At 36.7% G+C, this 72,089-nt stretch overlaps 3 protein-coding genes across 5 annotated transcripts; all 3 read right to left on the reverse strand.

The window, feature by feature from the left end:
• Positions 1-5,787: 5,787 nt before the first annotated feature.
• On the reverse strand, positions 5,788-8,360 carry LOC113336735 (zinc finger protein 385A-like). The gene is made up of 2 exons (XM_026582404.1): positions 7,872-8,360; positions 5,788-6,474 (listed from the first exon to the last, which is right to left on the reverse strand). Exon 2 carries the CDS (start codon positions 6,463-6,465, stop codon positions 5,842-5,844), a length of 624 nt encoding a protein of 207 aa, XP_026438189.1. The 5' UTR covers positions 6,466-6,474; positions 7,872-8,360; the 3' UTR covers positions 5,788-5,841.
• A 22,859-nt stretch (positions 8,361-31,219) lies between these two features.
• Positions 31,220-32,799, reverse strand: LOC113336687. Its single transcript, XM_026582332.1, has 2 exons — positions 32,137-32,799; positions 31,220-32,063 (listed from the first exon to the last, which is right to left on the reverse strand). The coding sequence occupies exons 1-2, from the start codon at positions 32,755-32,757 to the stop codon at positions 31,242-31,244; spliced, it is 1,443 nt and encodes a 480-aa protein (XP_026438117.1). The 5' UTR covers positions 32,758-32,799; the 3' UTR covers positions 31,220-31,241.
• An 8,744-nt stretch (positions 32,800-41,543) lies between these two features.
• LOC113336722 lies at positions 41,544-45,125 on the reverse strand. 3 transcript variants are annotated; one of them, XM_026582390.1, is made up of 9 exons: positions 44,762-45,125; positions 43,937-44,175; positions 43,777-43,834; positions 43,564-43,674; positions 43,060-43,479; positions 42,697-42,756; positions 42,184-42,594; positions 42,021-42,080; positions 41,544-41,915 (listed from the first exon to the last, which is right to left on the reverse strand). In XM_026582390.1, the coding sequence occupies exons 2-9, from the start codon at positions 44,173-44,175 to the stop codon at positions 41,847-41,849; spliced, it is 1,428 nt and encodes a 475-aa protein (XP_026438175.1). In that variant the 5' UTR covers positions 44,762-45,125; the 3' UTR covers positions 41,544-41,846. The 3 variants fall into 3 exon arrangements, with proteins under 3 accessions (XP_026438175.1, XP_026438174.1, XP_026438176.1); XM_026582389.1 differs by having other exon boundaries at positions 43,937-44,183; XM_026582391.1 differs by lacking the exon at positions 44,762-45,125 and having other exon boundaries at positions 42,016-42,080; positions 43,937-44,677.
• Between the last annotated feature and the right edge of the window lie 26,964 nt (positions 45,126-72,089).

Raw genomic sequence — 72,089 nt, forward strand, 5'->3', positions numbered from 1 at the left:
GAACCTGACAAAAAACTCTGTGTTTTTTTGTCGTCAGGTTCAGATTTCAGTGAAATAATGTTATATGCCGAACCTGACAAAAAATCAAAGTTTTTGTCAGGTTCGGCTATAACATTATTTCACTGAAAACCGAACCTGACGACAAAAAAACAGATTTTTTTTATCAGGTTCGGCTTATACTGTAGTTCCTGTTATGCACCGAACCTGGCAACAAAAAAATCAGAGTTTTTGTCAGGTTCGGCGCATAATGGGAATTACAGGATAAGCCGAACCTTGCATGATTCATGAAAACAATAATTATTATATCATTCCAAATAGACTTTTCAAATTCATTGAAAATGTTGATTACACACCCGTTACATAATAGCCTGACAATAAATTTCTAGTCGAATTCTTTTAATATCCAAAACGGGTAATGAGAAACCTTCTAAGAATGTAGTAGTGATATTTGTATTCGAAATTCTTTCCTTTCCATCTTTGTCATTCCTCTAGAGCTCGATCATCAATCTCAGAGTTTGTTTCACCCTTGAGACGATATAGACTCACAATCCGAACTAAAGCTATAAAGTCTTTCATCGTTTTTTTAATAGTTTCAATTCGGCAAAACAAGGCCGCACTATCCCGGTTGTGAGGATTACCCGTTTCAGTGCTGAAGGCTTCATGAATTCTAACTAAGTAGTACATACTCATCAAACCCTTCATTCGTCGTTCTTCACCCTTCTTTGGATAGTATGCTACGTAATTAGTGCAAAGAGACAAATCTTCTTCTAAAGTAAACTCATGAGTTGGGGTGCCATTTTTTTAGGTATATGCTCTGAAGATACATCCTACTCATGTATGTCTATATATAATACAGGTTCCAACGGCTATATATTTCAAACAAGAGTCGTTCATAGATTTTTGTGCCAATAAAGACAATGTTCGGCTCATAATAAGGTTATAACATAAGCCGAATCTGTTTCAGTAACGGCTAGATTTTCAAATTTTCAATGTTCGGCTCATATTAATTTGCAGATCTAAGCCGAACCTATAGGACAATGTTCGGCTCATAAGAAGGTTAGAACATAAGCCGAACCTGACAAAAACTGTAACCATGAGAACAGGAGATGGTTCGGCTTGTATCTCGAATTACAGGATAAGCTGAACCTGACAAAAAACTGGAACCATGAGAACATGAGATGGTTCAACTTGTATCATTAGTTACAGTATAAGCCGAACCTGACAAAAACTGGAACCATGAGAACAGGAGATGGTTCGACTTGTATCATTAGTTAAATTATAAGACGAACCTGACAAAAAACTGGAACCATGAGAACAGGAGATGGTTCGGCTTGTATCATTAGTTACAGTGAAAAAATGGTATAAGCCGAACCTGACAAAAAATCAGAGTTTTTGTCAGGTTCTGCTTATCCTGTAATTCCCGATACGCGCCGAACCTGGCGAACTTTATAAATTCCAGGTAAAGTTTATAATTCCTCAAATTACAGGATATTGATTAAAACATGAAATTCAAGTGGTCGATGACACAGTCCCAGCACCATTAAAAACAAAGTTCACCACCTGAAAGGCAAGGTGTTTGAGACACCATAAAGGTGTAAATAAAAGTTAGAAACTTGGAAACATAAAAGGGCACTTAACCACGACCCCTCTTCGTAGTTCCAAGACCACCTCTTCTTCCACCTTGGTCTTCATATTCCGACGCATTATTACCGGGTTGGTCGGTAGCACCATCTCCGCTTGTAGCTTCACCAACTTGTCGAGACCTCTTACTGGTAGGCCTTTTTGCGGGTTTCTCGGGTCCTTGTCCTTTGTTGATGATTGCATCCCACTTGTTATAGATGTTTTGCTGTTCTTCCACGATCAATGGTGTTTTGCAACTAAGTTTGGCTTCATTTTTCTCAACATCTCCCTACCCGCGGCAACCTATTTTTTCATTTGGCAACAACTTATAACCGTGAGGTTGAAGACATTTTAACCATAACTAATATATGAAAATAGTATAAAGTGAAGCCATTCTTACCATTATCTTGAAAGCGCTGACTACATCTTCGGAAGTAGACTTGTTGGTGATACTGATTGCCTTGGCCTTCCCCTTATGAGCTATCTTCTGACTCTCCTTATTGATAATGAAGGGATGAGAAATTTGGTTATACCAATCCATATAGTCCGGATCCTCTTCACATGGATCATCAAGTATAGGTGTTAACTTGGACATATCTAACGTGTGATGGGATAAGTGATTCCAAAACTCAAGGGTGGGACGAGGATCATACTCTGGTTCCCAAGATGAAGTGGTGCTTTTAGTTCCAGTACCACTCTTTGGTAACAACCTGAATTTCTCATCAAACAAAGGAACCTTCTGGACGCATCCTAATTGACGAAGTACTCGCCGAGGATCGTATATAACACAACCACTGGGATAAAACAATGGCCATGATACGTATCTACCGGCATATCCTCATCTTGAACAACTTCATCTTCTTCATCTTCCTTCTCATATGGTTTAAAAACAACATCATCAACACCCATTGTGTCTAACCTCTCTCTCAAATTTGCCACCAGATGTTTTTTGTTCCTTTTCTTCGAGTCCTCGTACAAGTACCGTGCTGCAGTTGGCTCCGTATCAACATAATCGACATCCTTCTCAAATACTTTGGCCAAGTTCAAAATTGGGAAATGGTCATATATCCACACCTACATCCAAAGAACCACATTCAAAAATTAAAGGAATTGAAGTGATAGTAACAATTTGGAAACATCAAAGAAAGAACAAAGTTCGCAAACTCAGAGAAAGGTTTGGCTTATATGTATCAAGTATTATAAGCCGAATTATATAAATAAGAAGTTCGGCTTATACGATTTTATAGTAATAAGCCGAACTATACTCTGAACTCCAGAAAGTTACCTGGAGCAAAGTGAAGTTTCCTCCGATGTTTGTACTTGTCAACCTAGACACGGTGGCAAGTTGTTCCAGCAGGTAAGCGAGCGTATCCGTTCCCCAAGCATACTTGTTACAAGTTTCAAGATTTTTGACCAATTGGAGATAGTTAGAATTTACCTTATTTCCGGTAAGGTCGGGAAAGATGTCTCTACCAAGAGTGTAAAACAAGTAGGCAGTTCTGGTTTGCCTCACTTTGACGGGATCCATTACCAACGAACCTTCCCTAACTCTCTCCTTTGTGTTCTCAAATTGCTTTTTCAAGTTAGTCAACTTGATCTTCTTATTCTTCTTATTTCTTGCACCGTCTGTGAAAACGGAATCGACATCTCTAACGGATCGACAAAACTCCAACTCAGTTTTGTATGCATCCCAACCAAGAAATTCTCAGTACAAATTGCAGATCTCATCCCAACTCATGCCATAAAAATCAGCTTTCACACTTCTACCCCTTACTTTAAGGCCTGTAATCTTACTATCTTCATCAGGAGTGATTGTCATCTCTCCAAAAGGTAACTGAAATGTGTAGGTTTCTGGACAGAATCTCTCGGTAAGGGCAAAGACCGACAGACTATCATATTCCTTGTGTCCATGCTTTATGGACTTAGACGTAAGAAATCACCTCAGGAACCTCTTCTTGAAGACTCCATTCCGCTGCCCTCTGGTGTCTTAATATTCGGACTGCACGGTTGTGATCAGGAGTCTCGTATATTCTCTTCGCCCAAGATTCGGCATAACCAATCAAAACATTTCCTCCGTCTTCCGGAAGACCATGAGGCAAACCATCTGATCGAGGTATAATTACGTCATCTTCGACAGGAATGTGCAAACCAGTGACCCGTCGATCATCATCATCCTTCTCTTTCTTGGGTTCTGCCACCTTCTTACCTTTCCTGTCTTTCTTAGGATTTGCCTGGGGTTGTGTTTCTTCTTGATGAACTTCTTGACGTTCTTCTTCATTATCATCAACTTCTTCTTGTCTTACAACTCTAACTTGTTCAGCTTCTTCTTCTAAAATTCCCCCTCTACCTCCCGCTCCCATTCTTTTCTTACCACCTCCTCGAGGATCGGGAGTTTTTGAAGTAGAAGGTGTTACCTCCATCCTCTTCCTTCTATTAGCTGCATTAGTCCTGACACAAGTATGAAAGTTATAAGTATGCTTCGAACAACAAAGGGATACAAACTATATGAAATATGGATTTCAAATGCCAAAACTTTGTCAACAAATAAGAAGGTTCGGCTTACCCTCAATAACACATATGAGCCGAACCAGGTCTTCAAATTTTCATTCTATTACACAGAGAATGGTTCGGCTCATACTACAAAATAGTTACGAGCCGAACCAGGTCTTCAAATTTTCATTCTCTTACACAGAGAATGGTTCGGCTCATACTACAAAATAGTTAAGAGCCGAACCAGGTCTTCAAATTTTCATTCTCTTACACAGAGAATGGTTTGGCTCATACTACAAAATAGTTAAGAGCCGAAACAGGTCTTCAAATTTTCATTCTCTTACACAGAGAATGGTTCGGCTCATACTACAAAATAGTTACGAGCCGAACCAGGTCTTCAAATTTTCATTCTCTTACACAGAAGATGGTTCGGCTCATACTACAAAACAGTTAAGAGCCGAACCAAAATATTCGGCGCAACCCTAATACCATCGAATAAGCCGAATCTAGACTTATGGATTGAATGATGTATTCGGTGCAAAATGGTATCACACAAATAAGCCGAACCTACACATGAAGAATTCATGAAATTCATACAACACTTTTCGGGGCAAAACAATACAACCATACAAGCCGATCCTAAGCACATGCAAAATTTCTGAAATTCACAAAACATATTCGGCACAAAACTAACACCATCGAATAAGCCGAAATATAAGGCTAGTACGTCATCGAGTTCGGCTCACAACGAATTTCAGGTGTAAGCCGAACCGTGAATATGCACTTTCAGGGTTCAGTTTCAAGAACGGATCGGCGCATATCTAAGGTTTTTTGTTAGCCGAACCATGCATAAGGCTTGTACGTCATTGGGTTCGGCTCACAACGGATTTCCGATGTAAGCCGAACCGTTCATATACACTTTCAGGGTTCAGTTTCAAGAATGGTTCGGCGCACATCTAAGGGATTTTGTAAGCCGAACCACACACTGTAACCGCCGCACACACATGTTTTTGACCTAAAAAATCTATCATACCAATCAAAAAAGCATCAAAAACATCAAATACGAGATGGGTTTGTAGAACTAACCTTCTTATTCTCATTGAAGGAGTTGGTTCTTGTTCAATCTCTACTTCCGGTTGATTTTGAATTTGTTCTTCTTCTTCAACGGGTTGTTCAATTGGTCGGTTAGAACGAGATACTTGCTTACAACGAGCCATTATATAGTTGAATTTAATCGTCGATTAACTTCTCACAAATGGACGATGAATTTTGGCGATATGGATATGAAAATAAAACGATGAAATTTGGTGCGGGTGGGCTGCTGTGGAGAGGAAGAAAGAGTTAGAATAAAACTGATTTTAGGTTATTGATTATAGGTTTTTGTATTAGGGTTAGGGATAGATTAGTAATTTAAAGGATTTAAGGGCATCTAGGTAATTTAACATTCATATAGGGTACCCCTTATCAGGTCACCCTAGTTAGCACTAGTGTTAGGTATGCCCTAAAAGATATGGGTATGCCTAAAAACATGCTTCTATTGGAAACCAGACGCGATGGATGACTAAGAAGAGCCCAGCAAAGAGAATGACTAAGAAGAACCCAGCAAGGTAGAATCTTCAGTTTCTGTTTCAATGTCACCAGAAAGTTTTATAGTGAAATGACATTATGGACAGAAAATACACCACTACATAAGAAGCTAAACATAACAAGATAAATATTATTGATCCGACTTTAAGTTACAACTGTTCCTGCTGCTGTAAGTTTCTTAACCATGGTAGCATGTTTCTGCCCAGCAAGATGATAATGGAAAACAGTTCGACTATTACATACGACATCGCATACCTTGCAAATCCTAACAGCTTCAACTGCTGTACCGCCTTCCAAAAGCTTCCTTCTCTTGGTGTCCCAGCTCTCTTTTGATGACAGTGCTGCTTTCTTGTTTTCTGATGGCTTCTCTTGTGGACCAACAGTGGGAGCCGTAACCACATTTGGAGGAGGAGGTGCTGGTGAAGGAATGATGGGAGGGGGCACAATAACCTGAATAGGTGTTGGTGAAGGAATGATTGGAGAGGGCACAACAACCTGAGAAGGTTGAGCTGCAATTCGCCTAGCTTCTTTGATTTTCTCCAGGTTTTTCTTGTGTTTCTTTCCTGATCTGTGATTTGCAAGTGTATCCCTGCTGGTACAATCAATCTTGCAGACTTCACAGTATGCAGATTGTACGACCTTGGTTTTCTTGTTTTTCTTTAACCCCTTGTTAAGAGCAGTACCGTTCACACAAGGTTGAACCGCCGGGTAGGTCCATTGAGCGGACGTGTTGAGAGTTGGAGCAACTGCTGGCACTGATGTACCCATCGATGTAGCCTGCAAGGAATATCGTAATGAATTTGATCTTGAGAAATATATAAACAGGTCGTACCTAAAACTCAAAGGCATTAAGATACAGTTCATATATTTACAACTTATTCATTGATGAATAAAGTGCAAATAAGAACAACATTTAAAGTGCAAAATAATCGTGAATAACAAAACAAATACTAAAGCTATGTTGATAATATGGTTTCTTTACAGCATATAATATAAAGAACATGAGAAAATCCAACAACTGCTCTCAGTCACCAGACTCGCCGCATTACTTGTCATAAATAATGGCAGAGTAGGATTAATAACAGAAGGAAATGAACCAGGGGTAGAGTTTCATAGGGTGAGAACGTGCACCCACAGCATGTATGCTTCAGTCATTTTGTATGAGAATAACACGGTTTTACTATAGTGAAACTCTACCTTCACTAGGATTTTTATGAGAATGGCACAGGTTTAACATAGTGATCCTACATTCACAGACCATTTCTCTACAGAGGGATCAACACGGCCTTATCATAGTCATGCCCCATCACTACTTTCAGAATAACTTCTTTTTCTATCATTTTCTAAATGAAGGCAGTTGGAGTTCTGGGAGATTACTATAGTGATGGAGAAACTACCACATTTCTATGCTTGGACTTGGATGAAAAATCTCTCCTGTTCTAGGATTCAGGTAGTTAATAGTCACACTATTATTGCAGTTCAAACAAGCTAAAAAAAAGAGAGAGCAAGCACCCAAGAGAAGATTTAGGTGTGAAATTCTTGTGGTTGAAATGTGGATAAAATAAAAATCTATCAACACACAACCAAATTTATGCAAGTCAAGGTGTAGCTGGTTATTTTATAGGTTAACCATTCTGACATGCTATATTCTCCAAAACCACTTCTACACTCTTACGACAGGAAAAGCAGGGAGACTTGAAGCCTTTGAAAAATTTGGGACACTTCTCCCCACGACAATAACCTTATACTATATCTGAATAGACACATTTCCATATCAATATGTAATTAAGCACGAGAATGAATAAGAAAAAAATGATTGTTATATGAAATTTGCATAAACAACAATTGGTCATTGAGTGGTACACAGGAGAAAACGAATAAAAACCATCTCCTTGAACGGACACACCCCAAAACTGGCTCAATCCATAACATCATAATGGACAAAAATGGGAAAACTACCACAACAATCACTCATAAACGAAATCCAGAGAAAACACGGCCCATTTACTAATCAAGTACATACCCTAAACATAAAATCTTCAATTCTATAAACTATCATATAACTAGATTCACCTATTTTGCACCCAGATTAGCACATTTTAGCTAAATACAATTTTCAAACAAAAAAAGAGCTCAAATTTCCAAAAAATAAAAATAGATAGATAAATTTCTACCGCAGTCGTAGTCAGGGAAACAGCAGCAGCATCTGGGTTGTGATGAAAATGAGCTGCTTGCCACTCCTGGATTTGTTGTTGATAAGCTGCTGCAGCAGCAGCTTGAGCAGCTTCATAACAAGAACGTGAAGGAGGTGGAAGTTGATATATATTTATAAAATTAGATGATTCAACTCCAGGTGGTTGTATAGAAGATGCATATACTGGAAACTGCGATGATGATGAAGAGGGTTTGTTGCATAATTAGGATTAGGGATTTGAGTAAGTGGGTCTTGATGAGGAGGAGGGTAATAATGGGGATAAATAGTTGGAATCTGAATTGATTTTGAGGATTCATCGTAGAGTTAGAATTAGGGTTTTGTGATGGAATTTCTTGCATTGTAATAAAGGAGGGGGAAAGACATCAGAGAGAACCTGTAGTTAGACCGACCAGCTTCTTCATCTTCTTTTCTCGATACACATGGAGAAATGATGAGGTTGTTTTAGCAATATTTGTTGACTGCCGAGAACGATGTTATGTTAAGATCTTAGTCGTTTATTTTCTGACACAAGATTTATGTACTGTTGGATATTGTCGTACTACTCATATCACAAGCTCACACTTGATTGACGCTTGTTGATTTAGAGTATCGGCAGAAATGAACTTTATTTTTAATTTTGTCCGACAAGGCTGCTAATAGGGTACCAAATTGTTTTGGGGTGTACCAATCGTCTACCTATATGCATTTTATTATATATGCATATTGGTACATATCCAAGTAATTTGGTATCCCTGTTAGCAATCTTGTTGTTTGGGGTGATCAAAGATCATTTACAATCAACGAGATTTTGTTGACTCTTCCTACAACTCCAACCATTGGAAACCATACCAGAATTTCAATCATATGGTAACAAGACTAATAAATCAAATTTGCACCAATACGGATTTGTAATAGTGGAATCTTCCGGCCAATTTTTTTTCTCTAGAAAAACCAAGGATTTTTAATCACTTGGAGATAAAAGTAACAAGAATAACAGTAATATAAGTAACCCAGGTTTTCTGGTTCAATCTGAATCGGGAAGACTCTGTCGGAATCTGCCTGAATCGGTACCGGAGTCATTGTAAACGATATCAGAGTCTTTTTAATTATTTTCGTTGATGTTGTCTGCTTCTTTCTGATGTTCTTGATGCTGGTGATGTTCTAGTGATTGTTGTTGCTGGTGTTGATTGATTTGACGTTGCTAAAAATGTTCCTGGAGCTTTTCCGGAAAGAATCATTTTCTCTCTAGCTAGTATCATCTGTCTTCTGCAAATCATGTTCTCCAACTTAAGCTTTCTCTCAATTAGCTGAACATCATCATAACTAGAACCATAAACAAAAGAAAAACCCAAGTAGAAAATCCCAAAACAATATCAGTAGAATTAAAACCTATAACTACTAAAGATTGAAACTGATAAGTGCATAATTCATATGATTTTAGTGTCCATTCCATACTTGCTTTAGCTAATATTCTTGCATATTTTCGTATTATTACTCTTGTTTTCTCTTATTTGCCTCTAATAGGTGAATCATCCAAAAAGGAGCTACAAAGTGCTGAAAAGAGCTAAGAAGAGAAGTATTCCAAGAATCCAAGCGCCCAAGTCCAAGAGAAGTGGAAGAAGTGCGACGTAAAGGAGCAAAACGCTCAAAATCAAGAGACGGGTCAAAGACCGATCTTAACTCATTCAAATTAAGGATTTATCATCACCATCTTGAATAGAATTGAAATATGAAAAGAATGCAAAAAGAATGAGGTCATTCAGAGTTCGGACGAAGAAGTTGTGGCCAAAACGAGTTTTTATCGAATACCGAAGACATTAAAGTATGCAAACGGGTACGCATACCTAAGTTCTGAAAATTTCTGCTGGAATTTGAGGTACGCATACTATTACGCGTACTTAACGAGTATAAAAACATGTATACACACCTTGGAAGGCTTGAGGGCACGTTTGGGGTCGTTATTTCGTTATTTCGGGTCGGGTTCTTGAACCTAACTAAATACGTGAAGACCAAGCAATGTAAACCTATAAAAAAGGTATTAGGTTATGTAAAATGATATCACATCATTAGGTCACGAAATTGTAACTCTTGGAGAGAAGAAACATCAAAACCTAGGGTTTACCCCTTTAGGGGGAAACCACCATTATTCATCTTCTTTGTAATATGAGTAGCTAAATCCTTTGTTGATTAAGGATGAATTCAATGTTCTAAGCATGAAGCTTTGTTAACAATACAAGTCTATTTGAGGTTTTAATCATCATCGTTTGTTTTCATTATATCTAGGGTTTATGATTGATTCTTAGACTGGTTTGGGTGCGCAACCAGATTAGTCTATTTATCATTATATTGCTAGTAGTGAGTTGAGTGATCCGTAATTGTCGTGCATCTCCTACACAAGTAGAAAACATGAGACATTGCAGAGAGATTTTGTAAAGAAATCGTGTGTGGAAACAACACCAGTAAGTGAACCGAGCATACTGAGTTTAACTGCTGGAATCAAACCTAAATTCACAAACCCTAAAGCGTTCGATCGATTTACACCTTGTAAGCGTACCTCAAGGTGGCTTTGTTGGATAGAATCCGGTGACTAAGCTTACCTGTTATCCGGTGATACAAGGAGTTTTGGAGATAGCTAAGCGTACCTGTTATCCTATTGGTGATGAATGGTTCTAACGGGAGATAGATAAGTAATGTAATCCTGTTAACGCTTGGTAACAACGAAGGATTCCTTAATAATCTCTTTTATTTATTATTCTCTTAATAATTATCTTACAAACAAATCCCCCCCCCCCCTTGTTATTTACTTTATTTGCTAATACAAATAACCTATCAATTACACAGCTCTTTGTGAGAACGATCTCTTACTACCGCTATATTACTAGTTAATTAGTGGGGAACATATTTATTAATTTGTTGAGCCTACGACAGTCCATACATAAACTAATAAAGGAAAACAAGTTGATGGAAGATCAAGAGCAAGGTTTATCTGCTCAGATCTACTCCACATGAGCAAATCTGAGCAGATGGAGTTTTAGACGGCTAGGGTTTCCATCGGAACAGAGGGGGATGAGACCAAGATAGAGAAAAGAAAAAGAAGAAAATATCTTTGAAAGGAAAACTACAATAAAGGTATAATTGGCGTTATTGTGCAAAAACGATTTTATAAAACTGATCTTAAAAGACATTTTATGAGGAAAAAATCTGAAAGTTAATTTTTGGGAAAACCTGTAACGGTTGTGAAACGATCCTAAAACACTATATTTATTTGTCATTTATCATCTTAGAGGAGGGTAACGATAACTTTTACGGACATATTACATGGTCCTGAGCTTTTAACGCTTGTTTGTCGGGTGGACCAAAAAATATCATGACTTTATTGCGATTATGCTTCCTGTTTTTTGGCAGAAAAAAAAACTTTCCACTATATATGTCGGTCACACTTTACATGATAAGAAGTAATTTGAAAGTAAAACAACCTGTAAAATAAAATGAAGAACATGCAGGAAGACTAGTTTAATTTTTTTTCGTAAACTTCTTCAGATCTTCAACATTAGTATTTTCAGTACTTATATGTAATCAGCATTTATTTTCTTGACACCCCTTCAAGTTGAACACGAATTGTTAAATGTTTAACTTATCTCGCAACTATCGAAACAAGGTACAACTAGCTAGACCCTTTTGAAGATGCCAGCTACCTAAACTTTTGACGATACGAACTTTACTTACAACTATTTGTATGCAATAATTTTGACGAAAATGATGTATGACGCCCAAAAAAATTGCACCAAATGCAACCAGTATTAGCTGGAGAAAATATTTTTAAAATCAAATCCAATGGCACTCGACAACAAGATACAGAAAATAAATTTGAATTTTACCGAATATTTTTTAGTCGTGAATTTGAATTGACTGCATATATTTGATAAGTGGTATTTCTCAAATCTAGTAAACATACCTCACATACAAAGAAAATAAAATCGATTTTCCATATTATATCTCACGGAAAACAATCAGTTTAAGGATATTCGGGAGGTTAACCCATCGATTCACTTGGATCAATATAGAGAGGTAAGAATGTTTTTTATACATTCTATTTCTGAGTTTTCTTTTTTTTTTTTCTAAACTTGGACATTAATATATACATAATCTAGGGTTGAGTCAATGAGACTTCCATTTGATTACACTCATCCAGAAATCTTAAGTATCAAGTAATTTCATGAGATATCATGCCAACATGAAGAAAACGAAACCTTATAATAGAGACGATTATAAGGTATATAAAAAAGATTCACTCATACAAATAGGATGCTCTTGTATTACATTGAAAATACTATAAATATGTTAGCTTGAATACAAGCATACTCGCGCATATGAACCTCGCCTCATGTTACACATATGGATAATACTGATTCTGAGCCATATATTAGAAGACTTCGGTTTCATATCTTGCACCTATTGTAAGTACCTTGATTAATAAGTTTTTTTTCTAAGTTAATTTCTTGTTAAGATTCTAAACATATTACTGTGGTTCTTAGTTCTTACATAGGCTAATACTGTATCAATAAGTGACTTCAGAAATGCAACACCTTTTTCTTATATGTATGGAACTACTAGTAAAGTGTTAGTTTATTTGTAATTTAAGCCTTATTTTGTCATTCAGTCTTTCACTGTGAGAAAACTCTTTACTTATCAATTTTATTTTTACTGTGAAGGACCACATAGATGGTTCAAAGTATCTTGTTACTACAAGTTATGCACAAAGGGAGAAGAGTTTCACTTATTGATCGATAGTCAAGGAAACTTTTTTCTTCTTCTTCTAATGTTTTAGTTGTTTGTTGTTTTTCCAAGTCAATTTTCTCTCGAGCATGCTCTCTAAGTTATGTAACATGGTTTATAAAAATGAGGCATAATGATATCTTAGATTGTCTGTTACATAAGTTTTTTATATTATATATATATATATTGTGTTCATATGCTAAGTCTCATTCATTTATTGATGCAATGTCAGGAAAGATTAATGATACTTAATGAATGAGTAGATCATTAAGGATTAACTATAATCAAATATGAATATTTATCCAATATATGGGGAAATACATACTAAGATTCCAAATAAACAAAACCAAGTCGATTTGAACAAAAAAACAACATACATTTTATATGTGCATACTTGATTTAAGATTATACTTAACTATTGATAACACAGAAACATATTTGGTGTTATGCCAACTCAGACGATCAGTATTGGTTCAATACCAAAAGCAGTGATATGTTGGCATCATCACACCTTAATGAACTCTAGAAACTTTGAAGTACAAACCTTTTGCGGATCTCGCCCTGATTCAATAGGAAACAAGCAACTTCATTTATAGACAAAAACTTTGTAGCAGAAAAAATCTTATATTTCAAGGACCCATATACGATAACATTTTAAGATTTTATCAAGATTCTGTATCGAATTTACATAGGTTACAAAACATTTCTTCGCTTTATGGATGGATTATACCTCTTCATTCAGAAGGCATCAACTCTGGTGTAGGTCTCCCTTTCCAGGAGTGTATAACGCAAGGAATTCAAACCCAAAGAGGTTTTTCCTTTGTCAGTATTAGATAAGGAGGCAACATCACACCTTAGTGAACGCCAGAAACTAAGAAGTACTTGGCCGATCATATAAACCAAGACAATAAAGTCCGCCACTTAACCTTGAACAACGGAAGCATGCAATCCCCTAGACGTCTGGTGTGTAATTTGGATATATGACAAGGTATGTACTTAGTTCTCCTTTGCATGAGTGTATTACATAAGAAATTCCAACCCAAAGAGAAAGTGTCTTTGTGAACAACAGCTCAGGAGGAAACATAGCACCTAAGAGACCACCGAGAATAAGAAGTACAGACCTTTTCGGATATTCGCATTACTGCATCGCTGCAATGCATCCGACCACCTTGATGCTTGCTCAAGTTGGGGAAAAATAACTAGTGGTGTTCTTCTTCCGAAACCAAACGATGCTCCAGTTGAGAATCATGGAAAAGGCTCACAAATGTAGGTTCTATATCAATCTTCTTCTCTAGTGTTTCCCTATTCTCCTTCGCACCCTGCGATGAACTACAAAAAAAAATAAAAAAATTGACATGCGATATCACTTATTCGCTTGTATAAACGATAATTACATTTGTTGTCCAAGACAATAAAAGGAATTACGGGTCATTATAAAAAAAAATTTAACCCTTCTCGGTATAGAGTTGCTTAGTTGGGTAATAGGAAATGACACGTCCATACAGGAGCATTATCAAAAAGGCCCGTCCCCATCTCGACAATTCATACATTTTGGGTTTTTATATCAAAATCATAAAGATTATGGTGATTATACTCGTATATGAAGTCATAATACGTGATTATCTGATGAAATTTTTGGTGTATTGCGATTTAGTTCATAAGATAAAACTCAATCTTTCAGTCTTATATATTGGCTCACTTTCTTATGGTTAATGACTTTTGAGAGTATCTGATTTTAGGATCTAACCTTTTTGGTTGCTATATCAAAATCATAAGAAGATTATGGAGATTAGACTCAGATATGAAGTCACATATACTAATATTGATTTATTTTATATAAATCTAATATTCAGTACATATATGAGTAGTTTCAGTTTTACTCTTTCTTGTGGCAGATGATGGCTAAGATCATGTTTGACCTTTTTGGGAAAGGTTGTCTTTTTTGTCGTTCTATTGTTTTGTTGGGAATAACATTAACATGGGAAGATTCCTATTTTGAACTAGCGATCAATGGTGTATCTTTTGGGGGAGTGTGGTTGTGGAAATTGGGGAAAATTTTATTTCTGACAATTGCTTTCCTGATAAGTGACTAGATCAATTTGTTGTTCTTTTGTTTTTCGGGAATAACATTAACATGGGGAGATTTGTATTTTGAACTAGCGCTTAATGATGTATCTTTCTGGGGATGTGGTTGTGGAAACTGGGGAAAATTTTATTTCTGACAATTGCTTTCCTGATAAGTGACTAGATCAATTTTTATTCTAGTTTGGCTGATCAAAGTTAGGGAAGGATTATTATGGATAATCATTTTCTAGATAAGTAACTAACTAAATTCTGATCTTAGTTTGACTTATCAAAGTTAGGGTAAATTATTTGTTTTAATCAGTTCCACATAAATAACTAGATCATTGTTTCGATTCTAGTTTGACTTATTGAAAAAGGTACAATTATTATTTAGTAATTGGATCCTGATAAGTACAATTATTCAAAATTTACGAAAAATTATTTCGGCTAATTGTTTTCTTGATAAGAAACTAAGTTAATTACTTCTGGTAGTTTTGGAGTTAATTTTTCTTATCAAAAGTGGTATGTTAGATCTCCGATTTTCTTAGACTCTTATGGGTTGTCTCGAGTTCTTATGAACTTGTGAATTCCTTTCGAAACACTTGTTGTATTCTTTGTAGCTTTGTATTTTTCGTGAAAAAAAAGGAGAAAAATATGGAGTATAGGATGACTTATAATTACTTGAGAAAGGACATATGTTATGTAAAATATATATCTAACTATAAAATAAATAAATCATTGATCAACGGGGAGAAACATATAATGTTGTGCAGAATTACATACTACAAAATTGAATAACAATTATGTTCGAATTGAATATATAGCTAGCTCATATTTATGGGGAGTCAAATTTTTTGTTATTCAAATGTTTCAACAACGACATTTATTTTTGAATATTTGCAGGGCTTATGTAATGTTGAACTTGGAATCAAGTGTATGAAGATAAAACTAAGAGAATGTTATGTAATGTAATATCTTTGTGTTTTAATTCTTGTATTCTCCATATGCAAAGAGTTTTGTCACTAAAATTGACAACCTTGGAGAATTTTAGAGCATTGCTCAGTTGAACCTACCAAGCGTGGGTATGTCAAGTTTGGTTCTCAAACTTAGTTCCAAAGCTCGAAGTTGCTTGATCTGACTACTAGAATCAAATTTATTAGGTTAGAGTAGGAACATAAAAATACTAAGACTTTCTATTTTTACTCGTGAAGAACCTGAAGACGTATCGACGTCAATAACATCATCATTTAGTTCGAGGCTAGTAACAACATAATTGACTTGTTCCATTTCCATCTTTTGTTTTTTCAAGTCAGTATTTATAGAAAACATAACATATGAAATAAAGTTTGTTTACTTGTATCTAATATTAATGACTTGTGCGTTATACTATGGTCAAAGTATCAAGGAATGATATACTATTTATTTTATACAACTTGAGTATATTAAGTTACGAAGTATAGTTTATCTATGGACTTCCTATATCGACATTACACTAATTGGAAATTCGTTATTATTTAGTGTATTGAATTTCCAGATGAATTCAAACCTTTGAACTATGTTTAAAATAAATTTAAGAAACATACTTTAAGGAAGTAGACTTGCGAAACTTGTTTCGCAGTTGATAGTTGAATTTATGACTAATCCTAAATTTAGGATCGATCCTTTGCGGCAATGACCGATCTCGGAACTGATCCTGACAAAGTTTAATCTTGGTTCACACTTTCGATGTGTTCGTTATCTTCGGGTTTCTGCAAACTTCAAGATGTACACGGATTAAACTTGGGAATGTTCATGAGATGTTGACATAATTACTTAAACATGTACTAAACTCATATATCTTAATGTTCAAGTATTTTCCTTTGATACTTAAGGGGAGATTATGAAACCGATTTTCAATATGTTTTTAGAAATACTAATAAACCAATCTCTGTTCTAAGAAAATCTTATCAAAAAAGAATCACCAGAGAAAATTAAGGAGTGCAAAATCAGATGAGAGTATCGAGAACGGTGGTGATTATGTGTTGCTATATCGGTCGGCAATAAGGAGGGAAAACTTCAATCACGAGTTTTAAAATCTTCCTCCCGGAGATTACTTTGATGATCTTCATTTTGTCGAGATCTTATACATGCATGGTCTTATGGGAGTGGTGGTACTTAATGTTTTCTTGCATGGAGAGAAGTAGATTGTTTTTAGTGTGATGGACTCTGGATACGTATGTATTTGATTATTATTTTTTCTCTGATCATGTTGAATAACGGTGATCACAGGCTTCATATGTGTTTGATTAATAAAAAAAAAGTTAAAATAAAGGGACAGAGATAGTTTTATGCTTCCACCCAATTCGAATCAAGGTCATCTTCAATTGACTGGAAATCAGCTTTCCCCCTAAATAATTAGCTTTTCCTATAACAAAAGTCTATAAAAATTGGAGCTTGTATTCTTACAAGTTTATTCCTTGACAAATAACTTAAGAGATTGTGCGGGAAGCCAACTCATTGACCATTTGAGTAGTCTAATTAATCCTATTGCATTTCCTTCATACAGTCTTCTTTGGGATCCATAAGTCTATAGTAATACCATTGGTGGGAAATTAAATCGTATTGTTATATATTTTATTATTATTATTTATTTGATTGACTAACGTTATAGTTATCCTTGATTGATTAAAATTGTTTCTTCTTGTTGATGGTGTTTTTCGACGAGGGCCAAAATTATAAAATTACATCTTGCTATATTTCTGACCCGGCTTCAGACAAATATATGAAATTCATATTTTATAATTTAAACACGAAATCTCATGTTACAATGATCTGTGACAGGTCATGTAACCCCCTCAAAATATAAATATATGACAACAATATTGGGACCTCCCCGGATGAGCTCTTGATATTTTATATACTTCCCGACTCAATATTCAATTCGGTATATAATCTTAATGATTGGACGACTCTTATATGGATTCACCGTTAGTATAGAGCAATAACGTCTTCAGGATATCGCTGGTATTCCCTGACTATACAAAATAAATGTTCAGATTCGGCAAGGTACTACTACCATCATGTACCATGTTCTCGAATAAATATAATGCTCTTAAACAGATTGTCTACTAGTATAGAGCCATTGATTAACTAATTCTAGCGCTACATTCACTAATTGAATTCCTAGAATTATTCCATTTCCACCATAATATTTTATTACTTCAATCCACGGCTATTCTCGGCTGAATTTCATGCATTAATAGTAATGAATAGTCACCTTTTGAGCATATGGACCACCACTGAGTAAGCACCGAAAAATGGTGCGGGTATATTTAGTAATAATGCTCAAAGGAGCACCCAAAATCATGGACAAACGAGCATATGGAAAGTTCACCAAAATAGGAGAGAGAAAAATCACAAAATAAGAATAATAAAAAAGTAAGCGTGGACCGTGCCCACCGACCATGTCGACGGTGCCGTGGCCAGTACCCCTCCCTTTTTACTTTTATTTTATTTCCTTATGGTGTGTTTGTTTATATAATTCAGCTTTTCCAAGAATTTATAATCCCATGAGATTATAAATTATGGGATTCATATAAATCCCTTGTGTGTTTGGTAACTCAATTAAAATTCCTAGGATTTATAGTGTTTTCTGTTTTAAAGTCTTTGTACTGTTTGGTATTACCCTCAAATCTTAAAATTGTACATACTGTATATGGGATTTAGAGTTAAAAAAAAGTGGGTCCATAAATCCTTTGATAAGTTTCCCAGCAAATTTTAGAGGGGGGGGGGGGGGGGGGGGGGGCAGGCTCCATATGGAGGATTTGCTGGAAAACTGATTCCCATAAAAAACGTGAATCCAAGGATTCGGGCAACCAAATGTACATATGGAAACGTAATTCTACCAAATCCACTGGACCCATAAATTCCACCTTTTAAATTCTACATCCAAACCCACCATTACTTCATTACTTCCTTTTTCAAGCAAACTCTTAATTTTCCATATGTTGTCAAATACTGCTCAGTTCACCATATGATTACCAAAGAAAGTGGTCTAACAACCATTAGTTCTTTACATAATATAATATATTTTAATATTTCCAAGTACTAGGCGTTCAAGCAAAATTTTACTTGCTCAGTCAAACAAAATTGAGTATTTCAGTTAAGATCAAACTCTTTTGAAATTATAAAATAATGCTCGAATGACCATCAAAAAGTTACAATTTTTTAGAATGGACAAATATTGACATGGTGGTCCGTGCACCAATATGTCGTCCTAGCTGGTTGATGAGTGCTAAAAAGTGCATATTTCTATATATTTTTCTTGGCATTTAACTCATGTTTTGTGCATTAATTCTACATTTTATCCCATATTTTGTATTTTCATTGTTTTCAAGAATAAATATTTTTATTGATTAATTTTGTATTTTTAGGTACTAAATAAAGCTTGGATGAATTGTTGAGCGAAAAGAGCAAAGAAACGGTCAAGACTCCCGCAGGAAGGCAGCGAAGAATGATGTTTGCAAGAGCCGGATAAACTAGAAGTGGGCTTGAAGAGGAAGAATTATTCTTAAAGAAGATATGGTCTTGGCATACCCAAGGCCCAAAACCCTTACCCAAATCCATTTCCAATATCCATACCCATTTCCATGAGAACCGTCAGATAGGATCCATCACATCATCCTACGGTCGCCTCATCATCGTGCATCAAAGTATGAAGCTCCTGTCTAACATTACAGCACCTAACTCCATCTTGAGCCGTCAGTTTCATTGTATCAGGCATCCGACGGTCGATACCATCCTCTTCACTTGTAGCCCTTAGATCAATCTATGATTTCCGCATCCCACGGCTCATCTTTGCGAATCATCGAGACTTGATGCATCCGCTCAACACCCAAACACCTAACACATATACCCTTCATCCAAACGCACCTTACTCAAATTCTCATCTTCCTCCTTCGAGCAGTCGAGCTCTGCTCCTGCCAACTCCACCCTCTCCGTCGCCTCAACCACCACCACTCCCCTCCACGAGCCGTCAAATCCCCAAACACTAGAACCCATCACTACCACCTAATCCCCCATCATTCTAGCCTACTATTCTATCACTTTCGCCTCTTCACAGTTCCTGAAACCCTAGGAGAGAAAATGATGGAATAGCTCGAGCTAGGGAAATTGTACCAGAAGAGTGAGCAGAAGAGGAACAGGAAGCGTGGGTCAAGCTAATTGAGTGGATATCAGAAGTAGTTGGTAAGAATTTTTGATTTAATTTGTAAACCCTAATTTTAGAAATTAGGTATTTTGGGGGAATTGAAATTGGGTATAAATAGAAGGCTTGGGTGTTGTAGAAGGTATGCCTGGATTAGCCAGAGCACCACCTCAGAGGCCTGGACTAGCCAGTACCCTCAATTATCCATGTTCTGTGAATTTCAATTATAGTTCTTAATTCAGTTAATTTCAATTTCAAATGTTAATTATGTTTATCATGTTCTAATTTCATGTTCTAGGGTTTAGATGAAACTCTTGATTGTATGTTAAGATAGTTAGTAATCATGTCATTGTTCTTGTAGTGCTAAAAATGAGTTAGGACTGCTAGTAGCCATTTGAACAAGCAAGCCTGTGATCAGCTGTGCTGTAGAAAGACAGCTGATGCTAGGGGTAAGTGAGTGATAATGGTTAAAAATTCAGTACATTAGAAGGATTGTGCCCAAATGCCTTAGAGTTGATAGATTAATTGGTTGTGCAAGTAAACCCGTGATCAGCTGTGCTGTAGAAAGACAGCTGATGCTAGGGGTATGCTAGTAAAATTAGTTGATAAATCACCCATTATAGTATTTCCTGAGATGAAACAAGACATGATTCGATTAGATGCTGCCTTAGCTTAGGATCAAGAAGTAGATTCAAAGACCCTAGTACCTTCATTCTATACTTCACTGCCTTTGGCTCATTGCCATTGTAACTGTCACTGCCACTGTCACTTACTGTCACTGCTTAGCTTAGGAAACTTCAACTACACACACAAGTCCCTGTGGATTCGACCCGCTCTTGCACAAACTACAACCGACACCGTGCACTTGCGGTTTAACAAGTAGGCTTTCTTTTACTCTTATTTTCTACATCTTTAAGAGCCTACCAAGTTTTTGGCGCCGCTGCTGGGGACTTGGCTGCTGTTTTGTTGAAGTTTTTCTTGTATCTTAGTTTGTTGTTTTTGCATAACTTGCTGTGCATCTTACTGTTTTGCATTGCATCTTAGGTTAACTGCATCTTAGTGTAACTTGCATTAGCATCTTGCATATTGCATATTAGTTTGCATCTTAGTTTGCATATCACTGCTGTACTGATCTCTCATTGTTTCTTTTTCAAGAGAAACTTACTTCTCTTTTTGAGCCAACAGGTGTTGTTGCTGCTGCTGCTTCCTGTTGCTGCTGCCAGCCTCTGCTGCTGTGCTGCTGCCAGCCTCTGCTGCTGTGCTGCTGCTGCTGGGCTTGCCACTTGCTGCTGCTGGTGCTGAGCCTCTGGTGCTCTTGCTGTTGTTGCTGCAGCTGTGCTGCTACTTTCTTCTTCTCCCTGCTGTTGCTGCTACTTCTGCCTGCTAGGCTGCCCTGGTGCAGTTGGAGTGAACCTGGTACAACTAGCCATTCTTGCTGGTGCTGCCTTCTCCAAGCTGCCTGGTGCTGTTGGGTTGACCCAACTGGGTTTCTGTTGTAAAGCCAAAGGAAAGCCAAAGCCCAACTGGGCCTCTCCAACAAAAGTTTAGGAAGATCCCAAGCCCAACTGGGCTTGTGCAACTTAAGAAAAGGGATAAAAGCCCAACTGGGCTTCCCTCCGAAAAGGTAAGCCTAAACCCAAACCCAAATTTTTTGGGCTTGTAATTTTTTTTGTTTTCTATTGTTATTCTCTTTTGGGCTTGTAATTGTAATTATCTTTTTGGGCATGTAATAATTATTTTAATTTTATTTCTTTTATTTATTTGGGATTGTAATAATTTTAGTTTTATTTTTATTTTCTTTTTTTTGTGGGTTTGTAATAATTAGTTTTATTTTTATTTCTTTCTTTATTTGGGCTTGTAATTTAGTTGTTTGTTAGGCTTGTAGTTTCTTTTAAACTAAAATTTGGGCTTCAAAACAACACAAAAAAAAAAAAAAAAAAAAATTGCTCCTAATTTCGAAAACCAAATTTTTAATCCCATAAAAACCAAAGTTTTCAAAACCCATAAAAACCAAAATTTTCCCATAAAAAACCAAATTTTTGAAAACCCTTTAAAACCAAATAGTGGGCTTTGTGTCTTTTCAATATGGGCCAACCTATGCTCTCCATGAATACATGTATCCCACAATAAAAATTCCATTATCATGTATTGTCTTACCTCAAACCAATAACCCTTTTAAAATAAATGCAAGCATGATACAAATACTTCCTTTATTTCGAGGGTTCGATTCTGAGAACCCCTATACTCATGTAAGAGAGTTTGAACAAATTTGTCGGACTATGCAACCTGATCATATGTCCGAAGACTCTCTGAAATTGCGTTTGTTTACATTTTCTCTAAAGGAAAGGGCCAAAACATGGTTTTACGGTTTGAGACCACAATCAATCAACACTTGGGACCAACTCACAGATCTATTTTTAAAAAATTCTTTCCACATCATAGGACCATCGCTATTCGTCAAAGTATCAATTGTTTTGTCCAATTGGATGAGGAAACTGTTTTTGACTATTTTGAACGTTTTAATGATTTGTTGAGCGAATGTCCACACCATGGATTTGAGAAGTGGAGACTTGTCGCTATCCTCTATGAGGGACTAGACTTTAAATCTCGAGCCATGGTTGAGTGTATGTGTAATGGTGAATTTCTTGATAAAACTGTGGATGATGCATGGAAATTTTTAGCTGAGATTGCGGAGAAAACCCGTCAATGGGAATCCATTAGGGAAACTGAGACACTATCACATGATATAGGTGGTAATGAATTGAACTTTGAAAATAGCATGTCTAGTCCTTCTCATGTGTATGATATTGAATATGAACCTAATCTAGAGGAACATGAGTTGACTAATGACACCACAACTGCTAATAGGGACAAGTATGCATATTACTATGATGATGATAATGATAATGTTATGTTAGAAGAACATGTCTATGCTGAAAATGTTGTGGAACCTTTGGTTTCAAATACAATAGGCTTTTCTGCCCCGACCTTCATGAATGATATTTCTTCTAATATTCCATATGCATGTGATGTTGATACTGATTTTGATATTGTGCAATTATCCTGTGAAGAGCATGACTTAGGTAAATCTTCTGTTGACACTAATGATCCTATGCAGGAAAACATAGTTGATGTGTCTGATTCCATACTTAAGCCACAATATATTGCTTCTGTTGATGATAATTTGAATATATCGGATAACCACGATTCTGAATTAGGACTTGTGCAAATTTTTTGTGATGATGAGCATGCTACACATCTTGAGTGTGACTTAGATAATGCTGATGTGACTGATAATATTGATACTCTTGATCTCATGCATGTGAGACACTTAGATGTCACTTTCTTGCCTAAGTCACAATCTGATAGCCTTCCACCCAACCTAGAGTTGGTTTGTACCCATATTGTCAAACCAATTTTTCTGAGAGTCCCTAATCTAGGTTTGGAACTGTGTGCTTCCCAAGTCCTTTTGGACTATTTTGCATCTAAGTATAATATCTTTGAGGAACCACAGTTGGAATTAGCATGTGTACCCGTCCCTAGCAAAGTTCATTTCGAATTAGACCTTGTGCATGATGAACCCCAAAAACTGCGAGATTTTGTATCCAAAATTTTATCTGTTGAAAAATCCAGGTTTGGGGGTAGCTCATTTTGTTTCACAGCTTCACTTGCATGCCTATCATATTATTATTGTGTGAAGCTGTTGAAACCTCTACACTTTGTCTTTTGGGTTGATCCTCAACTCTTTAGATTGTTAGTGTACGGTGAATTTTTTGTATATAATCCAGTAGATAAAAATTTTAAAAATCCTTTTGTTCCTTTTGTATATATTTTGCTAATCCAATATGATCTCGGCTGACATATGTTGGATTCTTGCCTTGAATAACGGAGTTCTAATCTTGCTTTCGCCGAATCGGGTATTCTCTTTCCTTTTTCTCTACTCAACATGATCCTCTTCACATGTTGTATTATAATTTTGTTCATATTTTGAAACATTGAGGACAATGTTTAGTTTAGGTTTGGGGGTATAGAGAGTACCACGATCACATGTTATAATTGAAAACAAGAACTCCTTTTTTGAAAAAAATAAAAAATTAAAAAAAAAATAAAAAAATAAAAAATCATAAAAATGGAGCTCATTTACCTTGAAATGTTGACTCTTGTGCAAATATGTAAATTTTAGGAGTCTTAGTCTAGATATTTAGGCACCCTGATTCTAGCACAATTCACATGTGATAAGAAACTTGCACGCGCACGATCTACCAATACATGTATAGCCTCGATCTTCAAGGTGTTTGATAGGAAGTTAGATTGCCAATCACTTTAGAATACTGAATGAGACTTGACTAGCTTGTTCTTTGGTTGGCTGGGATAGAAGTTGGAGGATACGTTAAGAAAAGCAACCATAGAATTTGACCGGATGCATTCGATAAGGGCCACCTCTTGCTAAGAGTCATGTAATTATGTTTTTCTTTTGTTCATGTATCAAAAGTGTCATATGTTGTAAAGATCAAAGTTATTTCTTCAAAAAAAAAAAAAAAATCAAAAAATTCAAAAAATCAAAAAAAATCAAAAAAAAAAAAAAAATCAAGTATTTATTTATTCCATGTTTTGTCATGTTAAAGACAATAGTTCTCTCTTGTTCCAAAAATAAAAGAGAGTAATCAATGTAAATAAGAGTCATGTAAAGAGTCATCTTTTTGTTGTAAATAGTCTTGTAATAAGCAAGGAGGGTGCAGCCATCGATGTATAACGCGGGTAAACTGAAATATCACCAACTCATTGGGTGAACATTCACAATTCTCGTAAAGCCGGACAGCTAGCTTGGCTTAGAATTCGGTTCTTAGCCTAAAAACTATCTCTTGGTGATTAGTAGTCATAACTTCAGGTCATTCTAGAAACATGTGTAGATACACTTTACACTCTTATCACGTGTCTTTAGTTGTTATCAGTGCTAGGATTGTGCCTTTGATAGCTAGATTGACATCTCCATTTTGCTGTGAGCTTCTACTGTCTTGCACATGTCACATTTCATGGAATATGAGCTTATATTTTGACCTAGAACTTTGTAGGTACGTTCTAAGCAAACCTTCACGAGACTTCACTCGTCCACTAGGGACACTTAGTGGTTTAAAAGGCTTAGTGCATACGCTAAATGCATTCGAGAGACCAGCAACAGTGGTATAGGTAGGATTTCCTTAGTTTTGTTTTACTTGAGGACAAGTAAAATTCAGGTTTGGGGGTATTTGATGAGTGCTAAAAAGTGCATATTTTTATATATTTTTCTTGGCATTTAACTCATGTTTTGTGCATTAATTCTACATTTTATCCCATATTCTGTATTTTCATTGTTTTCAAGAATAAATATTTTTATTGATTAATTTTGTATTTTTAGGTACTAAATAAAGCTTGGATGAATTGTTGAGCGAAAAGAGCAAAGAAACGGTCAAGACTCCCGCAGGAAGGCAGCGAAGAATGATGTTTGCAAGAGCCGGATAAACTAGAAGTGGGCTTGAAGAGGAAGAATTATTCTTAAAGAAGATATGGTCTTGGAATACCCAAGGCCCAAAACCCTTACCCAAATCCATTTCCAATATCCATACCCATTTCCATGAGAACCGTCAGATAGGATCCATCACATCATCCTACGGTCGCCTCATCATCGTGCATCAAAGTCTGAAGCTCCTGTCTAACATTACAGCACCTAACTCCATCTTGAGCCGTCAGTTTCGTTGTATCAGGCATCCGACGGTCGATACCATCCTCTTCACTTGTAGCCCTTAGATCAATCTATGATTTCCGCATCCCACGGCTCAGCTTTGCGAATCATCGAGACTTGATGCATCCGCTCAACACCCAAACACCTAACACATATACCCTTCAGCCAAACACACCTTACCCAAATTCTCATCTTCCTCCTTCGAGCAGTCGAGCTCTGCTCCTGCCAACTCCACCCTCTCCGTCGCCTCAACCACCACCACTCCCCTCCAAGAGCCGTCAAATCCCCAAACACTAGAACCCATCACTACCACCTAATCCCCCATCATTCTAGCCTACTATTCTATCACTTTCTCCTCTTCACAGTTCCTGAAACCCTAGGAGAGAAAATGATGGAATAGCTCGAGCTAGGGAAATTGTACCAGAAGAGTGAGCAGAAGAGGAACAGGAAGCGTGGGTCAAGCTAATTGAGTGGATATCAGAAGTAGTTGGTAAGAAATTTTGATTTAATTTGTAAACCCTAATTTTAGAAATTAGGTATTTTGGGGGAATTGAAATTGGGTATAAATAGAAGGCTTGGGTGTTGTAGAAGGTATGCCTGGATTAGCCAGAGCACCACCTCAGAGGCCTGGACTAGCCAGTGCCCTCAATTATCCATGTTCTGTGAATTTCAATTATAGTTCTTAATTCAGTTAATTTCAATTTCAAATGTTAATTATGTTTATCATGTTCTAATTTCATGTGCTAGGGTTTAGATGAAACTCTTGATTGTATGTTAAGATAGTTAGTAATCATGTCATTGTTCTTGTAGTGCTAAAAATGAGTTAGGACTGCTAGTAGCCATTTGAACAAGCAAGCCTGTGATCAGCTGTGCTGTAGAAAGACAGCTGATGCTAGGGGTAAGTGAGTGATAATGGTTAAAAATTCAGTACATTAGAAGGATTGTGCCCAAATGCCTTAGAGTTGATAGATTAATTGGTTGTGCAAGTAAACCCGTGATCAACTGTGCTGTAGAAAGACAGCTGATGCTAGGGGTATGCTAGTAAAATTAGTTGATAAATCACCCATTATAGTATTTCCTGAGATGAAACAAGACATGATTCGATTAGATGCTGCCTTAGCTTAGGATCAAGAAGTAGATTCAAAGACCCTAGTACCTTCATTCTATACTTCACTGCCTTTGGCTCATTGCCATTGTAACTGTCACTGCCACTGTCACTTACTGTCACTGCTTAGCTTAGGAAACTTCAACTACACACACAAGTCCCTGTGGATTCGACCCATTCTTGCACAAACTACAACCGACACCGTGCACTTGCGGTTTAACAAGTAGGCTTTCTTTTACTCTTATTTTCTACATCTTTAAGAGCCTACCAGTGGTCCCTTGGTCACATGGCTGGCCTAGTCCCACACTCTTATTTAATTAATTATTTATTTGATTAATCCTCTGTATTTGATTAGTCCTTCTTACATAAATTTGAAAATCCTCCATATACCGCCTAGCCGGTCTCATCACCACTAATGACTGGTTCTCATACTCATTGTCGGTTCGTCTTTCTGAACATATTGGACAGTCCTCCATCTCCTGGATCCAGTGCTTCCTAAAATTACGGTTTCAGACTTGATGATAATTCTGATCGAGTATGAGCATCAATAATTTTTATATTTATCCAGTTATCAATATTTTAATTAAAAATATTTAATATTCGGTTTTGCTACCAATATTTTTGTTGCTCGATTGTCCAAGAAGCAAAATACCAATGTTTTAATAAATATTTAATGTTCGGTTTTGCTACCAATATTTTTGTTGCTGGATTGTACAAGAAGCAACATATCATTGGTCGACCATCCATTTGATCGATCATCCATTATTTCGTTGGAAAATCATCCACTTGGTCGATCATCCAATATATCTGCTAATATTTTAATCTCTCCAATTTGTCATCCGACTACTTATGACACGGTGGATCGATAACTTAGAAGTATATGTTTTCCTGTAAAATACTTGATATATAAAAATACATATTTGTCCATAACGATCCAGCAATCTCATCAAATCGACGTTCATCAATTCAAATCATTCGAGTATCATTGTTGCCTCAGCTGGCACAATGATATGTCAAAATTAATCAGACTCAGCGTCCAAGCATCATTGTTGTCATAGAAGACACCTTATAATTAATACATCATAATGATGTGTCACAGAGCATGTCACATTCTTCATTGAAAATTATGCTCGACTCATCAAAGCTCACGGTCTATCCAAGTCAACAATTGACCTACTAAACACTCTCTATAAAAGTATACTTCACATTAAACATCAATCATGTCATATGGGGGATATTCATTAGGGTTTTGGTCTGGTGGCGTATAGTATGTGTGATATAACAGTACATCAACGATTGAGAAAGTGAGTAAGTCATGCGGGCAGTTGAAGGAATAAGTGAAGTAGTGGATAGACAATCAACCGAGTTTCCCACGCAATGGGGAACTGGTTCAACCACGGTTTCACACTTCCTTACTCTTACACTACTCTTCAACCACCACACTTACTGGAGATCAATGTGTTAGTTACTCCATCAATAAATAGGTTCATCGGCCTCTGACTGATAACTAATCGAACTTAACTCATCGTAATCCAACTTACGACAGTCCATCGTTATCAGCTACACATAAGCCTTTCTCCCGGTCTAACACAAAAAAAAAATCAACACATCCACAATCCATCAATTACCATTGATCTCACACATTCTAAGCTTTCCTCCTACAGATCGACCATCATCCCTCTTTGTGACCAAATTGACTCTAGAATGACAATTTTCTTGGTTTAGTCCGGAGTCTTACTGATTGATTTCTCGAATTCAAGTACTCATGTGTAGTACATATGTTAAAGATCTTAGAAGATTTTCTTAATCGAGGATCCGCCTACTCCACAACTTTCCATTTTTACTCAAAATCCAGTAAATTGTTTTTACCCTTCAACACCTCTGAGATCCTTAGCTTCTGATATAAGGCCGCTCAAGTTTTTTTGAGGATTGACTACTGCATATTTAGTGATTCAATATTTGTAGATATATTTGTTGATCATCTAAGATTAACAAACTTCGTTATGTGTGTGATCGATCAATAATGGAATCAAGTTGTTTGTGTTGTGGTTACTTTGAAAAGTGAAGATGAAAGGATTTCCCTTTTTGTTTCTGATCTTTGTGATTCTTCTTGCACATTGATTCTCTTGTATCTAACAATCTATTTATGTTCATAGACATGAGACTTTTAGAAAGATCGAAAAAAACTGTCCATTTTCTACTCCTTGTAGAGTTGCTTGCACAAAGCATGTCCACTGAGATTGATTTTTTCGACAATTTGTCTTGATTTGATCTTTGACCAACGAGGTTTATTTTTATAAACGGAAGATCCTTTACTCTACTTTATCTCTGATCGAAATCTTGATTCGAGAGATTGATAAGTGAGTGGGTTACTGAAACAGATTTATTCATTTTCCGCTTTGGGTTGCGATCCAAAGAGATTGAAAGCGAAAGTATTAATAACAGGGTGAAGCTAATCAAGATAATGGACTCTTTCTTTGGATTCACGTACACAAGCCAAATCGGTTGTAGGAACAAGGATACTTAAGGAACTGATTACTACGGGTAGTTTATTGTCTCAACTATACGAAGTTGTAGTAGTCAATTTGTATAATGACTTAATTATGAGAGTATTCAAAACTGGACTAGATCCCGGGGTTTTCTGCCATGCAGTTTTCCTCGTTAGTAAAACATTGTGTGTAGTGTGATTTACTTTACTTTCGCATTATAATATTTATATTTATAATTAAATTAACTACACTTGTACGTCAAGTGAACACACTTGTACACAAATGCACTTGGTACGATCCCGTAGTTACTTCGTTCTCGAATTTAGAATATACACCAAGTTAGATATTGTTGAAGTAATTTTTTGGCTATTATTGTTTTGGTTACACAAATTAGTCTGTATATGTTGATACAAAAATATTTTGGTGTACTAGGTACCCTCGTCATTTCATGCACATTTTAGGAAAAAGGAATTCAACTACCTAACTTTCTTTCCTCATTTCTGCAGCCATTTTCTTGCGCTTTATTATTTTAACAATACATTTTTCATGTTTACCAAAAATTCTTTCATGTTTAATTATGAAGTTGATGATCGTGCGGCATCTTGAGCTGCCTTTTTGATTTTTTTTGTTTTTTTTGTAATTACCTCCATCATATCTTTCTTCTCTCCAATAACATTAAGAATTGAATTACTATGTTGAGATTTTCCCAATTAAGTTGAAGGTTTGAGTTTGTTTTTGGTGAACAATAAGAAGACCCATGTGGTTGGGCAACATTTGTAGTCTCGTATGGTGGTTGATTTGGTATTTGATATGCGTTCAACATATCAGATATATACAAGTTCAACCTTTTAAGGATGTAGAAACGGGATTCATATACTTGAAACCCGTATTTCTTGAATGTTGCCATTCATACTGCAATATTGCACCATTGGGGACTTGAACCTGGGATCTCCTGGACCGCATCAACCTTTAAGGAACAGAGATGACCAGCTGAGCTAGCTACCCGTTTTGAATATCAATTAAACAAATTCAATTACAACTTCAGTCTCAGCGTTCAGTTTGCAACGATTCACTTGCGTCATCAGAGATACCCAATTGTTTATAGTTGCTGATTATATTATAACAACTTTACAAACCAGCATCATCATGGTTTTTAGGATTCCTACTTTCCTGATAAAATTGATTAAAAATATTCCTCCAAAACGCGGTTTGTTGTTGTTGAACACCATTGATAGGGTCAAGCACGGAAGAATATACCTTCTGCAAATAGCTTGTATCTTCATTCCGACTTTACTTTACTTTGAACCGTGAATTTTCAGTGCCGGAGTATTTTGTGTTTCCCCGAAACTTGTCCTTTTTTTTGAACATTTTTTTTCCAGATTTAGGCCCAAAATTGATTAAAAATATTCCTTCAAAGCGCATTTTGTTGTTGTTGAACACCATTGATACGGTCAAGCACGAAAGAATATACCTTCTACAAATAACTTATATCTTCATCCCGACTTTACTTTGAACCACGAACTATCGGTGCTGGAGTATTTTGTGTTTCCGTAGAACTTATCATTTTTTTGAACATTTATTTTTTCCAGATCTAGGCCCACGTAGAAAGCTTTCAAAAATAACTAAACGAAGAAGTTTGAGAGTAGAAAAGATTTGTTGAAAATGATGGTTGTAAAAAGTGTGGTTTTGAAAGTGAAAAGAGTTGAATTTATAAACGATGGAATTTAGAGCCTTTAGATGAACTAGACATTGTCGGCTAGATTGGTTGTACAATAGAGAATGAATATGGCGGGGTGCACGTAAGAAGCAATGTAATCCTGGCCTCAGCTGTGATGGCCACAAATGGTATTATAACCAGAATTCAGAATCAATTTTTGGAGATAAAATTACAAATGCCAAAAACAAATAATTAGATAAGAGAACGGGAATATAAAATTGAGAAACATATTTTCCAAATTTTCTTGTTAGATCTGAAACAATGGTTGTAATCAGCAGAGAAAAAAGGTTGTGTTCTATAAATAACTTTGAGGTTTTTCTTTTTTTGAAGCAAACGTTCGAGGTAATGTTATGATAAAGATAATTGTTTGCTGCCCCACATTTACTAGCATTTCCAAAACAATCATTAGATTACGTAATGCCCCGAAGCGGTCCTCTGTCTGTCGAGCTTCTGGTGTAAGTTCTAATATTGCCCTCTCAATATTTTCCTCCACTTTCTGATCAAATGATCCATGGCTTCTTAAGGAAGAGTAATCATCAACTAATGGCTGAAACCATGTTTGTAATAACAGCTGTCTGACGTCCTTGGCCAGAAGGATTTTTCCATCTCTTATACCAGCAAGTAATTCTGTTGTGATGAAGTTAACGAAATGGCGATGTGGCGAATAGAATTTCTTGTGCAGGTTTGCCAGCTCCTGTTGGTTAGTCCACATAATTGCAAACTCCTCGGCCGCTTGCCGATGTACCAGAATGTCAAGCAACCATAAAAGGTTAAAGACTTGTATATATATCTGTTCGTCTACACCCCTATCTACATGCCGATGAATCAAGTAGTCGACTCTAGCTTTTCTAAATAGATTCAGCAAAGAATTTAAACAGCTTTGACATGAGGATTGTATAATTTTGTTGCATGTTTCAGCGTAATTCATATCACAGTCGTTTCGTCTTAGATGTTTTAACACCAAGGATCTTCCGACATGTCGACCTTCATCGTCTTCGGTCGTAAGTGCCACCTTCATTATGTGAGAAAGTGCGTTACCTTCTCCAACCCACTGGACAGCCCCCAAGTATTCTAAACATGAATGTATGCATGTCTGGAAACTGAGTAATTCAAGAACCTGCGAATCAATTAGAACTGTCAGAACACAAAAATATTTGCCATCAACATATATATATCATCATAATACTCACATTCAACAACTGAACCTTGAACCCTAATGCTCCTCCTCCAGCCATAGGACCCGGATTCACCAAAAACGGGCGAGCTAAAGATGCAATAACTAGCAAGCTATCCATAACAATTGCTTCTAAAGAGTAGTTAACCTTATAAAAATTCCTGTATCTTACAAAACCAATAAATAAAGAGAGAAACGCAATCGAACCAAGAATGGGTATTGATTGATAGAATCCTAACAATGGTACGATTGCATATTTTAGAACTGGGAATTTGGAAAGTAGATTTAGTCGGTTTAAGAATGGGATGATATACACAGATACTAGTACACATAACTCTGTAGCTGGAATTTTCGGAGTATAATTTTCTGATTTCTCATATAATGACGCAGTTGCCATACAGATTGTACTACTACTCTTTGATGTGAAAATATTACTAGGGTATTGTAGGGTTTCTAGTGACACAAATTGGAGTTTGTGTTTCTGGCTGGTGATTAATAGCAGGGGATTAGGAGATGACAATATTGTGAGATTTCCATGGACTGGTGACAACATGGGTTTGAGTTTTCTAAAGGTTTGGTATTGATAATCACAAGGATGGATTGCAGCAAGACGAAGAACACAAGAAGAAGAAGCCATAACTTGCTGCGTTTGTGTATGTCAAACAGTATAAAAAGGCAAAAAAGCTTATGAAGGCACCCAGAATACAACTACCAGCACACATATGGGTGCCTTTCCATGGGATCTCCAGGTAACCTATCGAACTTACCATTGGTACACCCCCAAACAAACTAGTACCCTCTTAGCAGCCATGGAAAGTGGAAATTGTAAAACTATCCTTACTTTTGATAGGCTTCATAAATATCCTTGTCCATTATATTATTATCCTTAATACAAAAACAAGGAAATTTAATTAATTATACTTTCCTTTAATACCCCTCTGCGACTTTTGTGCACTTTTATTCTTTAGATCTAGAAACAATTTTTCTTTCCTTTCTCCGCCATCACCACCATCCCTCTCCATCACCGTCACCTTACCACCGCCACCATTTCCATCTCTGCAATCACCACCACCACCATCGCTATCCCTACCAGCACCACCACAACCATCTCCAATATCAACAAATTAGTGATGAATCAAAGAGAAACTAATCTTCTTAAACTAATCTCCTTTTCACTGAACCAAGTCATGTTGTCAGTCGGCATGGATCATCTGATCGTTTTCCAGATGGTTAAGACAGCATTTGAACCCGAGACAAATCAGGAAACAATAGGTACGAGTTAATGGAGTTTTGAGTTGTATTTCAGATTACTATTAGCGAAGACACGGGGAAGAATACCTTATGCTACTGCCGTTGATATAATGGCTATGATTGAGGATTAAATGAAGTTTTAGAATCACAAAGAAACTTCTACTTCTGATTTTATAAGCTTGTTGCAAGGGAGAAAGACACAGATGATGGAGATGCTGTTACCGAAAATTGGTTAGCTTCTGAATTAGAGAATCAGAAAAAATTGATTGCATCTGTCGGAATTTGAAGGAATTGGGGATTTTTCTCCCGGTTCTGAAATTTAATTAAAGGGGATCTAAACTGAGTCTGAGATGGAAGTCAAGATGGGTTTGGATTGAAGAGATGAAGCTGCAATTGATCGAGAAAAGATTGAAACATAAATGGGTTTGGTACTGTATAAGGGAAACATTAGCTGAGCTGTGAACATATGGAGGTCAAGACAAGGTAATAGTGTTGAGATGATGGTGGCTGATCTTGGTGTTAATTTCAATTTGCAGTAGAAGATGAGATAGTGATATTGGATGTTGCGATGAATGCCTGAATTACATTAGATGTATGTTAGGAATTTTCTACAGGAATTGAGATGCAGTGAGTCATGGTGTTGTTTCAATTGGGTTTTGAGTTGTTTGTTACAGGAAGTTACAAGAATAACGTGAAGATTTGAAAATGGAAATTATGTATTTGTCTGAGATAGAGATTGCAGATGTCTGGAGGTGGTTGTTGAATACTGTGGTTCAAGAGCGACATGGATGATGATATTGATGTATGTAGATTAGATGGAAATCGAGCTGCAGTTGATGGCAGTGATGTTGTTGAATATGGATAATGTAGCAGGTGTAGGCACATGTAACTCTGTTGATCTGCAAAACAGGAGGAGTTGGTGGACTTGGTTGTGCTTTGTTGCTTACTGAAACAGGCAGTGCAACTGAAGTGCAAGGTGTTGGTTATTACAGGTGCAGGTAATGAATTGGCTGGATCAATTGAGTTGTGTTGGAGGAGCAGTTGCGAGCAATGGATGGTGTGTTGTGGTTCAGAGGTAGTGCAGCTGGAGTTGTTTGTGATTGCAGCTGGTGCTGTTTTGAATGCGTAAGGCTTGAATCGACTGAAATTGAATGGCTGTGGGTGCTGGTTAGATGCCTTTTTCTGGTGTTATTGTGCTTGTGGCGTGGAACTGTGGTGACTGCAGTGGGTGATAAGAAACTGCAAAAGTGGAGCTGTTGCTAGTACAATGAAGCTGCAAACTACTGTTTAGAAGGGTTTGTGAAGTGTTGCATATCTGTTGCTGCTGGAATTGAGATAGAGGTCAAGTTACAGCTGCAAGGGAGAAAATGAAGGAGATAGGTGGAGGCTTTTGAGTTGCAGATAAGAAGGGAATGAAGTGATTGTGTTGAAATGGTGGTTTTGTGTTGAAGACTATGGTGCTCAGATTTAGAAGGGGATATGGAAAGGGTTTTTCTCAGGCATGGAATAGATGATGGCAGTCGATAAGGCTGTGGGCTTGAGCAATGAGTGGCTGCTACAGGGTTGGTGATGTTGCTGCCAAGGCATTGCAGCATTGCAGATGAAGTGAATCTGTGGCTTATAGTTTTGCTGGCTTATAGATTAGTTTGTTTTTCCTTTAAATTGAGTCTGATAGTAACAGCATACAGCTCTAATGTTAGGACTGGAATTTTGAATCTCGGGATTTAAATAAGATAACTGAAACGTCTTCCTTCCCATTTGATTCATGCTTGCATGGATTGTTTTGGAGTGGATTGCAAGAGAATAGAGATTGCAACATCTATTGTTGATCCAACTGAAATGGATAAACACTCATTGTTGATCCAATTTAAATGGATAAACTATCGTTGTTGATACAAAATTATCTGAACCGATGGTGGATCTTTGTTGGTGGATCTGAAACTACAGCTAATGAAATGGTAGCATTTTTTCCATCAGCATGGATAAACATCCATTGTTAATCCAACTGCAATGGATAAACTTCTACTGTTGATCCAACTGCAATGGATCAGCTTCTACTGTTGATCCAACTGCAATGGATAAACTTCCATTGTTGATCCAACTGAAATGGATCAACTACTTTTGTTGATACAAAAGTATCTAAACCAACGGTGGCGGTGGTGGGTGGATCATCTACTGTTGTTGATCCCTAAATTGGATCAACATATGCTGTTGATCCTTTTTTTTTTCTGGATCAACTATTGTTGTTGATGTGATATATATATTCTATAAGTTTCGGTGGTGTCACTTCCATGGATACCAAAGATGCTGATGCAATGTATACCAATGGTAATGATGCTGGGAATAATTACGGAAATGGATAAACACCCACTATTGATCCAACTGAAATGGATAAACACCCACTGTTGATTCAATTTAAATGGATAAACTACCATTGTTGATACAAAATTATTTGAAACGATAGTGGCGGCGGTGATGGTGGCGGTGGTTGTTGTTATGGATTATTAATGGTGGTTGATGGTTTGGTTGGTGGATCTAAAACTGCAACTAATGAAATGGTAGCATTTTTTCCATCAGCATGAATAAACATCCATTGTTGATCCAACTGCAATGGATAAACTTCTATTGTTGATCCAACTGAAATGGATAAAATCCATTGTTGATCCAACTGAAATTGATCAACTACTTTCGTTGATACAAAAGTATCTGAACCAACGGTGGCGGCGATGGGTGGATCAACTACTGTTATTGATCCCTAAATTGGATCAACATATGTTGTTGATCCCTTTTTTTGGTGATGATTGCATCAGTGGCGGGGGGGGGGGGGGGGGGGGGGGGGGGGAATGGCGGTGATTGCATCAGTGGTGGTGGCGGTGGCTGTGGACTAGTGGTGGCGCCAGTGGTGGTGGTGGTGCAATGGTGGTGGAGTGGTAGCGGAAGAAATTTGTTCCATTTTGAAATAAAAAAAAATATTATATAGGTGAGGGTATTAAAATAATCTAATATTAAATGGATAGGGTTATTAAAAAATGAGGAACATATTTATTGTTGCATAAGAATATATTTATAGGGAGTCAAAAATAGGACATATAATTAATATACCCCCATGGAAACAGGGAGAAAGAGCAAACAGAAAGGAAAGTAGAGCAAAAGGAGAGAAGGCGGAAGGAGGGGTGAAGTATATTTCTTTCCAGCTCCTATTTGCATTGCTAAAAGATAGACGCATTTTCAAAACTTTGAAAAGGAGACTTTTGCACACCTGTAGCCGAAGAATGAGTTGAATTAGCAACCACACCGTACAAACTCCAAATGGTCACTGCTAACAGCATATACCAGATCTCGTTGTAGTTTTTTGCCCAAGTCTTTTCTGCTCCATAGGCATCACCAACAGCTGTCAATTACCTCCTTAAGAAAGTAGCTCCAAACGGAGTTAGCAAGGGAGCAATGGAGATCCAAGGTTCCCATCTCATCTCAGAAAATGCACTTTCCCTCAACATTTAGACCTCTTTGAATCAGGATATCCTTAGTGGGGAGTCTGTTTCTAATTGCACACCAGAAGAAGAATGCCAATCTTGGATGGACATGTTTTTTCCAAATTACCTTGTAAAGCTGATGATCCCAAGTTGGAGAAGATTACTGGAAGAGTGACAAGACTTAACAGAGGATTCTTTGTCTGCATTAAGCTTCCAATATACAGTCTTTCTCATTCAAGTTGTTTGAGTATCCCTGCAGATTGGTGTAAATTTCTACCAAATTAGCTCTGCACAGCTGCATTTTTAAATTCAACTCACCGCCTTGACTGAATGCACGCAGCACCAACTTCACTTATGAGTTTACCTTTGCATCTGGATTTAAAATATGGAACAGGGTAAAGATGCTTAGAATCAGTTTCAACTAGCCAAGGACCCTCCCAGAACCTGATTGAGTTGCCTCTATTAGCTTTTAAAATGACATTATTTTTAAGTAAAGCTTGTAGTTTATTATTTCCAATCCACAAAGAGACCCCATAAGCATAGTAGGAGTTTTAGAAAGGCATATTTTATGTGATTACATCTTTCCAAAGCGTCTCATCTTCTTCTACAAATTTCCACAACCATTTAACTAGTAAAGCATCATTCATGGCAGAAAATCACCTTATCCCCAAACCACCCATCCGTTTAACCAGGTGGAGCTTGCTGCCATTATTCGTCTCATGCCATAAGAAGTCTTGCACGATCTTTTCAATCTGGTTAGCAACAGATTTAAGCATCTCAAATAGAGACATGAAATAATTAAGTTGGCCAGTCGGAGAGCACACTGCCGATTAGTGTAACTTTACCAGCCCTTGAGAGAAAACCCCTATTCGTACCTGCTAGAGTCTTTGAGTACACCTACCGATAACCTTCGACCACTTCGTTGTGCCTTTTCACTTATCTCCAAGGGGAGACCCAAGTAAGTAGTAGGCAATAAATCAATGTAGCATCCAAAACCAAAGGCAAATGGAGCTGTCACCAGAAAACCCCACACCAAACCAAAGAGGTCGCTTTTAGCAAAATTTATCTTAAGACCTGATATTAACTCAAAGCAAATCATAATTGTGCGGACATGGTTAGCATAAGCATTGATAAAAACCCTTCCCGAGGAAGATTTTATTTTGCCGACCAGGTGTCTGCATCTGGTTAGTAGTTTACTTAATTAGAATTTCTGTAACTACAGAGAGCAATGGTACCAAACGCTGCTAGTTAAATAAATTCTGGCAAGTGGCAGCATGCGTAAAGTTCATGTCATTTTAACAAGGAACTCTAACGCTTCATCTCATTTTAAACGTGTCCTGCAGCAATAACACCCACTTTCTAAAAACAAGAAAGAAAAAAAACACCACGAAAGTGTATAATCAAAGTTAAAAACATGCAGAACTTGAAAAATAGGATAGGGTCTAATTAACTCGATGGTTACATGTCATTTTTAGCTGGTTAACATGAAAGATCTGTAATAGACAGAAATAAGACGACTGAAAAATTGGTTACATGTGCAAGATCTATTAGAAGCTTGAAGTCATTTCAGACCAGTGCGCAAAAAGAATATAGGTAACAAATATTTCTGTGATGACCAGAAGCACATAGTGTTAAGGGCCAAACCTCTAGAGTACAACATGGAACATCCTAGTCAACAAAAATATCCAATTGAATTATGTGTCTAAATACTCCAAATTTAAAGCAAAAACTCAAGGGTCCAATCACCAGTCTGAGACATTGATTGATGCTGAAGATAGATATACATCAAGTGCACCTAAGTAGAAAGATATATGATTTCTACTCTTTAAGGTATTAGTTGCTCAAACACTCTCGAAGAGTTCTTACCTGTTCTTCAGTACGATATCTGATGAAGCTGGTAGTTTAGTAAGCTCACTCAATCTGCATAAAAAATTCAATAAGTTAATACTTTCTTAACCTGCAATGGAATTTTTACCTGCTGCATTTAATATATGACGAATCCATCTGCATTAGGACTTAGGAGAATCCAACATCACGATGAACTTAAATTTTTAATGACCTCTAGTAAACTAAAATATAATGTATAGCCTGCTCTCTCTTCTCCCATGTCAACCTCTTGTCCACATGCTTGCATCCAATGTGCGGTGAATTGTTTTAGACGAATTCAACTGTATTTTGGAAAATTTTCCGGAAGAAACTAATGCTATATATAACTCACTGAGCTATACAGCATATGCAGTATCAAATCCGCCTATAATCCAGTGAACCAGTCAGCAGAACGGATACTTTGATCAAACCCAAATGAAAAATATTCTTCACTTTTTACCCAAGTAAACTTGTTTGCCACAATCCCTGCATCAAACAACAGCGGAGAAAAATGAATTAAAGTCAAACAAAAAGATGAACGAGAGAGGGAAAGAGAAAACTAAAAAATATAAGTTAGAGTGAGAGTGAGAGAAAGAGAGCAGTAACAAATATTAGACTCACCAGAATCCCCACAGGCGAGTCATTTTGAAATTTGCAAGTAATGCATCTTTTATATGTTACTTTTTTCTTTTATAATAGCAGTAATCTTGTTTAACAGAAATGGCAGAGACAGTTCAATAATTTTTTTTCATACGAAAAGAAAATTTTATTAAGAGAATAAACCTTGAGAGTTACTGGCAGATTCATCCGCCACTAGAGCATCATTTAACCAAGAAGGCATACTATGGTGCCATTCCTGTATGTTTGTAAAAGATAAAAGCTTCTTTCGCAATTACATCTGCGACATTATTTCCTTCACGAAGGACAAAACTACAAGTCCATGTGCTAAAGCTATTAAGTAAAATAACTGCATCTGCAATAATGTTTGCATTAGTCCAGTTGACTGCTCCTTTTCTTCCATTTATCGCATTTACTACTCCCTGACAATCTCCTTCCAGATGGAGATGATCGATGTCTTTACTCTTTGCCCAATTTATAGCTTCAAGAGCAGCCAATGCCTCTGCTTGTTCTGGATCTAGTGCCCTTGTGCGATGTCCCCTAGCTATATAGCTTGTGCCTGCAAAATCTTGACAAATCAGTCCAATCCCTGTGAGTTTGTTATGCTTACACCATGCTGCATCAAAATTCACTTTACTGATGTTAGCTCCTGGTTTGGTCCAATTTCTTGGCTGATTATCATGCAATCTTACACTTCTGTTATGGGTTTGAGAACCCTGAATTCTGAGCCAATCAGCCATATGGTTCTTAACTAGGATAACAATATCCTCAGTTTTAACCTGCACCTGTTCAAAAACAACACTGCATCTAATTTTCCAGGTGTGCCACATTGTGAAACAAATGCAGTACAGTTGGGAAGTGTTAGATGGCCTATTATTGCAGTCCTTATCAAACCAAGATTTCATCCATTGGTGAATATCTTTCCCCTGAAGAAGTTGAGCACAGTTATAGTCAATATTATTGAGAATAGTTGTAAAAACATTACACTCAGCAAAGAGATGTTGATGGGACTCCATATGATTCCCAGAGGGCAAACATCCTGGGTATGACTAGAGTATCTAGAGATCTTATCCCTAGTTGGAAGGCATTGATGTAGGAATTTCCAAAGTAAATGCTGGACTTTAATGGGCAGTTTAGTCTTCCAGACAGCTTTCCAATCAATCATATCACTATTAGCAGGTTTGGTTTGAGAAGAATTTAAGATGACTCTATAAGCAGTTTTGGTAGAGAAAATACCGTTGCTAGCAGGTTTCCACATAATAGAGTCTTTACCCTGATTAGGGATTCTAATTTCCTCAATAGCAGCAACTGTATCTCTATCAAAAAGAGCAACAAGAGTGTCGGTTTTCCAGGTTCTAGTAGTATTATCTATCAAGTTTGAAACTTTACTGATACCTGCAGACACAAAGTTAGATTTTGGGTGACCATTCATGCTAGGAATCCAGTTGTCTTTCCAGATTGATATCTCAGTACCATCACCTATCTGCCAGCAATAAAATTTTCTAATGATGTCTATGCCATCACAAATCTCCTTCCATATCCAAGAACCCTGTCTAGGAAAGAACACAATTAAGAGGATTTAGACCATTAAAATATTTATGCCTAAGGAGAGTTGCCCAAGGGACATCAGGATCTAAGAGCATTCTCCATGCCAACTTGGCTAAGAGAGCTTGATTAAGGATTGCAGACTGTCTAATGTTCAAACCACCAAGGTCTTTAGGAAGAGCAACATGATTCCATTTTTTGGAATAAATACCTTTTTCACCTTGTTTCTTATTCCACCAGAATCTTCTTTGGGAAGCATCCATTTTATCAGTAATGGTTTTAGGCATGGGAAACACTGCCATGTGATGGCGGGCTAAAGACCCTAGAACAGATTGTGTTAGAGTAGTCTTACCAGGCTGAGCAATAATATATTTAGACTGCCAGGGAGATAGTCTGTCATTGAATTTATCCAGCAAAGGAGCAAAAGATTCTCCTTTATTCTTTTGAAGCAACAATGGGACACCAAGGTACTTATCCTGCAAAGCCAATCTCTTAATGTTCAAAGTATTAGCTATTTCAGTTTTGATATTATTTGGTACCTTAGGGCTGAAAGCCAAGCCAGATTGCTAATGCGGTTACTTGTCAACAATAAGAACATCCAGAAATGTTGTTATGTTGCCTAAAATTGTTAATGCGGTTACTCGTCAACAGATAAACATAAGAACACAAATAAAACTATCAAAAGTTGTGGATTTCTTAAGTGGAGGATTTTTACATTGTATTTGATTAGAGATGAAGAATTATTCAAAAGAAAAGTAAACCTAAGAATCTCGACTACTACATATGGTTTCAGTAAACCTACGAATCTAGTCTACTACATACGCTTTCACTTCCCTCATTCTATCTATTTATTATCTCAGAGCACAATTCATATGATTTTTGGTAATGAATACCAAGGCTTGAGAAATATACCAAACTATCTAAGAACACAATTCATAGATTTTTCCCTATACAGCAAATTTATCAAAACTATCTATATACCCAGAAAATTTCCCTTCTCATAGTTAGCAACCATGTCTGCCAATTTCATCTGGAGATGCCCCTGTTCAGTCAAAAAAATAAATAAATGAAGATGGTTAGATAAATATATATACAAGTCTAAAAATAATAAGAAAATAAAGGACTTAATCCAAACAAAATACCTCACCTTAATCTTTGAGTATTCAGTTAAACTCTTCTTAGCATCAACAAAGCATGCTACTAGAATCTGCAACATAAGAAAGCGCCAAGACGGTCATTCCTTATCATAATGATTATTATTTTCTATAGGCATGTAAAGCAATGTTTATACGAAATGAATTTACAGATACCTCGAAAGCCTGTTTCTCGCATATGTAAGAGTCAACCGCAACCGTGACATGATCATGTTCTTTGACACGACTCTCTTTGATGATTTCAGAATGCATTTTCTTCATCAAACTGTTCACTTTGTTGTAACTTTTGTTGCTTACTTGAAGAGTAAAGCTGACTCCCCACAGCTTGATATCACTCCCTACACCAGTCCCTATTTGCACTATGGAATCAGCAGTCTTGGTTCCTAGTGCAGTCCCTACTTGCACTTTAGAATCAAAAGTCTTGGTCCCAACTCCAGTACGTACTTGCACTTTAGAATCGGCTTTTTCGACGCAACACTCCACATTACAAGCGTCAACATTTGTGACCAGACAGAGGTTTTTCTCATAGGTAGTAATTATGTCTGCCAGCTTCATCTGGAGATGCCCCTGTTCAGTCCAGAAAACACAAAGTTGGTTAGACAAATATATACACCTATAAGCTTTAAAATCATAAGATTTGAGGGACTATATCCAAATGGAAGACCTCACCTTAAACTTTAAGTATTTTTTTAAACTGTTCTTGGCATCAATAAAGCATGCTACTAGAATCTGAAACATAAGAAAGTAATGATTATCATACTCTATACGTAAAGCAATGTTTATACATATAGAATCAGATGACAGATGCATGAACATTGATGAAGGAAGAAATAATTATCATATTATATATGCAAAGCAAGGTTCATATTCTATATGTAAAGCAATGTTAATACAACATGAAACTAAAAATACCTTAAAAGCCTGTTTCTCAGATAGGTAAGAGTCGACTAAAATCGTGACACGGCCATGTGCAAAGCAGGGTTCATATTCTATATGTAAAGCAATGTTTACACAACATGAAACTAAAAATACCTTAAAAGCTTGTTTCTCAGATAGGTAAGAGTCGACTAAAATCGTGACACGGCCGTGTTCTTTAACAAGACTCTCTTTGATAATTTCAGCGTGCATTTTCTCTATCAAAACATCCAAGTTATCGTAACTTCTGCTCCTTATTTCAAGACTAAAGCCGACTCTCCACAGCTGAACTTCAGGCCCTATTCGTTTCTCAGAATCAGCAGTCTTAGTCCCTGCTCCAGTTCCTGCTACTTGTTCCACCCTGGGAGCTTTCCCGAAATTTACAAGATTCCCTCCAACACAACACTCCAGATTACATGGTTTAGCTTTTGTGAACAAAGAGAGGTTCTTGACGTTCTTTGTGTCGAAGTCACCATTTGGAACATAATCTGGAAAGTTATTAAATCCTCTGATACAAGTCTTCTCGTCACCTATTTCCTGAAAAATGAAACAGAAAACATTATGAATTATGGAAAGTAAACTATTTGTTAAATAGTAAAGTTGGTTTGTATTGAGATTTACCTCAACCACACCACAGATGCAGTCCCCATTGAGTTTAACTTGTACCAAATCCCCTTTGGTGAATGGAAGATTCTTCTTGAATATATGTTTCTTATAGAACCACCCACATATCTGAAGAGAGAAAAAAACAAATTATTGCATACTCAAAAACAAGCCAAACAAATATTCAAAGATAAACTAAAAGATATATGCAAAAAGGCAAGTAAATCTTACCCATAGTACCAAAGCTTTAACAACATCAATACCAACACCAGCAAATTTTTCCTCAAACCTACACAAACAAAAACAAAAAAATGTCAGACACCAAACTATAACAATGTATATACAAACCACTTGTTAAGTAAACAGATGACAATAACACAAATACACCAACCATCTCCTAGAGGGAAATCCACCAGCCTTTGTAGCTGAGTTGTCTTTCATACAGGAAGATATGATGAACTGACTCTTCTTTGAAACCTTGTAGCTGAGAGAGCTGATGTTTCCTAGACCAATTACCTTTTTGGCATGCATTATTGATGGAGGGTAAAAGGTGTTTTTACTAGTTTTAAGAAACGGATACTTCTTAAAACTAGTAATGGCTATAGTGCTGCTTAGTGCACAGGCCATCATCTAGAAAGCTTTACAGAAAAACCTATTAGTAAAACAAGTAACTAGAACAAGTATAAAATTTGTAGAAACACTAAATAGCCTCCACAACCATTCAAGGATGAAGAACATCACCATTTCAATTTCAATCATCATCCAAATTTCAATGTAGGTTTTAGTAAACAAAATAAGATTACTATCAATAAGTTTGAAAGATTATAGAAACTACTAACAGTTTCCAAAGAAGATCAAAATCAACAAAATTACCACAACAATTTTAAGTTGGAAGAAAATCTAGGTTTTAGAAAACCAAAATAAGATTAATCAACAAAATTACCACAACAATTTTAAGTTGGAAGAAAATCTAGGTTTTAGAAAACAAAAATAAGATTAATAATCAGTATCAATCAGCAAGATTACCAAATCGAACCAAAAACGAATTATTTCCAATACATTACCCAAAAATCCCTAAAAATCTTACGAAATGATCAATACTATTTCAACTAAGAGATCAAATTTAACAGAACTAATTGAACAAATGTAACTAAAACAATCTAATCGAAAGAATAAACATGAAAATCGAAAGATAAAAACCCTAGAAATTTCTCACCTCTCTTTGAGAGGTTGCAAAGAAGAGAGAATGATACTTCCCAGGAGAGAGAAAATCAAAGCCACTGGAACAGAAACTGATAAAAAAGAGTGATGAACATTATATTTATAATAAGATATGTAGACTGGGTCGGTCGTAATACTTCTCTTGAGAGTGTTGGATGATCATCCGGTAGTCTCTGATTATCAAAAGGAAGGAACACAGTCCTCCCTAGTTTATCATCACCGACTGATATTACAACATTAAACCCATAGGGTTTACAGCAAGATGAGCACACGAAAAAAAACTGATGTATGATCATCATTTTTGATGAAACTGAGACAGAAGAGAGAAAAGAAAGAAGGAGGGAGTGTTGTAGTTTTGATTTTTCTTTCTTTTTTGGAAGTGAAGAGACTAGTCCTGTAGTGGTCATATTTCCATCTCATCATATGTACGTAATAGAGATGTAATGGACGGTCAGGATTTTTAGATATGTGTCGTTATCTAATCCTTAGTGTACTTGACTTTTTTAACCGCACCTAACATTTCTCAATTTTACTTATACTTACCACCTTAGAATTTACCGGCATTTTGGCGTTCGTCTTTTCATTTTTTGCGACACTGGGACGAAACTAAACAAACACTCTAATTTCTCTCAAAACAGCTCTGGTCAAATATCTAATGTTATGGAAGGTTGTTTTTCTTGTTTTTTTTTTTTTTCGAAAAAGCATATAATTTTTCTAAACCACAGAAAACAGTACATATTTGCATATATTTTCTTTTTTTATCAGCAAAGTAAAATTCTTCATTGATTAAAAAAGGGAGTACAAAAGAATTGTACCATCCAAAGCGAGTACATGGAGAAAAGGAAAAGAAAGAACAAGAGAGGAGATGAACAAGAAAGATACAGAGAAAGCAACCTAAAATAGTTGCACCTAAGGAAATTGAAAGTGTGTCAATTTCCAATTCTTAATAACAGTTTCAAAAGAAACCTGCTGAAACTCGGTAAAACATAATGGCATGTGAAAAACCATATTTTGCTTTAGAAATAACCCCTGGAAGCTCAATTTTCTTCTCCGAGAAGACTCTAGCATTTCTTTCCAACCAAATTGACCAGGTTACCATAGCAGGTATCATAGCCCACAATCTTTTTTGCGACTTCGTCAAATCCTAGGCATGCCAGGTGCATAGAAGAGTCTTCATCGAGAGAGGGAGGACAAAAGAAAATTGAAGTTCACTCCTAAAATGGTTCCACAACCCTTGAGCAAAAAGAGTGAATAAATAAATTATTCATAGTTTCGATTTCACCACAAAACAAGCCACTACCAATTTGCATACCTCTGCGCCTAAGAAAATCCTTCGTTGAAATTTTATTTTGAAGAACACACCAAATGAAAAAGGCAATTTTAGGAGGATATGGCAGTCCCCAAATATGCTTGAAGATTCGGCTATCAAGACATGATATCAAATCTTGATGAATATACTCATAACAAGACATGACAGAAAATTTCTTGTCTTTGTTGAGTTTCCAATTGATTTCATCTTCATCGGACCAAATAAAATTCACCACATTAAGTTTGGCCTTTATAGTCTCCAACTGAGCTCTCGAAACAGTGTCAAGTTTGTTTGGAATTTCAAGATTCCAACTAGGCGGAACAACAGACTCATTACTAACGGCAACAATAAACTTACCTTTGGAGCGAGTTTTGTTGTAGATATTAGGGAATTCAGTCTTCATATATGTCAAACAACGAACAATCTTCCCAAAATCTAACATTGTACCCTTTGTTGACTTTGAAAGTAATATTCTCTTTGAAAATTGAAGATCTATCCATAACATCCTTCCATATTGAGACCCCATAGGAACCTTTAGGCTGATTAGAGACAAAAGGTTGCGCACTAATGCCATACTTCTCGTTTATAATCTTCCTCCAAAGCATTTCATCCTCTAAGGAAAATCTCCATAACCATTTCACTAATAGAGCATCGTTCATATGCCTTAAACTTTTAATACCAAGTCCCCAATTGATTCTTTTCTTAGTCAATTGAGACCATTTCACTACACATATTTGCTTCTTGCGCTGCCCATCCCACAGAAAATCTCTCATTACTTTCTCAATATTATTAGCCACGGAAACAGGCATTTCAAATAAATACATGAAGTATATAGGTAAACTAGCCAACACATTTTTGATTAAAGTAATTTTACCTGCCCTAGAAACATTCGGTATATTCCAGTAAGTTAAACGTTGAGTGCATTTATCTATGAATCGATTCCATTTTCTTGTACCTTTATACCTATCACCAAGAGGTAATCCCAGATAATAAGTAGGAAGAGAATTACTAATACAACCCAAAATAGAAGAAAAACGACTCATCATTCAAAACCACACCATACAACTTGCTTTTTGCAAAGTTGATTTTAAGACCGGATAACAACTCAAAACCTATCAAACCCATTCTCAATGTTTCAGCTGATTTTCATTGGCATCTAGAAAAACTGAAGAATCGTTTGCAAAATGGAGATGCATAATAGAAGTCTCATTTTCTTTGACATTAAAACCGTTAATATAACGTTCCTCTTTATCTTTTAGCATCATTAAGGAAAGAACTTCAGCGACAATAAGAAATAAGAAGGGAGAGAGAGGATCACCTTGACGAATTCCTTTTTTATTACTGAAGTGGCCCTCAGCACCTTCGTTGATAAGAACTAAGAACCGAACTCTTTGAACACATATCATAATCCACTTTATCCGCTTCTCACCGAAGCCTATCTGCATCATAGCTTCTCTCAAAAAATCCCATCTCACATTGTCGAAATCTTCTTCGAAGTTGAAATTACATAAAAGACCAGATTTCCCAGATTTTATTGTCCAATCGATTAATTCATTGGCGATTAAAACCCCATCTAGAATTTTTCCTTGTTTGAGAAATGCAGATTATTGTTGAGAGATGATCTTAGGCAAGGCTTGATTTAAACGATCTGCCAAACCTTAGTAATAATCTTATAAGCCCCGTTAACCAAACTTATAGGTCTCAAATCAGAAATTTCTTCAAACGTATATTTTTTAGGTATTAAAGTTACAAAAGTATTTTTGAAACTCCAATCCAAAACACATGACTCTTGCAATTGAGAAAAGGTCAAGCTAAAATTGAATCTTCGGAGAAACTTAATAAACACATGAGACTTGCATTTCTACCTCATAATTATACAAGACTTATCTATCAACAACTTCAAAATCTTAGGCAAGGGTCTAAGTTGACTAATGACTAAACCAAAGAGTTCTTTCAATTGATTGCAAGGAACGATATTAACGAAACGAAAGAACAACTTGTATCAAGGTATATAGGAGGTTTGAGAGTGCAATATCAAGATACTTTAAATTTATTTGATATTTATTCGGTGTCGGAAGCATATCAAAGGGAATTATCTTTGGAGAAGCAATATTCAAGGAGAATTTCTTATGCCAATTTGAGTACTCACATTCAAGGAGGTGCTAAAACTACTACTTCTCCAATGCCAAGTAATCGAGCTCCAACTACTAACATTCCATCAAAATCCAATACTTCTCAACAACTCTATCAAGGTAAATGTAACAAATGTGGAGACGAAGGCCACAAAGCATATGAATGTAGGAAGAGTGATCGCTCGGGAAAAAACTTACTTGTTCATGGTGATGATGAAGATGATGTATATTTGGATCTTATGGAGCCACCAATATTTGATAAAGAACCCAACGAAGAAGTGGAAGAGGAGTTTATCACCGGTGACCAAGGACCATGTTTGGTTGTGTTGCGTAACTATTTTACTCCAAAACTCGACGAAGGTGATCGATGGCTACGCCAAAATACTTTTCAAACCACTTGCACAATTGGTGGGAAAGTTTGCAAGCTTGTGATTGATTAGGGGAGTTGTGAAAATATTGTTTCCGAAGAAGTTCGAAAATTGAAGTTAGAGACCAAAGACTATCCTTCTCCATATTATTTATCATTGCTTAACCAAGGAAGCGAGGTAAAAGTCACTAAACGTTGTCTTATTAATTTTTCTGTTGGTAACACATATGTAGACAAAGTTTGGTGTGAGGTTGTTTTGATGGATGCATGCCATTTACTTCTTGGGCGACCTTGGCAATATGATCGGTTTTTGAATCATGATGGGAGAACAAACAACTATTCTTTCATGTGGAGCAATAAGAAGTTGACTCTTGTACCTAATCGTGAGCTTGTGCCTAAGCCACAAAATGGTGATGGTAAAAATTTATTTACTTATCACAAGCTCATAGAAGAGTTGGATGATTCGGAGGTTTTCTATATACTTCGTGTTAAAGAATCTCCATCATATGATTTCGTGTCACCGCTAGTTAAGCCAATTATCGAAGAATTTCAAGATATTTTTCCGACCGACTTAAGAGATGTGCAACACCAAATTGATCTAGTACCCGGTTCAAGTATTCCCAACAAATCCCACTACCGGATAAGTCCCAAAGAACATGAAGAATTACGTCGCCAAGTTGAAGAGCTTATAGCCAAAGGTTCTATAAGACCAAGTCTTAGCCCTTGTGCGGTACCGGCCTTGTTAGTACCAAAGAAATATGGTTCATGGTGTATGTGTGTGGATAGTAGGGAAATCAATAGAATCACATTGAAGTACTGATTTCCAATTCCTCGTTTGGATGGCTTACTTGATCAATTAAGTGGAGCATGTGTTTTTAGCAAACTTGATTTTTAAAATGGACACTATCGAATTCGTATCAAGGTGAGAGATGAATGGAAGACCGCTTTCAAGACTAAAGACGGTTTGTATGAATGGATGGTTATGCCATTTGGGATCTTAAATGCTCCGAGCATATTTATGCGAGTAATGAATCAAGCACTTCGGTCGTTGATTGGGAAGCGTGTGGTTGTTTACTTTGATGACATACTTGTTTATAGTCCCGATATGGAATCCAATATACGTCACCTTTGTGAGGTTCTCATGATTTTGCAGGAACAACAATTTTATGCTACCTTGAAGAAGTGTGCATTCATGACCGAAAAAAATTTGTTCCTTGGTTATTTGGTTAGTAAGGATGGGATTTCGGTAGATGAAGAAAGTGGAATGCATAAGGAATTCGCCCAAACCAAAAACTTTGTTTGATATTCGAAGTTTTCATGGGTTAGCTTCTTTTTATCGTCGATTCATTGCAAAATTTAGCGGAATCATGGCTCCAATAATCGAATGCATGAAGGGTAAAAAGTATTAATGGACTCAAGATGTGACGAAGCCTTTGAATTGATGAAAATAAAGTTAAGTACATCTCCAATCTTAATATTACCAAATTTTGATAAACCATTTGAACTTCATTGTGATGCTTCTGAACTACGCATTCTGGCGGTTCTTAGTCAAGAAAAGGAAACCGGTGTCATTTTATAGTGAAAAGTTAAATGGGGAAAGACTTGCATATAGCACTTACGATGTTGAGTTTTATGCTATGGTCCAAGCACTCAAATATTGGCGTATCTTATTCACAAGGAGTTCATCTTATTTTCGGACCACATGGCATTGAAGCATATCAATTCTCAAGACAAGCTTTCTACTAGACATTGTAAATGGGCTTCTTATTTGCAACAATTCACTTGTTCCATCAAGCATAATTCGGGTGTACAAAACAAGGTAGAGGATTCCTTTAGTCGACGTACTTCTCTTCTTACACAAACGCGGGCTCGTATTTTGGGATTCGATGACATCCGAGAGCTGTTAAAAGTTAATACTTATTTTGGTCCTCTTATGGTTGATGAAGGGCTACTATGTAATATTGATTATGTTATTTTCAATGGGTACCTTTACCGTAAAAATTGTCTTTGCATTCCGGAATCAAGCTTGAGGTTGAAAATAATTAAGGAGCTTCATGATAAGGGGCATATAGGGACTACTCGTACTTGGAACTTGGTTTCAAGCTCATACTTTTGGACGGGAATGTGGAAGGAGATTAATCGATATGTGAAGAGATGTCATATATGTCAAGTATCTAAAGTAAAGGCCACTAATGCTGGATTATACATGCCACTTCCTATTCCTTCTCGTCCATGGGAAGATTTGAGCATTGATTTCATCTTGGGATTACCGCGTAATCAAAGAAGTATGGTTTCAATATTTGTAGTGCTAGATCATTTTTCCAAAATGTCCCATTTCATTTCTTGTAAAAAGACAACGGATGCGGTCATGGTAGCTCAACTCTTTTTTAAAGAGATTTACCGTTTACATGGTATTCCTTCTTCCATCGTCTCGGATACAGATAGTCGTATTGTGGTACACTTTTGGCGTACCTTATGGAAGTTGGTCAAGACCATTTTAAGTTTTAGCACCGCTTATCACCCTCAAACGGATGGACAAACCGAAGTAGTAAATCGTTCCCTAGGTAATGTTCTTCGTTGCTTGGTTGAGGAGAATTTGAAGACATGGGACCAAGTTTTATGTAAGGCGGAATTTGCTTATAACCATGCGGTGAACCGGAGTAGTGGGTATTCACCATTCATGGTAGTGTACGGGTTCAATCCAAGAGTACCACTTGACTGTTCTTTAGTACCGGATTTGAAAATGCCAAATGCTAAGACGGAAGAATTTGTTTACCAACTCCACCTTATACATGAAAGTACTCGTAAGCATTTAGAAGCTTCATCAAGGAAATACAAGAACAAGGTTGATCAAAGGCGCCGCGTGGTTGAGTTTGAAGTAGGAGATGTTGTTTATACGGTTCTTACTAAAGAACATTTTCCCGTAGGTGAATACAGCAAGCTTAAGGCAAGGAAGATTGGACCATTTTCAATTGATGAAGATTAACGACATTGCTTATCGCCTCAAATTACCAAGCTCCATTCGCACACCCGATGTGTTTAATATAAAGCATTTGGTTCTATATTGGGGTGACAATGCTATGGAAGACGATATTGAAAATTCGAGGGCGAATTTCTCTTGTGTAGTGGAGGATGATGCATAGTGGTATATCTAAAATACCACTTCTACCCTTGTTAACCTCTTTCTATCTTTTTCCCCCTTTCTTTAGATTTATTTGTTGCTCTATCCATCATCTCTACTATATGTTTGAAAACCCTGGTTCTACTCCCCCAAGTTTTGTTTTAACAAATACTAGGAGAGAATCCTTGTTTCGCTCTTTCCTTGAATCTTTCTCTTTGAGTGGAATTGATGTTAGGAGATGCCCCAATAAGCTTCTAACTTCCAATTGATTTTGGATAGAAGTTGTAAGTATTATAGAGAAGAACTTTGATTTTTGTTTCTTCCTTATTCTAAGGGTAGAAGATGCTTAAATTGAAAGGTTAGTAATTCTATTTCATTGTGTTTTTTATTCAATTTTACATTATTATTGCAAGTAGAAGTTTCACTTTACATTAACTGGTTAAAGCGAAAGCTTACCAACACATATTTCGAGAAATATATAAGTGAGTTAAACTCAGCTCGAAATATCAAATGTGTATAATTGAAGTCTATATTGGTATACGACTTTTGTCTCAAATATGAGATAAAGTAGATAGACTTTTGAGTGATAGATGAGTTCAAGTCTCCTCATACCTTTTGATGATGAAGTTCCACAAGCTCCGCTTAGTAGTTCTCCGTCTTTAATCGATAAACTGCGTGAAGTATAATGCTCAACTGCACTTTCTATTCTAATCCGAGACTTATATATAAGCATACTAGAAATCAAGACTTATAGTTTTGGCAACTAAACTTGACAACAAGCTTGAGATAGCAACGCTTGCGAGTTCGACCGAGCAGTGCGCTAACAAGAACAATTAACCATGATCGGATATAGCACGGTATGCGTACTTGTATGGTAATTGTTGCAGGTTATTACAAGACCTAGAACCATAGTACTCGTATGCGTACTGGTTGGTTAGTTGAAAGTCTGGGAACTTAGTATGCATACACGTATGCATACCAGCATAAGTTCGCCCGTTGGCACACCGGCGAACCCGGACCAAGTCCGGCCACTTAGGTATGTGTTCCCGTTTGCATACTTGAGTAGGTTATGTTATAAAATCGGTTTATTCATGAACTAATACATTTATAAATTAAGGAATACAATCTTTTGCAAACCGTGGCTATAACGCTCAAGTATTAATTCAAGTGAATCAAAATCTATTTTGTTTAAATTGTGTCTTGTATACTTCTATGAGAAGATAAAGAATTGAAGAACTATATAAATAGTTTCATTTGAGTCATTTGAACTAGTTGTGTTAAGATGAACAAGGTTGATATTAAAGTGTTCATATGGATAATCTTGGTTAACTATTGTTGAGCCAACAAGGTGTACATGTTTAGGTACGGTTACCTATATCTAAATAAAGTCACTTTTCATTTGTGTGTAACAATCTAAGTTCGATCTAACGGTTAAAAGATATTAGCTTGAGTCTAATCAGGTTTTCATCTAACGGTGAATATTGAATGCTTTGTTACCAAGGTACCATTGATTGCAAATCCTGATTTGAAGACTATATAAGGGAGAACAATAAAAACTGGGAAACCTAATCCCCACACCTCATATTTGATACTAGTTGTGACTAGAGTCGATTCTACTTGAACCTAAGTTTTTACTAAAACCATTATAGGTTAACGACTTAAGAACTTCATTGGGATTGAGAAGCCATACCCAACTATTTTCTCTGTAGTTGCGTGTTTTTATCTTGTTTTATTCCATCGTATTGAGTAATATCTTCACTAAGATTTGCTCGAGATTTAATCTCCAATAGGCAAGATAAAAAGTAGTCACAAATATCTTCATCTCATCGTTAGTGATTTCACAATATCTTGTTTCGCTACCATACGGTTAAGATTATTATGAGGTGATTAATAGTACTAAGTTTTTCTTCGGGAATATAAGTCTTGTGTATCAATTGGTTCATGTTTACCTTGATTTATCAAAAGACGTATCAAAAATCACATGTATTTCTTTGGGAGACAAATTTATCTATTCAATAGACTTTTCTGTGTGAGACAGATTGGTTTATCAAGTCTTCGACTTTGGGTCATAGCAACTCTTAGTTGTGGGTAGGATCAGCTAAGGGATAAGATGCATAAAGTCCTGCTAGTATTCAGAGGCGAAAGGAACGTGACTGTACCTTAATCAGTGTGAGATTGGTTAGGTCCCAACTATATTCCAATCCGAAGTTAACTTGTATTAGGCTAGTGTCTATGACGGATTAATACAGTGTGGTATTCAAATCTAGACTAGGTTTCAGGGTTTTTATGTATTTGTTGTTTCCTCGTTAAAAAAATTTCCGGTGTCTGTGTTATTTTTTTTGCGCATTATATTTTCTATATAATTGAAATATCACATGTTGTGCGTAGTTCAATCAATTAGATAATCCAAACTTTGGTTATTGATATAAATTGATTGACACTTGAACATTGGTCTTTAGTACCGTTCAAGTTGTTTCACATAATAATCAGGCTCGAGGATTTCTATCTGTTTGGTTTGCTGATTACATTGTGGAACATAGATACAACTCTTGGATATATATCCATTGATTGAGTCTGACTGTCTAGTTATTCTCTTGGAATTATATTGGACTTTGTCCATAAAGATTGCTTAAACGGAATATTTGGTGAGGTTGTTAGACCCCCGCTTTTTCAACAGCCCTATAAGAAAATGACATGGGTGCTAATTCATTGATCTCGGAGAAGGATATTTATACTCATAGATCAAGTGTATCTGAAACGGAAGTGCACTTAAATAAAAGTATCTTTATATCTGAATCTGAATCCTTGCCACAGATCAGTAAAAGTAAATATATATGATTCCCACTAAGATTTGTGCATGGTGGTCCGGTGAGACAAAAACATCTCTATTGTAATATATGTTTAAATTAAACTTCATTGTGCACTAAACAAATAAAAAAAATAAAGTCTAAGATTTAAATGGATAAACAAGAATTAAGTGGGAATCTAATGCAGTTTCTTTTGATTGAAGAGTTCCATTTCATGCATCATCACATAAAAATTACGTAAATATATATGCTTCATAAATTGGACATCATACATCATCCACTTGTAACTATTATATAACATAATATGCAAGAACTATAACTAAGACAAATATAGAATTGATACTCAAAACATGTAAAGAGAGCACTTATCACTAACTTATACAAGGATGGTTGTGGTTCGATTGCCTGCGACTTATTTTTTATATTAGGAAATATTTTAGTAATAGATCACCGAGTAAATCACTTAGGGATATTCATGACTCACATGAGATTTGCTTCAACAATTAATATGAGTCGGATCGATTTGTCTGAATTTGAATCGAATGGTACGAGTTGAATTGTGACTCATACAATTCTGAATAATATGATTCGGGATGTTGTCTGTATGGAATAATGAGTTCGAGTTAATGAAACAGGGTAGTTTAAAACTTTTCAATATTCATTTGTGTCAACGAATTAGATGTTTTTAAGATTCGAAAGCTTACTTTTATTGTTGTAATATACCAGAAATGGGTAGGCCTGCACAGGAAACTGACCGTGCCGAGGAACCGTTCCGTAACCTCCATAATTGGCGCTGAAATGAGGTATACCGAATGTCCTATAGCCGACAACGGTATTGAAAGTCATAACCCAGTGATGGTCGGCTCGACGCACGGTGTCAATCAAAGAGCCGGCCGAGCCGAATAAGACGTCTGTAGTATTGACCATTGATTTCATAATATGTTTTAATCCCTTCCCTCCACTTTCTCACATATACATATAAAAACTCTAGAAACCCTAGACTAGCGGAACTCACTGCCTCTTTTTTTTTCCCTCTTTTCTCTTTTTTCTTCTTCTTTCTGTCACCCACCACCACTACCCATTATGGATAGCACTACAATCACCACCTTTTCCTTCTTCAATTACTGCTTTTTCTTCTTCATGTTTCCCAACATCAACAGCGTCTGCACCACCACCTTCTACACCAACATCAACTGTTACATCACCATCGTGAGCACCACCACCTACTACACCACCATCATCAACACCACCACCTTTTGATTGGGCAAAATTAGAGATTGATATTTGAATACTGCAATTTAGGGTTCTTAGAAAAATCTTCATTTTTGAATCTTACATTCTTTTTTAATTGTATTGATGAACCACTGTTCTTTAGATAAAATTGATTTTCTCTGTGTTGATTTAGGGTTGTCAAGAAAATAGTTTTTTTTTTAAATAATAATTTTAACGTGTTTTCTAATTGACTAGATGAATTTTTATGTTAAGTAAATTGAGATGTAAATTGATTGATGAATCTCTATTGGGTTTGTTTGATGAGATAATTTGAGTAAACTAATTGAGGGGATGAAATCAAGAGATAAATTTCTCTATGTTGAATTGAATCTGTTGGACATAAACCGTCTGGAAACACGAGACCGGCCGATCCGACTGGGAGCGATTTAAAATCGAGCCGAGGGGTAGTCGGGTCGGTGACGGTTTCAAATTCCAAAACCAACATATGGTCAGCTCGGTGGACGGTTCTAGCGAAAAACCGGGCCGACCGGCCGATCTGCAGGCCTAGAAATGGGTTTATCAACATTAGAAAATTGGAAGAAAAAAATGTAAAACTCTGGTCTAATACCTATCTTGGGAAAAATGGAAAACTATAACACTATCAAAAGATAGTTCGGTAGTATGCCACACTGCCAGTATATAAAGCAATGGAAGAACACGCAAGAAAATAGAAAATGATAGCGTTCATTAAAATGTAGCATTCATGCAAGCATTTTAGTTACACATAATTTAAGATTTTTATTAGAAGGGAGAAAAAATGTATCCGAGAAGAGCGCGTAGCTAGTTAAGGTCGGGTCAATATATCTTTCCAACTCTGTATAAGTTACCCCTGCTAATACACCGACCACACAAAAGACACCCATTTTCCCAAAAGTCATTCCACCACCACCATTCACTCCACCGCAAACATAAGGAACAACTCATCACAACAACCACCTGCTTGCGATAAAACATCCTCTCTCTTTTTTTGTTTGTGAAAGAACGAACCAAAAACTAAAATTAACCAACTTCTCTGTGTGTATGTCAGACAGACAAGATTCATCAAAAACTATATTGACATACGAGATTAAATAGATAGTAAATTAAATCGTCAAACAGAATCATCTCCAAGAAGAAAAAAAATAAATTAAACAAGGGTTTGCGACTACTATAAAAATTCTCCATTTTCCCCCAAAAGTCTCTTTCGTTTTTCGATGGTCTTCATACTTCCCTATGATTTTCAATCGTTTTCATTAGCTATGATTTATGTTGGCTCAAAACCAACACACTGCGTTAGATACGAATATGAATCGGTGGAGGACTATATTTTTGTGAAGAACCAGTTTCAGGACCAAGGAACACGAATATGAATGGAGGAACAAGATTACCAATGCAGATTTAATTGACCACCATACACTCATACGTGATGGAGGTGGAGTTGTATGGGAGATGGGCGATGGTGGTGGTGGGGGATTTCTGTGGGAGATGGGCATGCGTCTTATATGGGTTATTGGGGATTTTTTGGTCGGAGTTGGAAAAATATGTTAACTAGATCCTAGTTATCGAGTCAATTACGATTTTCTCTCTCTTCAAATCCATTTTTGCTCTCCTCACAAATCCACAAATATGTTAACCAAAATCTAATTTAATGTCACACAAGAAAGAAAATCGATATAAAACCTAAATGTATTATCAATTGTTGCTGCCGAAAAAAGTACAAACTAGCTTTTAAAAACACCAGTATTATTCGCTTATTCGAGAATTCTGGTATGATCAACCCATTATTCATGTCTCAAAATTTATTTTGGACTGAAATTAGAAAAAGAGAAAGAAAAAAGAGAATGAGTAATATTATCATGACAATTTTTTTGCTACAACAGAAGTATAAGTTTGTTTGTTTTTTGCTACAAGAGAAGCAAAAGTTTATATAACTGAAAAACAGTCAAGATTCCGGTAACCAAGCTCATATCATGCTTTATTGAGTGAAAACTTGACATGTAATTAATACGGTTATTTTTAGTAATTAGTTTTGTTAATCCTTTTTATTTTATTTTAATATAAGCATTTTAGTAATCGTATTCTTGTTGTATGGCCTTTTTAAAACCATTACAAAATATAAAACTATATTCTTGTTGTATGGTTTTTTTAAAACCATTACAAAATATAAAACTATAAACACCAGTGCTTCGGGTTATTTTGTTTTCTGGTACTTAGGTTTTGTCCAAGTTTTGAGTTTGGTCTAACATTTGTCCAGTTTGGTGTTTGGTACTTGGAAAAAACGTTGACACCGGTTGACCACGTTCAATATTGACTTCAATTTGGTAATTATAAAAAGCATTAAATAAAATATAATAACTAAACAAAAATACCAATGCACCCTTAACTTTACACATATTTACAGAATTCTATAACTCCCGTTCACCATCTTCCCTATCTCCGGCCAAATAACTAACTTCCCTTCACCAACTTCTCAACCGTCCAAATTTTCTTCTCTCTGTTCAACTAACATTTCAAGAAACGAAATCTCAGTAATTCGGTCGATACCCATTTTTAATCAAACCCAACACACCAATTACACATAAGCTCTATGAAATACTACACATGAAATCAGTCTTCAACTGTTACAGATCGAACCACCATTGATATCAAGTCTCTGAGAATATAATCTAGGGTACCAACCTTCTCCTAATTGATTTGTTGAATCAATTTCACCAAATTCAGATTCATCTCACCCATTTTCAAACCAAACGAACATCAATTTTTCACTGCCATTCAACCATAAGATTATTCATACATCGAAAACCCTAAAATCACAAGAGCATCTTCACTTCCTTGTTGTGTCAGAAACAATTGACAAACCCCCCAAATTTATCTTTCATTGATGTAAACCCTAATTTCAATCCACTGCTAGAAATCCCCAAAATTGATATCAACAAATGCCAATTGCATCTCAATCAAGACCAAATGCCAATCCAGACTGATTAATATAAAACCCACTACGAACACTTCAATTTCACTTAGAATTCAAATCTGAGGCAAACCCATCTTCAATTCTCCTTCTCTGTAATTGTATCCTTATTCTTCCGTATCATCAATCTCTACTGCTAACAGAAGCAAGCTCTTAGAGTTTCGAACCCTAATTCTTCTCCTCAACCTTCCAGGGCTGAAATCCCATCACAAATCCACAACATCGACTAATAACAACTTCAGTTTCGACAGTGATTTCTTGTTCGCAACAAAACCCTAACCAATTTCAGAACCTCATCGAATATATTTCATCAGTAGCATCATCTCAAACTAATTCCCATCTCAGCAACCTTTAGATTCAATCTTTTCTGCATAAACCAACCCCCTCTACAGACTTCAGTTCATCCGAATCTTATATTTCTAGATATAATTTTATCAAACCCCCTCTACAGACTTCAGTTCATCCAATCTTTGTCTGCACGGATCGTAAGAAGATGAAGTAGAAATAGATTAGGTTTTTAGAGACTATTTGGTAAAGTGAAAGGGTATAACAATATGTTATTCTAATAATTATATTTTATTTAGATTTTTAATAATTATTAAACGGAATTCAAAATTAAAATGAGTCAACGCAAGTCAACGTCTTTTCCAGATACCAAACACCAAGCTGGACAAATGTTAGACCAAATTCAAAACTTGGACAAAACCTGAGTACCAAAACAAAATGCCCATATGACAAATACGGGACCCTAGTTTTATTTGGTTTTGACATTTATTATTTTGGAAAATCAAATAAGATTGGTTTTGGCGGCTAATCTAAGATTAGGGACGAAACCATTAATTACCGTTGTTTCATGGTGTCCCAAGTCAGATGTGTTAACATTCCAAGTCTACGCCAAATGATTGTATCATACAAACCATGTAAGATGTTACTCGGTAATTTTCTCATGATATAAGATGAACTTGGTCGAAGTGAAAGCTTTCCAACACATATTTCGAGAAATATGTAAGCGAGATAAACTCAGCTCGAAATCTCAAATGTGTACATAGAAAACTATATCGTAATACGACTTATGTCTCAATATAGGAGATAGATTATAAATAGACTTTCCAAGTGATAGATGAGTTCAAGTCTCCATATACCTTTTGTTGATAAAGTTCCACAAGCTCCCCTTAGTATTTCTTCGTCTTCAAATGATGAGCACCGTGAAAACTAAGATCAACTGCACAATCTATGTCCTAGTCCGAGACATCTATAAATAGGCTAGAAATCAAGACTTATAGTTTTGATCACTAACATTGACAAACATGCTTGAGATAGCAACACATGCGAGTTCAACCGAGCAGTGCTCTAACAACTAGCTACCATCACAAAGTTTTCTACCAAAATTTTACAAAACTCAAAAACTTATTGTGCTTGAAATAATCAACCTTAGGTATCTCGGCCATCGAATTATTGACATACAACTTTTTGATGGATTCGTAATACATATCGGAGGTGAAAATGGTAATCTTAACGCATGACGGTTGGGCTCGATTGTTAGTTAAATATGGGCATGTAGTGAACTGGTGGACCTTAAATTTAGGGTGACTGGATGGTTTAATTATTTTAGATTTAGTTTATCTAAGGTTGGGATAAATTTGGATGGTGGATATGAAAACCAAAACCTAAGAAGATTTGTATACTTTTTTTTGATGGTCACAAGTGACAAAACATGAAAAAACTGCACAACTATGTTTTAGGGTAAAAACAAACATCCAGGGAGTTGTTTCCTCGTAAATGACTTCATCACTTGCTGGTACTTGAATGTTTACCACTATACTTGGAGTAGAATGACTTCTCAAACTTCTTTGACTTCCACGACTTCTCAAACTATGTTGACTTCCATCACCAAGTTTTTAACCTCCTACACCACAAGTTGTTGATCATATACCACCTTGACTTGGACCCACACCATCACGACTAGATTATGATAGAGTAGAGATTTCATACGTCATGCTATCCCTAACTCTTTGCATCTCTTTCAAGTGGCATTTATGGGATCCCAGTACTAGATAGTTATGATACGGCTCATGTGTAGCTTGTACCCCAATATGGATAAGTTTGTACGAGACCTTCATCACTAATTGGAAAAGTAATAATATCTATTTTCAAAGATATAATGTTTATTTCCTAAGTAACTGGTGGCTTCACCGAAGATGAACCAAATTGATTACTAGGATACAAAAATACCTCGACTGTCTGTGGTGGGGGTCGGGAAGGAAGATATTCATAACCAAGTGTTTATGGGTGAAAACTGTTTCTGCTGATTTTGGTAATTTTGAGTGATTGGATGAGAAACGAATCTAAACCCTAAACAATGCACTGCACGGGAATACTTTTGATTAGAGAGATCAATCTGTACAATCCTGGCCTAAACCAAGAAATGGTCGTTCCATCCTTGCTTCGGTCACAAAGTGAAGGAGAAGGGTTGGTATTAGGGAGGGAATCGAAGAGAGTGTTGAGACCAAAATGGTCAATTATGAATATGTGGATTATTATATGACTTGTATCAGAAAGTGGAACTGGTTGCAGAGTGAAAAGATATCAGTTCTTGGTGATTTCTGGATACTACGTTGTTGCCGACCAAAACTTGTTGTCTGGTAGAAATACGTGAAGCCTATTTATATAAGTCATATTGAAACGTACCCTGGTCTTGTAGGAAGTGGAAACAATTGAGTGGTGGAAGAAATAGAGTAATGCTTAACCGTCAGTCATTATGCTTCCATGATGAAGGAAGTGAATTCGTTTATACCGTTACTTTTTACCACCACTAATTTTTCCGCTTCATGACACTTTCTTGTAACATGCGCATTGCATGCCGCACGCTGTAAACCTCCAGACCAATACCCTGATGAGTATCCCCCAGTTTGTGACGTGTTTTATGTCTTGAGTGTTTTCGTGGAAAAAATGTAGCACTTTGATACGTGTGGAAAGTCAAAGCTAAGGGACTTACCGCAGGAAAATAGCATGTGACGCTATTAGGCTCGTTTTGGCTGGTCGCATAAAACTTTCCACAGGTTTGTCAGTTCGGTGGTGAACTTCGATGGCTAAGATCGCATCTCATGAAGGAGGGTAGCTGATGAGTGCTAAAAAGTGCATATTTCTATATATTTTTCTTGGCATTTAACTCATCTTTTGTGCATTAATTCTACATTTTATCCCATATTCTGTATTTTCTTTGTTTTCAAGAATAAATATTTTTATTAATTAATTTTGCATTTTTAGGTAATAAATAAAGTTTGGATGAATATCGGAGCGGAAAAGAGCAGAAAAGCGGTGAAAATCCGGGAGGAATTACACAAGGAAGCCGCGAAGAATGTTGTGCACAAGACCAAAAGGCTAGAAGTGGGCTTGAAGAGAAAGAATTGTTCTTAAAGAAGATATGGGCTTGGCATACCCAATGCCCAAAACCCTCACCCAAGTCCATTTCCTATATCCATACCCGTTTCCCTTTCTAGCCGTCAGATTGGATCATCTCAGCATCCTACGGTCGCAGCATCGTCATTACATCAAAGTCTGAAGCTCCTGTCTAACACTACAGCACCTAACTCCATCTTGAGCCGTCAGTTTCGTTGTATCAGGCATCCAACGGTCGCTCATGATCTGTCTCCATCTCGCCGTTAGATCCGTCCCAGAAGATATTATCCCACGGCTCAGCTTCGCAAGACATCAAGATTTTCTGTACCCGCCTCACACTCGAACAACCTAACCCTATACCATCCCAACCAAACACCCCCTACTCCAAAAATATCGAGCCCATCCTCTTCTCCCCCCTTCTGTGCACAGTGACGCCATCACCACCACCTGCTCCGTCTGCTACCACCACATCCACCACCAAAGCCATCATGGCTCCTACCAACCCTAAACCCCATCATCACTACCACTTTCACCTACTTTATAGCCTTCTAATCTATCAATTTCACGCCTCACCGATTTCAGAAACCCTAGAGGTGAAATTGGTAGATTAGGTTGGAATAGAGTTGCAATTAGAGCATGGGAAAATCAGGAGAAGAAGAGAAGGAAGCATGGGTCGAGACTATTGAGATGAAATCAGAGAGTTAGGTGAGTCAATTTCACTTTTTGGTGAAACCCTAATTTTCTGATAATTTGGGGATTTTTGGGTTTTTGCTTGCTTGTATAAATAGAAGGTGTTGGGTGTGAAATTGAGGCATACCTGGACTAGCCAGTGTGTCATTAGGTTTAGGTTTAGTCTTTCTTTGTTTTCCAATTTCAATTTTTGCTTCACTGTTTAGTTCTTAGGTTTTGTTTAAATTTTAATATCTTTAATTCAGTCAGTTCATGTGAATGTATTGTTCAAATTCTGTCAATGTTAATCACCATGTTTGTTATGTTCTAATCCATGTTATGTTTGTGTTAAGCTCTATGTATGTAATGTTTCTTCACATGATCATGTAATTTCCCTGTTTAAACCTTAGAGAAGACCATTGAACCATGATGGTTAGCCATTAGGATAGTTTTTGTTGAACTCAAAATAGCTTAGGCTAGTTAGATTCCTAAAAGCCCAACTGACTTGTGATTAGTGGTGCTGTAAGAAGACCACTAATGCTAGGGGTCAGTGGTGGCTCTAAGGGGTTAATCAGCTACATTAGTTAGTAATCCACTGCCTAGTTGACCTGTGATTGCCTGTGCCTTAAACAGACAGCCAATACTAGGGGTTAGCTAAGGCTGTAAGGTTAGTTAACTAGCCATATGACAAAAACCTGACCTAGGAAAACTAGCTAGGTGAAAGAGAATTCTCATCCATCTCCATACACTTCATTCCCATCCACAATTTCTCTCCCATGTTCTGTTTTGGTTAAGTTTTTCTTATTCATTGCCACTGATTTTTCTTTGTTCCTTTGCCACTGTCACTCACTGCTTCTTTGGCTCATTGCCACTGTCACTAGCTCAGAATTAGCTAGGAAACTTCAACTCACACACACCTTGTCTCTGTGGATCGACCCGTACTTGCACATTTGCCACTTTCGACACCGTGCACTTGCGGTTATAATTTGTAGGACCTTTTAGAAGCCTACCAAGTTTTTGGCGCCGCTGCCGGGGACTTGGCTGCTGTTGTGTTGAAGTTTTTTTTCTTGTATCTTAGTTTGCTGTTTTTGCATAACTTGCTGTGCATCTTACTGTTTTGCATTGCATCTTAGGTTAACTGCATCTTAGTGTAACTTGCATAACCATTGCATTTGCATCTTCCCTGTTTCAGTGTAACATTTTTTGCATTATTGCATCATAACTTGCATATTCATCTCTTGTCTTTGCATACTCACTTGCAATTACATCTTGCTGTTCTTACTATTTTGTTGCTGTGCCTCACTTTCTTCTGTGAGCTGCAGGTACAACTGAAGTCCTGCTCTGTGCCTTGTGGTGCCTCTGAACTTGTGGTGCTGCTGCTGTGGAGCTGGGGCTGCACTATTGTTGCTAGAACTTGTGCTGCTGTGGTGCTCCTGCTGGTGCCAGGCCAAGTCTGCTGCAATCTCCGCTGAAGCTGCTGCAGCTGGTGTAAGATAAAGCCCAACTGGGCTTGTGAAGTGAACTGATTTGAACCAAGCCCAACTGGGCTGTAAGCTGCAGAAGGAGAAGAAAGACCAAAGCCCAACTGGGCCTCTCCAACAAAAGTTTAGGAAGATCCCAAGCCCAACTGGGCTTGTGCAACTTAAGAAAAGGGATAAAAGCCCAACTGGGCTTCCCTCCAAAATGGTAAGCCTAAACCCAAACCCAAATTTTTTGGGCTTGTAATTTTTTGTGGGTTTGTATTGTTATTCTCTTTTGGGCTTGTAATTTTAATTATCTTTTTGGGCATGTAATAATTATTTTAATTTTAATTTTATTTCTTTCTTTATTTGGGATTGTAATAATTTTAGTTTTATTTTTTTTTTAATTATTTTTTTTTTGTGGGTTTGTAATAATTAGTTTTATTTTTATTTCTTTCTTTATTTGGGCTTGTAATTTAGTTGTTTGTTAGGCTTGTAGTTTCTTAATAGTGGGCTTGCTCTAAACTTAACTTTTTGGATTTTGGGCTTGCCTCTTTTGTGAACCAAACTTAACTAAATTTTGGGCTAAAAAAAAAAAAAAAAAAAAAAAATTTGCTCCTAATTTCAAAAACCAAATTTTTAATCCCATAAAAATCAAAGTTTTCAAAACCCAATAAACCAGAGTGTTTTCTTTTCCCATTAAGTCCAAATTTTCTAAAACCCATTAAAAACCAAATTTCTTTTTCAAACCCGACAAAACCAAATGTTACCCATAAAAACCAAATTTTTCCCAAAAATCCAAACCCATTAAAAACCAAATTTTGGGCTTTGTAACATAGTTACTTAGCTTTTGAGCCCAATCATGTCTAGATCTTGGTTTACAGTTGGGGAATACAACAAATCCCTTAGAGAACTTGCGTATGGACATACTCCACGTTATGAACCTCACATAGACCATGATGTCAATAGTTATAGGAATTATTATGGACATTTTCAAAGTCCCGAGCCTCAATACATGAACCCTAATAACTATTCACACATGCATCATTCATCACAACGTGAAAATGAACATTTTGCTAGTGCCTCACTCACACAATCATCATTGATCGATCAATTAGAAGCTCGAATCGCAGATTTAGAAATGCAATCACATGAGGAATCTGTCACATCTAATTTTATTAGGCAACCTGAAATCTATGCATGTCCCGCATGTGGTAGTTTAGACCACCCTGTTGAGAATTGTCATATTTTGCATAATTTTAGGCAATCTAGAGAAAATCCAAGGTATGAAATGCCCATAAATTGTGAGGCTGGTAGTCATTGGGACCATAATCAAACCTTTGAGGGTTGCGATCAATCTTTTATAAACCCTAATGACCATGTGATGAGTGCCAAATATTGTATATATTTATCCCTTTTTGTTGGCATTTAACTCATCCTTTGTGCATTAATTCTACATTTTATCCCATATTCTGTATTTTCATTGTTTTCAAGAATAAATATTTTTCTTACTTAATTTTATATTTTTAGGTAATAAATAAAGTCTGGATGACTTGCGGAGCGGAAAAGAGCTGAAGAGTGGTGAAAAGCCGGGAGAAATTACGCAAGGAAGCCGCAAAGAATGGTGCGCACAAGACCAAAAAGTTAGGAATGGGCTCAAGAAGGAAGAATTGTTCTTAAAGAAGATATGGGCTTGGCATACCCAAGACCCAAAACCCTTACCCAAACCCATTTTCTATATCCATACCCGCCTCCATCTTCAGCCGTCAGATTAGATTGCATTTGAATCCTACGGTCGCTTCTTTGACTATGCATCAAATCTCAATACTTCCGCTTAACACCACAATACCTAACTCCATCTTGCGCCGTCGGTTTCGTTGTATCTATGCATCCGACGGTAGCTACAAGCTCCACTCCATCTCGCCGTCAGATTGTTCTATCAACTCCACATCCCACAGCCTAGCTTCGAAGATCATCCAACTTGATATCCCCGATCAACACTCTAACACCAAACCCTATACTACCCAAACAAACAGCCCCTCCCCTTCTTTCCATCGACCTCATCCCTCTCTGCAACTCCACCACCTTCTTCACCTGCTACAACCACCATGCAACCACCATACCATCATCACAACCACCTATATTACCTAAACCACCTAATACCCCTCTCTCTAGCCCTCTATTTCACTGATTTCTCACCATTCTTTTCTCTGAAACCCTAGGTGAGAAATCAGTCAAATAGGTGAGTCTAGAGTAGCAGTTGGCGCATGGGAATAGAGCAGGAAGAGATTACAAGGCATGGGTCGACGTTAATTGGGATTGATTTCAGCGAATTAGGTGAGAATACCAAACCCTAATTTCAACTGTTTTGGGAATTTTTGAGGGAATTGTGTAAAACCCTAAATTGGGGGAATTGGGTATAAATAGAGGCTTTGGGGTGTTGTATTGGATATCTCTGGACTAGCCAGTGTATCTCCATGAGGGCTGGACTAGCCAGTTCCTCTTGGGTAGATTTTTCTTCCCTGTTTTGTATTTGTAGATTTAATTTTAATTTTCAATTTTAATTCCAAATTCAGTTTTAGTTTATCTTGTTTCAATTCAGTTTGTTTTATGTTTTAATTCACATTTCATTCTAGTTCACATGTTAGTTTGTAGTTCTCTGTTTAGTAAATGTTTTTTTTGTTGTTGCTGTTTTGTGAGCTCACATGTGTATGTGTATAGCTAGGCTGAGATGATGCCTTAAGTCACTGTTAGTGGTGGAATGATAGGTTATAATTCATGTAAATAGAATTGATTGAGAAATGGAGGAAATTAGTGCTCAACTGTGCTTGTGATTGATTGTGCTGTCAAAAGACAGTCAATGCTAGGAGTAAACAGTTGAGCAAGCTTTTTATCTTTCCATTCCATTTATGTATGCCCTGGAACATAGGCAGGCTTGAACCTTCACCTAGCTCCATTAGGGACAGGGATTTAACATAGAATTACACTATCTGGCTAGGTCACAAGGTGGATTCATAACCTAGTTGTGTTGTTTCTCTGTTTTGTATCTGTAGTTTTTCTCCCCTGCCATTGCCCTTGGCTTAGGCCTTGGTTTGCAACTGTATTGATTTATCACTACCACATTGCCACTACCATGCCATTGTTAATATGCACATGTAGATCACTGTTGTTTTATCATTGTATATATTGCCACATTGTATATAATGACACTATCTCCATTGCCATTGTCCACTTTCCCTTTGATATATTGCCCTGTTTTGCCTTGTTCTGCCCTGTTTTGCTTCCCTGCCCAGCCTGCATTACCCTACTGCTGCTGTTGTGCCTCTCTTCCTTTGCCTGTGCTGTCCACAGTACCAGTCCTCTCTTGTCACTGCCCTGTAAATACCCTCTCATGTTGGCCTTGTACATACATTGTTTCACTTTGTTACTTCCTCACTGTCACTTTCTGTTTGCTCACTGTCTTTCTTTACCATTCTTGTTCACTGCTCTCTTGTTACTGCCCACTTTGCTCTCAGCTCTGTCACTTCTCTTCTGCTTTAAGCCCACTGTAAACTCTTAAGGTTAAAGACAGGCCCAGTTCACTGTGAAAGCCCAACTCAATCAAAGCTTAGCTCACATCAAAACCCCAGTTTAATTCATTTCAAAACCACTGAGCCCAAGAGCACTTCAAGATCATTGAGCCCAGTCTACAGTTCTCTCCAAAGCCTAGTTTACTGATAGGCTAAAGTTAAAGCCCAGTTCATTCCCAAAGAACTCAAAGGCCCAAAGCACAATCATAACCCATTGGTTACCAAAATCCATTGGTACCCAAAGCCCAACAATAGCAATTTAGAGCCCAAAATAGCTAGAAAACTCCAAAACACACCCAGTCTCTGTGGATCGACCCGTACTTGCACAAGCTACAACTGACGACCGTGCACTTGCGGTATTACTGTAGGCCCGTTTTTATTGCGCTTAATTTTCACACACCTCCGGGCCCACCAAGTTTTTGGCGCCGCTGCCGGGGACTCGGGTTTGTTTCTCTAGTAGTTTTATTAGCTATTTTTGCATTTCACTGCATAGCATTTGCATCTGCATCTGCTTCACTTCATTTGCTGTTGGACCTGCTGTTCTGAACCAGTTTTTCCTCTGCTGGGATGCCACCAAGGAAAAGAACCAAAGCCCAACTGGGTTTTTGCAACAATATCAGAGCAGCTGGGCTGTGCTAAAAAGGTAAACCCATTCAGAGAACCCGAATTGTGGGCTTCCAATTTTTAATTGTGGGCTTGTAATATTAAAGCCAATTTTTGGGCTTTTTATTTTCTGTTGGGTTTGTAATTAATTTTTGTGGGCTTGTTTGTTTAATTTGTGGGCTTGTATTTAATTTTTGTGAGCTTGTTTAATTTGGACTGGTATTTTGTATTCTGGGTTTTTAAACCCAGCTGAGCTTGTAACCGATCACGCTAGGTTAACTCGTTAGTGGGCCGAGTACCCAAATTCTAGGCCGAGATTTTGGACTCAGTTTCACCAGACGTTTTCAAACCAGCTGAGCCAAAGCAAACACAAAACCAACAGTGGGCTTGCTCCCATTCAAAAACCAAATTTTATTTTCTTTTTTTTTAAAAAAAAAAAAAAAAAAAAAAAAGTTTCCAAATGTCTCCCGACAAAACCAAATTTTTCCCAAAAAGTCCAATCCCATTAAAAACCAAATTTTCTTGTAGATAATGTGTTAGTTAAATTTCCTTTTGTATATATTTTGTGCTCATCCATTGTGACTCCGAATATGTTGGAGTTTTGCCTTGGATAACGGAGTTTTAATTCTGCTTTCGCCGAAATCGGGTATTCTCTCTCCTTTTACTCTACTCAGCATGTCCCTTTCCATATGTTGCATTTTAATTCTTTCCATATTTTTAAACATTGAGGACAATGTTTAGTTTAGGTTTGGGGGTATAGAGTAGATACCACGATAATATGCCATAATTGAAAACAAAACTCCATCTTTTTGAAAAAATTGAAAAATTCCAAAAAAATTAGAAAAATGATAAAAACATAAAAATGGAGCTCATTTACCTTGAAATGTTGACTCTTGTGCAAATATGTAATTATTAGGAGTCTTAGTCTAGATATTTAGGCACCCTGATTCTAGCACAATTCACATAGTGATAAGAAACTTGCACGCGCACGATCTACCAATACATGTATAGCCTCGATCTTCAAGGTGTTTGATAGGAAGTTAGATTGCCAATCAATTTAGAATACTGAATGAGACTTGACTAGCTTGTTCTTTGGTTGGCTGGGATAGAAGTTGGAGGATACGTTAAGAAAAGCAACCATAGAATTTGACCGGATGCATTCGATAAGGGCTAGAGCTGGCAAACGGGCGGGACGGGTCTGGCTTATGACCAACCCGCGGGTTACGGGTTAATACAAGTCTGAGTTCGCGGGTTGAAATTCTTCACGGGTGGTCATTTATCCCACCCGCGCCCGTCCCGGGTAAAACTCGCGGGTTTACGGGTGCTCACGGGTTAACTGGTTTTTGTTGAGTCAACTCGCCAAAAACCGATTTCTGGGCTATTTCCGGCCACATCCAGGACATCTCAATTTCACAAGCAAACTCTAAACTGCTCATTCAATTCCAAGCCGTACCATTACTATTATTTCAATTTCACAAGCAAAACTGTTGAATACGAATACCTGGAACAAGTAAATCATGGATCTGAACTAAAAACTGAACAACATGACCAAATCAAACAGAACTTGTATATATAATCATCACCAATTACAATCATACAATAAACTAAAACATGTGAAATTCAAACAAATCCACCCAAATTACATCTCAAAACCTTAATCAAACCAACTAGATCTACTAAGAACAAGTCAAATTACAAGTCAAACTGAAGATTGAACTCAAATCGAATGAAAAAAAAACATCTTACATATTATTAATCGAACAGACGGCCAAACAAATTCAATCAATTTTCTCCTCCGATCTTCACGAACCCAGAAAATCAATTCGCTCTTGTTTTTCTCTTCAAGACTTCAAACAATTTGTTATTCAATCTAATTAAAAAATTTATATAAAGAAGAAAACAAATAGGAAAATCTGATTACCTGCCTTTGATCTTTAGATCTAATAATTTTTCGATTTGTTGTTCTGTGAATCTGTGAAGTTCTGTCCGTCAGGAGACTCAGCAGGCCAGGGAAGAAGAAAAAAAGAGGAAGAAAGAAGATGAAGGTGGCCTAGGGTTTTTTCGTTTTTATATGAGAAAGAAAGAACATGACACGTAACAGCTAATTGTGTCATTGTGTGACACGCAGCCTAAGTGGATGTGGGTGGGGACTGAGCCGGGTTACTCGCGGGTTGCACGGGACGGGACGGGTTAACCCGTTTATTCACAAGCCACTAATTATACAACCCGCGCCCGTCTTGTTTAGTTATGATCCGGGACGGGCACGGGTTTGTACGGGACGGGACGGGCCAACCCGCGGGTTTTGGCTCGGATTGCCAGCTCTAATAAGGGCCACCTCTTGTTAAGAGTCATGTAATTATGTTTTTATTTTTGTTCATGTATCAAAAGTGTCACTATGTTGTAAAGATCAAAGATATTTCTTAAAAAAAAAAAAAAAAAAAAATAAAAAAAAAAAACAAGTATTTATTTATTCCATGTTTTGTCATGTTAAAGACAATAGTTCTCTCTTGTTCCAAAAATAAAAGAGAGTAATCAATGTAAATAAGAGTCATGTAAAGAGTCATCTTTTTGTTGTAAATAGTCTTGTAATAAGCAAGGAGGGTGCAGCCATCGATGTATAACACGGGTAAACTGAAATATCACCAACTCATTGGGTGAACATTCACAATTCTCGTAAAGCCGGACAGCTAGCTTGGCTTAGAATTCGGTTCTTAGCCTAAAAACTATCTCTTGGTGGTTAGTAGTCATAACTTCAGGTCATTCTAGAAACATGTGTAGATACACTTTACACTCTTATCACATGTCTTTATTTGTTATCAGTGCTAGGATTGTGCCTTTGATAGCTAGATTGACATCTCCATTTTGCTGTGAGCTTAAACTGACTTGCACATGTCACATTTGATGGAATCTGAGCTTATATTTTGTCCTAGAACTTTGTAGGTACGTTCTAAGCAAACCTTCACGAGACTTCACTCGTCCACTAGGGACACTTAGTGGTTTAAAAGGCTTAGTGCATACGCTAAATGCATTCGAGAGACCAGCAACAGTGGTATAGGTAGGATTTCCTTAGTTTTGTTTTACTTGAGGACAAGTAAAATTCAGGTTTGGGGGTATTTGATGAGTGCTAAAAAGTGCATATTTTTATATATTTTTCTTGGCATTTAACTCATGTTTTGTGCATTAATTCTACATTTTATCCCATATTCTGTATTTTCATTGTTTTCAAGAATAAATATTTTTATTGATTAATTTTGTATTTTTAGGTACTAAATAAAGCTTGGATGAATTGTTGAGCGAAAAGAGCAAAGAAACGGTCAAGACTCCCGCAGGAAGGCAGCGAAGAATGATGTTTGCAAGAGCCGGATAAACTAGAAGTGGGCTTGAAGAGGAAGAATTATTCTTAAAGAATATGGTCTTGGAAGATATAGGTAGGATTTCCTTAGTTTTGTTTTACTTGAGGACAAGTAAAATTCAGGTTTGGGGGTATTTGATGAGTGCCAAATATTGTATATATTTATCCCTTTTTGTTGGCATTTAACTCATCCTTTGTGCATTAATTCTACATTTTATCCCATATTCTGTATTTTCATTGTTTTCAAGAATAAATATTTTTCTTACTTAATTTTATATTTTTAGGTAATAAATAAAGTCTGGATGACTAGCGGAGC

This window comes from Papaver somniferum, unplaced genomic scaffold, assembly GCF_003573695.1.
Source record: "Papaver somniferum cultivar HN1 unplaced genomic scaffold, ASM357369v1 unplaced-scaffold_154, whole genome shotgun sequence".
Classification (NCBI taxonomy): Eukaryota; Viridiplantae; Streptophyta; class Magnoliopsida; order Ranunculales; family Papaveraceae; genus Papaver; species Papaver somniferum.

Excerpts from the sequence above, each read along its gene's own strand:
- LOC113336735 (XM_026582404.1), bottom strand. The coding sequence starts at position 6,465 with ATGGGTACATCAGTGCCAGCAGTTGCTCCAACTCTCAACACGTCCGCT.
- LOC113336687 (XM_026582332.1), bottom strand. The coding sequence starts at position 32,757 with ATGGCTTCTTCTTCTTGTGTTCTTCGTCTTGCTGCAATCCATCCTTGT. Across the intron at positions 32,064-32,136 it reads TCAAGGTTCAGTTGTTGAAT|GTTCTTGAATTACTCAGTTT; the intron begins GTGAGTATTATG and ends ATTGATTCGCAG.
- LOC113336722 (XM_026582390.1), bottom strand. The coding sequence starts at position 44,175 with ATGATGGCCTGTGCACTAAGCAGCACTATAGCCATTACTAGTTTTAAG. Across the intron at positions 43,480-43,563 it reads GCATCTGTGGTGTGGTTGAG|GAAATAGGTGACGAGAAGAC; the intron begins GTAAATCTCAAT and ends TTCATTTTTCAG. Across the intron at positions 42,081-42,183 it reads GCGAGAAACAGGCTTTCGAG|ATTCTAGTAGCATGCTTTGT; the intron begins GTATCTGTAAAT and ends CTTATGTTGCAG.